General features: G+C 42.2%; 2 protein-coding genes, 1 long non-coding RNA gene and 2 pseudogenes across 3 annotated transcripts; 3 read left to right on the forward strand and 2 right to left on the reverse strand.

Moving 5' to 3' along the window:
• Positions 1 to 23816: 23816 nt before the first annotated feature.
• Positions 23817 to 29780, reverse strand: LOC147457451 (uncharacterized; annotated as a pseudogene).
• A 4363-nt stretch (positions 29781 to 34143) lies between these two features.
• Positions 34144 to 35804, forward strand: LOC147457452 (uncharacterized; annotated as a pseudogene).
• Positions 35805 to 35998: 194 nt separating this feature from the next.
• Positions 35999 to 37838, forward strand: LOC147457453 (uncharacterized). Its single transcript, XM_086513321.1, has 4 exons — positions 35999 to 36397; positions 36495 to 36915; positions 36967 to 37408; positions 37781 to 37838. The coding sequence occupies exons 1-4, from the start codon at positions 35999 to 36001 to the stop codon at positions 37836 to 37838; spliced, it is 1320 nt and encodes a 439-aa protein (XP_086369447.1).
• Positions 37839 to 51418: 13580 nt separating this feature from the next.
• Positions 51419 to 55855, reverse strand: LOC147457454 (uncharacterized). The gene is made up of 3 exons (XM_086512338.1): positions 53944 to 55855; positions 52938 to 53608; positions 51419 to 52701 (listed from the first exon to the last, which is right to left on the reverse strand). Exons 1-3 carry the CDS (start codon positions 55014 to 55016, stop codon positions 51680 to 51682), a joined length of 2766 nt encoding a protein of 921 aa, XP_086368464.1. The 5' UTR covers positions 55017 to 55855; the 3' UTR covers positions 51419 to 51679.
• On the forward strand, positions 53559 to 54200 carry LOC147457455 (uncharacterized). The gene is made up of 2 exons (XR_015188108.1): positions 53559 to 53696; positions 53955 to 54200. It is a non-coding gene; the product is annotated as an uncharacterized LOC147457455 (long non-coding RNA).
• Positions 55856 to 72089: the final 16234 nt, after the last annotated feature.

Consider the following 72089-nt stretch of genomic DNA (forward strand, 5'->3'; position numbering starts at 1 on the left):
ATCCAAACCCGGAGATACTCCATGGTTGCATTGCCCTCGATGTTGTTAAGCTTCCTGAGAAGTTTTGTGTCGTTTCGACAACTTTTTCCTGTTTGCCTCTTGCAGGCTCTGTTGACCTAGGGTTTTTCAAGTCGTTCTTTCTCGAGCTTTGAGTGTTAGAAACCCATCTTCTATGCTAGGGTAACCCACCTCTAAGTTCTTGCAAGGTTTGGTTAGGCGGTTGTGCCCCTACCTAGCGTTCTTCCCATTCCCCGTCTGCTCTTGTTTCTTGGTTTTGGTCAGTTTTCGCGACAAAAGTTAACGATAAGCATCAAAAGCTTATGCAACGAGTCTACCTCTCATGTCTGGTGTCCTCTGAGCTCTCGTAGCAGTCGTAGAAGGCGGTAGAAGGTCGGATGCTCCTGTGTGCTCTTTGCTCTCTCCAAGAAGGTAATAGTGGAAATGAGCTTGAAAGTGATGTGAAAAATACTTAACTTCGGGCTTCCCTGATCACTTGTTACCAAATTTGACATGTGCTCCTATCTCGTCGTGAAATGCACTTTAGGATTTGAAATTTCTCAATTTGGACTCCGTTTGACCTGTTTCTGAGAAATCTGTCCACTTTGCCAAAATTCTGTCATTTCGGGCTTTCCGCAACTTTTTCAGAATTGTACCCAATTTTTACCATGGGTTGCCCTTGTCATTAGGACCATCACCGTCTATTCTTTTCTTTTTTCCGATCTCATTTCACCTGCTTTTTTATTTTTCTTTTACTTTTATCAAGAAAATCATAAAAAATAAAAGAAAATAGCAAATTGAAGCCAAAAAATTCCAAACATACACAATAAATAGCTGGTAACTCTGTGTATATGAATATACAATTATTTGTGATTTCTGGACTTGGATTACCACTTTTTTCCACTTTTTAGCTTCAAAAACACTCTTATTTAGTGATATTTACACGTCTAGAGACCCAAATTCATCATTTGATCTCTTCTTGTTGCAAAACAAGGTATATAAGGGCATAAATATTATCAATATCCGCAATCAAACATAAAAATTGCAAAATCATGTAAGACACTGCCCTTGTAATATAATTTTTGTTTTTCTTTGTTTTTGGCGCTTGTAGCTGCTTTGTAACTCCTGTATACCTGTATACCTCCCCCCCTCCTAGTCTGAGTCCTCCCGGACGACTATGAAGTGTCTGTGGGCGAAGCAATGTAGTTGTTTTGGTCATAAGTTCCCAATGCAATTGTAGAGCGATGATACAACAGTCTTTCCAATAAAGCTGCTCTTTGTTTGATTGAAGGATTGGTGGTCGGGTTTTGGGTTGGTTTTGGCACTTCGGTAGTAGAATCAGTAGATGGATTCTTCTTTACCTTGTTGTTCTTTTTCACAATCCAAATCTGCTTCTGCTTCACTTGTGCTTGCCACAAACTCTTTGCGACCCAAACCTTGCTTTGTTCTTTGTGTTGATTTCCTCGCCTTGAAATACCTAGGAGTTTCCGTTGATTGTACTGAAGGGAGTTCCTGTTTACAAATCTTTGGGATCCAAATTTGCTTGCTATAGCTTTGTGCCGTCATGAACTTCTTTGGAATCCAAATCTGTTTCACTGTCCTTGATTGTCTGGAATCACTCTGTTGTCTGGTATTGAAGACTCTGTTTTCCACCTTTGTTTTCTCTGGCACACCTTTTTTGGTCTCCATACCAACTTTGACTCCGTTTTTTCCCAAGGTTGAGCTGTTATATTATTGCTTGTCTTCCTTATCCACTGTTGAGAATTCCTCGTCGAAGAGTAATCCGGTTGTATAGAAACTTTTGGTTGCCATTGCTTCTTCTTTTTCTCTGGTTGTTGTTTACCTTTGTCTTTGGATTCGTCCTTTGGAGTTGGCTCTTCTCCTTTGGTGAACTTAACTGATTGACTTTCACCTTCGTATTTGATAAGCACTGATTTAGAACTCCAGTCAATCATTGCATTGTATTGCTTCTGCCATGGTTGTCCTAGCAATAATGGTTGTTGTGTAGCTTGGTCTTCAACCACGTAAAACATATGAGGATACACATAACGGTTAATCTGTATATGTAAAACTGTGCATCCGACAGTTTTGATTGAATTCTCAGAGTAACTCTTTAACTCTTGCTTGGCAGTTTGTAGTTTAGTGTCATTTGTCAATTGTCTATACAAACTGAGTGAAAGTAGGTTAGCTTGAGCTCCTGAATCCAATAGTGCTCTGGCTTTGATTTGGTTGGTTCCTACTTTGCATTCAATGATGGGTTCTTCTTTGTCATTATCCATTTCTGTTATACTGACTGCGTTTATTCGTATTGCTCCTTCATTGCGCTGTTTCTGACGCAGTAGTTTTCTTTTCTCCATTCTTTCCTTCGCCTCGGCTTGCGCTTCCTCCAAAATCTTTTTCTTTTTCTGGACACGCAGCTTTTCTTGATGTATTTTGAGAAGCATGTCTTGGGTTAGCGGCAAAAGATACTTTTTCACTCTGCATCCACTAATCCAATTGGGCATTTCTTCTCCGTCTAATGTAGCAAGCTTGACGGCTCCACTTGGTGATAGATCTTTAATCACCAGAGGTCCCATCCCTCGCTTTTTAAGCTTCTTAGCATGCTGTTTCAGAGTGTAAACTAGGACATAGTCCCCAACCTTAAACTCTTTAGTCCGCACATGCTTATCAAAAAATTATTTTTGTCGCCTTTTTTGAGCGTAGATAGAAGCTACTGCTTTTAGGCGAAGCTCATCTAGCTTTTCCAGGTCATCTATTCTATCAGAAAGCTCGTGCCCTGTCCACTCTAGATCCTTAGCCACCCTTAAGGTTGAAATCAAGAATTCTATTGGTAAGATAGCATTTAGCCCAAAAACCATGTTATATGGGGTCGTTCCTATTGATGTTTTATATGCTACCCTATATGCCCATAATGTTGAATGCAACTTTTGGTCCCAGTCAGTTCTCGACTCAGATACAATCTTCGTAAGGACCGTGCATATGGTTTTGTTTGTTGCTTCAACTTGTCCGTTTGCTTGTGGATGATACGGGGCTGATTTCCTATGGATTACCATGAATTCATCTAGAAGGATCTCCATCACTTCATTTATAAAATGTGTGCCTCGATCACTCACAATTTCGATTGGCAATCCATATCGTACAAAGACGTATTCATATAGAAATTGTGCCGTGGTCCTGGCATCTGCTTTTTGAGTTGCCTTTGCTTCGACCCACTTTGTTAGATAGTCTGTAGCCACAACGATGTATTGTGCATGAGTCTTATATGCAAGAGGTGAAATGGGTCCAACATAGTCAATCCCCCATTTTGCAAAAGCTCTTGCCCCCATCATTGGTCTAAGCGGCATATCATCTCTTTTAAGTGGTACTTTGGTCCGCTGACAGTCATCGCACCGTTTAACGTATTCCTCAGCGTCCATATGTAATGTTGGCCACCATATTCCTGCGGCTAAGACAAGTTTTGCTGTCTTATCACCTGAGAAATGGCCTCCACCTACTCCTCCATGAGCTTGCTCTAGGATTATCACATACTCAGACTCTGATGCGCAAATCCTAAGCTGGTTGTCTTTACCTCTCTTATAGAGTTGATCTCCTATTAAAGCGTAATCTCTAGCTTCTGTCTCTACAGATTTCTGACGAGCTTTTGACGTTCCTTCTGGGAAAGTTCTATTTGTGAGATATTCAACAATATACTGACTCCATTCGGAGCGATCATTATCTGATATAATGTCGAATACTCTGCTGGCGGTTTTGATGAACATACAATACATACAGTGACATATTCATGTACGCTTTCTTTCATTCCTGGCCAATAGACTCCCAATTGTAACAAATTCCTATATGTGTTCCTTCTTGAACAATGAAATGCACATTCCTGAACATGTGCTTCGCGCAGATATATATTATATTCCTCAGGATTGATGCATAGTCGTAAAACATGATCATTTCCCAATTGATACAACCTTCCTGCAACCAATTGAAGATTCTTGGATTGCTGAATAGCAATATGTTTCTGGTTGTATTCTCTTCTATCGAACTCTCCTCCATAGGTTAATAGGTTAACGACATTTTGAGACCACTTCGGTATCATTTCTATGTTGAACAAGTACGCGTCTGGCATGTCGTCATCTACTCCTATAGGGTCTTCTCCATTCGTCAATCGCGAAAGATGATCAGCTCTAAGATGTGTTTTTCCTTTCTTTACTACTACCGTGAAGTCGAATTCCAGTAAGATAATGAACCATCTCACTATTCTCCCGGTATTGCATGGTTTATTCACTAGGTAGAGCAAGGCTTGGTGATCCGTAAAAAACACAAACTTGTTGGCTAGAAGATAATGCCGAAATTTCTTCACAGCATATATCATTCCTAATCCCTCTCGCTCTGTTGTGGTGTAATTCTTCTCTGCATTGTTGAGCTGTCGACTGGCGTAACAGATAGGAAAATCCATGTTTCCTTCTTCTGGCTGAGCCAGAATGCATCCTATTGCATATGCCGAAGCATCTATATGCACATGGAATATCTTCTCCCAATCTGGTGATTTCAAGACTGGAGCAGTAATGAGTGCCTCTTTCAATTTCTTGAACGATTCCTCACACTCCTCTGTCCATTCAAAGTTCACTATTAGCCTGTAAAGTGGTTGGCCTATTATAGCGTACATGTAAATGAATCGTCTATAATATCCGCAATGTCCCATAAAGCTCTGTACTTGTTTCGCATTGGTTGGTCTAGGCATATCCACTATAACTTTTATCTTCTCTAAATCCGTGGATATTCCGTTTTGTGAGACAATATGTCCCAGAATTCTGCCCTGTCGGACCATAAACACACATTTCTCAGGATTGAGACAAATGCGATGTGTCCTACATTTCTCAAATACTTTTCTTAGGTGTTCTAGATGCTCATCTCTCAGAAGAGAATGTACACATAAGTCATCCATGTATATTTCTAGAAACAACCTTAAGTATTCTTTGAAAGCATGCGTCATCAGCCTCTGGAAGGTTGCGGGAGCATTGGTTAGACCAAAAGGCATAACCCGATAAGCATAAATTCCCCACTCCGTTGCAAAAGCTGTTTTATGTTGATCTTCCAGTGCTATGGCTAGCTGGTTATATCCTGAAAAACCATCAAGAAAAGAGTATGCTGTTTTCCCTTATACACGCTCTAGAACATGATCAGTTATCGGCAGGGGATAATTGTCCCGGATTGTTGCAGCATTCACTTTCTTTAAGTTGATACACACTCGGAGTTTTCCGTTCTTCTTGGGTACCACCACAATCGGAGATACCCAATCGGTGTGTTCAATTTCGTAGATGAATTCAGCTTCCATTAGCTTATCTATCTCTTCTTTGATTCGCTTAGCAAACGTATCATTATATGTGTATGGTCTCTGTCTGCTAGGCTTTGTGTCTTGTTTCAGTGGGATTGTGTGTTGGCATATCGATGGGTCAACTCCCTTTAAGTCCTTATAAGACCATGCAAACACATCCCTATACTCTCTGAGAAGACTCAAAAGTCTCTCTTCCTTGCCTGGAGACAAATCTGTGGCTATGTACACCGGTCTAGGTGGCTCACCTGGAGCTGCTAAATCAACTTTTTTTGCATCCTCCGGTCCGTCATAAGATTCGTTCTCCCTTCTCTCTCGAATAGGTTGGGTTAAAACCACCTTCCTATCCTCTATTGTGAATTTCTTATAGTGAGAGGGAACATCCATGTTTTCCTTGATTTTGGCGTTTTCGTCCTCTCCACTCTCAAATTCTGTTGTCCAAACTTCTTTCAGAGTTTTCTTGAGCTCTCTGTACTTGTTTCTACGTTCTAACTTGGACTCCGTGTGTTCTCTGTTGCGCTTGTTCTTTTCTGATTTTTCTGTTTCTGTTTTCGTTCCATTCCTTTGAACTTGATTTCTTGAGCCTCTTTTGTCTTTTCGTAAGCTCTTTTGATCATTGCCTCTCATTCTTCCAGAAATCTTGTCCTTAACACAATCTTCCGCCTTTACTAGCATTAGGAATTGATTTTTTCCTCTTATTCTAGGCATCGGATTGGTTCTAACCCCCTTTGTTTTTTTCTTTGCTCTATAGCGTTTCTGGCGTTGTTTAGTTTGGTTCGGAAAATCATAAAATCGGACATCCGTTATAGTTTCTTCGTTTCCGCTTGAATTGTCCGTTGACTCGTTGTCTGCTTCATTTCCCCACTCTGGATGATCGGGAATGTCGTGAAACACCTCTTCTTCATCTTCCTTTTCCAGTGTATCGTTCTTTTCAGTTTCTTTTTCGAGTGCAGTTCTCAACATGAAGTACGGAACCACGTCGTACCCGTCCTTGTCGCAAAATTTCGTTGTGGGACCATCCGGAATTGCACAAACATCTAGGGTTGCTAGAATGTGTGTCCATTCTAATGGTTCAAGCGTGTCCTCTGGAAAGGGTTCTCCTCTATAAGTTTCGTCTTCGATAGCCCTTTCTAAAACACATTCTTCTCGATTCAGACTTCCACATTTTGAAGCTCCACACATCCATAACTCCTTGGGTTTACCTAACCAAGCTGGAAATTCGGATCCCGCCAAAGTAGCAGAATCAAACTCCTCCACCGGTGTTCGGTTCACATCTTTGTAGCAATGTCTTTCAGGTTCACACGTGTAGTGGTTTCCATATTTCTCAGGTATATGTGATCGTAGCCCCAATCCTGGACCATTTTCAACTGTCTCATGAATGGTCTTCCCAGTATGATATCATAGTTATTCTCCTTGCCAAAATCGACAATAGCAAAAGTATGTTCGTATTCAATGCCGCAAGAAGTCACTACAACTTTCTCTAATAACCCCACAGGTTTCTCCATGTGCCCATCTGCTAATTGGAGTTTCAACCTAGTCTTCCTTATTGCTGGTTTCCCCCATTTTTTCCAGATTTCTTTTGTAGCAATGGCTACCCCCGCTCCGCTTATTGCCATCGTGTTTACGCCTTGGAATTCAACTGGTAAGGTTGTATTCCCCTCTTCACCTTCGCAATACTCTCCGACCTTGTTTAAGGGTACATGCTTAGCGTTCTTTTGTGGTTTACTCAGCTTTTGTATACCCTCTTTCAGTCTCGATGCTGGGTCTTTTATCCTGAATTTCTCCAAGCATTTTCCTACAGTGGTCCACATATGTGGTCTTAGCCTCAAAAGCTCAGCTAGAGTGATAGTGCATGTCACTGGTGTTGACAAGATCTCTATCAATCCTTGCGAGTCCATGACTTTTTTTGATGAAATTCTTCGTGAGGGAAGTGCTTTAATCTCGGATTTTGCTTCATACTCTCCTAAGTATGAAGGTAAGGTATTCAGTGAGTGAGGTTTGCTCTCCATTGTTCTAACAGAGCCCCCATCTCCCCAGTAAGATTGCAGATCCAAGTCCACTTGAGATCCTGCCTCAAATTCCACTATGGGAGGGTTCCTGATGTCCTTTTCCCAATTTGTCTGATTAGCTTGGCAACTTAGCTCGTTTGCAAAGTTTGCCTCTCTCACTTGTTTCCAAAATTCATTGTAATCCTCATCTCTTCCGTAAGACCTCTGTATGACTGGATGAAAACTCTCTATCTCCTGATCGGTTGTGTTCAACACTATGCGGTCATCCTTGTGTGTATTTTCAGGCTTTTGTGCACTGGGAGTCTTTTCAGCTACCCGTGAAATGATAGTCTCTTGCTGAATTGGGTTTTCCGTTCCACAATTCATTGTTTCTCTTGGTGGTTCTAATAAAGCTTGTGCAGTCTCGATCATTCTCTGGCACATTTCAAGTCTCTGCTTTTCCAATTCCGCGTTTGGGTATGTCATCCACCTCTGTTCTTGTGTTTGGTTGTTCTTTAACCTAGCTTCGTAAGCTCTCATCAGTGCGTCCAATGGTTCGTGTACTTTGTCGACTAGCACTGATCCCCCTGAGCTTAAGCTCGTTGTTTCTTTGATACTCTTTTGTTTCGTTCTTTCCGGGCTCATCTCTCGTTTCCCGTTTTGACTCTCAAGTTTTTCTAATCTATCTTTAGTTCGCTTTAGTTCCTCAGCTAAATAGCGTCTTCACGTTCTTTTCTCAACTTCATGCGTGCTTTTCTAGCTTTCCATGTGTTTTTCTGACTCCGCGGTCCTTGACTAACCATTTCAGTCGCTAACTTTCCATTCTCAGGTTCCTAGTGGTTTTCTTAGCTTGAGCTCTAGTAACAACTTGCGTTGGTATCAGAGTTTCATTTTCAGACCCACTGCTGGTAGGAATAGTTTCTAGCATATTCAATGTCGTCTTTTGCACTTTGTTTGGATTTTTGAACAATCCTCAATGAAGTGAGTAACCCCACACTCAGTGCAATAAGCGTTAATTCTAATGATTTCCGTATGTGGACAAACATTCATCAGATGGTCACCTCCACACTTGTAACAGGGTCCTAGTGCTGGTCTTGGTCCCATTTGATTCGTCCTTTGTGGATAGGATGGTCTTTGTCCTGTTAACCCTCCATGAGCTATGAACATCAATGTTCTTGCGTCCAAATTGTATCTCTCTTCATCAGAAGCACTTGTAACTGTTGGTGTTCCAACATTCCCAATCATGCCCCATGGTTCTGGTTGTTTGGGTTCTTCTGGTGGGTAATACACAATTGGAGACATGTGTGCACCAGATTCTTCATAATAGGCTTGAACAGGCACTAAGGCTTGTTCTTCCTGATTCTCTAAGGTTGGTGCATATCTAATGCCCACTGGTCTTGCTCCTGGTAAAGGTGGTTGTTGTCCCAATACCGGTTGCGGTCTTTCTATCCCCATAGGTCCTGGTACATTTCCCGTTGGGTATCGAGGTACTGGATGTACCTGAGGTGGTGCTAATTGAGCAGGAGGTGCATACTGACGCTCCCTTACATACCCTTTGTTGTAATAGCACTACTCTGTTGGATGATTTGTCCATTTTTGTTCAATAGCACACCATTTCAACGGTTTTGGCAATGGTTTTTGGTATGGTGCCATCCTTTTTAGAGCCTCTTCTATCATTTGCTCTACATTTGGCATGGTTGTTGTTTGTACATTCTTTTTGGTGGTAGTCTCGCTCGCTACGGAGGAAGAGCTACTGGATGCAAAATCTGTATTCGCTGACACCTCTCCATAAACCGTACAGTTATCCACTAAGTACAATGCTTCTCTTGTCACTTGCTCGAAACTTGTACAAGCTTTCAAGTGCAAGTCCTTCTTGAGAGTGTCGTTTCTCAGTCCCTCAATAAAGAGAGCAGATAGTCTGTCATCTTGTGGTCGTTCATGTACTGGACATCTCTCAATGTATTGTTTGAAGCGAAGTGAAGCTTCCTTCACTTTTTCGTGTTCTCTCTGTTTAAAAGCATATATTTGTGAGACCGTATTGTGTTTAATCCCTCGTTTTGAGAATTCCTCAGCAAACTCTCTTAGCAAATGGTCAATGTCATGGAATCCCCCTATGTTCAGTGATTGAAACCATGTCAATGCCGTACCTTCTAGAGTAAGACCAAATCCCTCGTATTGTGTATGGAAATCTGTTATCTGCTCAGCTCTTAAGACTTGCTTAAAGAGTGACACATGTGCATACGGATCTCCTGAACCACCATACTTCTTTGGCATACACTACGGGACTTGAGATGGTCTCATACGTCTATGGTCTGCTACCAATCTCATTGCTCCTGTGTCCCGGCTAAAGCTTTCTCTAGCATCATGGACTTCATGGGTTACCCTTGTCGGTTCCCCTGCCCTGAATCTACTACTAGGAGGTAAATGTGATGGTTCCGCTTCGAACCTTGGACCTGGAGTGGTATATGTGTGGATTGGAACTGCACTACCTCGATTCGTATCCATTGACTCTCTGGAATGTAATGATCCCATTGGTCCAAGCTTCGAGTACGGAGGTTGGCTGAAAGAGTCAGCAACCTGAGTTCTTTGTCCTCCTGTTGTCATTGGGTTTTGCACTCCACTTGTTGGTGCAGGTCTTTGTGAGCTAGAAGTAACATAATACTGATGTAGTGGTCCCCCAAAGTATGTATATCCTTCTAATTCTTTCTTGCCCATTGTTGAGTATTGCCTCCCATACTTGTCGTAAGCGGCAATTTTCACTTCCGATCCCTCTGTGTAGGTAAAGACATAAAGTCTGTTTCGGTCTGTCAACTCTCCAGTGTAGGGTTCTTCACATCTATAATAGAGATCCTGCTCCCCATTATTATATTTGTATAGCCCCACATAGATGTTATCAGTGTTGATCCTTGTAGTTTCATTCTCTCTTCTTAACCTCGCATCAGGGAATTTCATTATTGGTGCCTTCTCCTCAAGTTCTTCATCTACTTTGGCTTTGGTGCCCATCAATCCCCACTTGTCCACAATGTTAGGGTTTAGGACTACCAAGTACATGGTACCCTCTTCATCTAGATATCTATCTCCGCTATAGCTCACAAGCACTAAGTCCTTGAACTCACTAGGTCTCTCCTCTATCTTTACACAATAGCGGTCCATTCCATCTTTGTAGATCTTGGCACCTTGCTCATTGTCGTACTGGTATTTTATGAACAATAGCTTCATTGTGGCGGAAGGGTTTGATGATCCTGCTGCCATATTTTCTCTGTTGTTCAGGTTCAAGTGTTCCAAGTGTTCGGTGAAAATCTCGTAAGATCTCTCCGAAGAAGTATCAGAGACACTTCCTTCAAAGATCGGCTCTAATGGTTGCACCCAACTTTGGTTTACACTTCCCTCGGTTGATATGACACTTGCTTGTTCCCCTTGTTTTGGTTGGTTATTCTGGAGATTCCTGCCCGATCTCAAATTCATCAATTCCCCTAAAGGACTTTAACTTTTCCTTCTCGGCAATTTGTTTTCCCCAAGTTTTTGTGGTCAGAATTGATCCAAACTGATACTTGATCAATTGTTTAATCTTGTCAGTTGGACAACTTCTGTTTCATCAAGTGAGAATTTTGTTGCAGTTATGCTGAAAAAGACATTATACGCGTATGATGTTTTTTTTTCACAGATTTGGACTATTTTGGTTATGCTCACTCTCAGTAGCCCCCTTATGCTCTGTCCACTCACAAAATTCAGTTTGAACTCTGTTTGAGCAAGTTATGGCTAATTTAGGCTTTTCTTGGCAATTTTCCGCTTTTGACTTGTTTTGGGTCAATTGTGATCCAAATGGGATGAAACTTGAAATATAACCTCTAGACAGCTATTACAATGGATCTGTGTTGGCAAAGTATCAAAATATGTCCAAAATTAGGTCAAAGACATCATACGCGTATGATGTCTTTTTCATCAATTTGGGTCAAAACTTGATATTTATGCTTCCTACAGTGCTTCTAACAATCTTGTCAGGTCAGATATCAAAAATAAGCAGTGGATGTGCCAAAAGACATTATACGCGTATGATGTCTTTTGTCCCAGATTTTGACTATTCTTGGTTTTAAGCCTTCTCCAATGTTTACAATTAAGTTTCAAGTGTTTTTGTCAGGTTGCAATGAAGGATCATATATCATATCAGTCACTGTGTCAGCCGTCGATAGTAGACTCGAGGTCGTGGCTTTATCTGGCGCGAACACTTCAATGCAAGCTAAGAGAGTCCTGCAAATTTTCTTGAGCATCTGACACGAAAGGTCAGGAGAGCCAGTAAAGAGCTTGATGGTGCCCGTTAGGGTTTTCACCATGTAGGCTTTACCTATTCTCTCTCCTGCCTTTGGTCCTGGTATCCTGGGGTAATTAAGCCAATTTGGCTTCTTTTCTGCAATCCTGCCATGCTCTTTCCAGCTTCTGACTCTTGGCACCGGGCAGAAGGTTGCATCCTCCGAATCTCCTTTGGTGCCTCTACCAAGTAGATGAGGTAGGCTGGGTATTTGTTCAACCAACCTTTCCTCCATCTAGGCTGCGAATCTACAATCTTCTTTGATTGTTCCTCTTTTGTAATGTCGCCTTCGTAAAGAGCGACATACTGCTCCTCCTCTATTCTCTTTTTCGTTTTTATCACTTCAAACTTCATCAAAGGGAAAGGCAGGCTGGGTTGCATCCACTCTTCATGGAGCACTTTTGTGTCTAGTCCCTGAAGTCTAATGGAGATTAGGAGTCTCCTCTTCCATTCCATTTCCGCCTTGGCACTCTCCTCTGTTGACTTTTCTATTTGGTCATGGAGCCTTTGTTCTTCTTCTTCAGAGATTCCTAAAGTTGAGGTCACCTCTTGAACTGGGGCTGGATCTTCAATTGTGGTTGCCTCTCCAGTTTCTGGTAGCTCTATGGCTGCTCCACCTGATTCTTCTTGTGGTGTCTCTGTCTCTCTTCTTTGTTGCTCTTGTAGATCTTGGAGCTGTTTGCGGAGGGTCTCATTCTCTGTTCTTAGTGTTTGATTTTCTAAAGTGAGCCTCTCTTCTGCTACCAATGATCCCTCCGCAATGTGCAATGTTTGCACTTGCTCTAATCTTAGCTCTCTTTGTAAGCTTTGGACCTGGTCCTCCAGAGCTAGTACAAGAGCTCCCTCTTGTTCGGTTCCTGCTCTGCTAGCTCTAGGAGTAGTCCTGAGTCTAGTGATTGTTCTTTCTTGGAGCTCGACTCTCTCCCTTAGCTCAATGAGCTCATCTTTAGCCGCCTCCAAGTCGTCTTCCATCCGCTCCCTTGCTTCCTGTGCACTTGTTACTTCTCTTGAAGCCTCGGCTAGCTGGAGTATCAAGCCGTCTCTCTCGTTTTCCGCGTCGTAGAGTGATGCTTTATGACTTTCAAATTCAGTCATAGCATTCTCTAATTTCCTCTGCAACTCGGCTTCCCTTTGTTTGGCTGTCTCAATCCCCACTTCCTTTGCCTTGGATCTTTCTTTGATCTTGCTGAGCAGTTCATGCACCATGTGCATGTCTTTTTCATCTTCATCTGTCAACTCTAAAGCTTTTTCTGCCACCACCTCCACTGGCTTCGGCTCTTCTAGTACGTTCTGCTCGTCCAGTTTCTCTTCACTCTCTTTTGTACTCTTTGTTTTTTCCTTCGTCCCTCTCCGATCATCTTGTTTTTGTAGGGTGATCCCATAAACTGCCTCAAGGGCCTCTTCTTCAGTGTACCCTATTGCTACCAGATCCTCATAATCGTTTTTCTTTCGCTGAATTGGATCTATCTCCTTTTCCTTGGTCCCGGCCTCCGGCTTTTCCATACCAGCCGTGTCCATCTCTATTGTGGTCTCTTCCACAATGATTTCCGTCTTCTTCGGGCTTGGTACATCAGTAAAGGAGGGATGATTGTCCTCAGTCATCTTAGCTTTCCCTTTGTTTGCTTGCCCATCTTTCTCTTGAGGTTCAGTAGACTCATCTACTTTCTTCTTCCCCTTGTCGTCCTTTTTCAGCTCAGCTTTTAAAAGCTGTACTTCCTCTTCAGTGTATGGCTCGACAGGTTGCTCAACAGTGTGTGTGTGTGTGTGTGTGTGTGTGTGTGTGTGTGTGTGTGTGTGTGTGTGTGTGTGTGTGTGTGTGTGTGTGTGTGTGTGTGTGAGAGAGAGAGAGAGAGAGAGAGAGAGAGAGAGAGAGAGAGAGTGTCATAAAATCTAATATCTAACCAACCCAAATGATTTTCTCTAATTAAAGTGATCAATTAATGTTGGAGAATAAATGGGCACAAGGGTAAGAATATAGACATGTGCTTACAGATCCATCTCAACACGAGGCCAATGCTTAAGGGGTCCAAATGAGAGATGGTATGTCAAAGTGCAAGGCTACCTAATGGAGCTTAAAGACCTTAGGGTTAGCTTCATTAAAGACCTCCAAGAGTTAGTATGAAAAGCCTTAGACCTTAGGTAAGCTAGGGTTGTTCTTGAGGTGGGAACCTGGACCAAGCTTGAGGTGCTTGTCATGCTTGATGACTGAGATGCTTGAGGTGCTTGTCGTGCTTGAGATGCTAGGGTTGTACTTGAGGTGGGAAACGGGCCCAAGATTGAGGGGCCTAAGGGCCGCTTGTGGTCGGAACCGGGCCCAAGGTTGAGGGGCTTGAGGTGTCAAAAGGTCAACAAGGATCCCTACAAGGAGGGGGCAAGCCCTAGAAGTAGGGGCATGAGCACACCCTCACACAAGGCAAGCATAGACCAAGAGGCAACAAGGACACATGTCAAGCTCCTCTTCATGTTGCCTTCATAGTGTGCCTAAAGCCTATTGGTTGGCCTCCCAAGGGGTCCAATGATAATTTAGTTAATTTGATTATTTGTTTATGAATTTATCAAGTCCTCTCTCACATAGAGGAAAGGTGGACACTTGTCCCAAGGCTAGCATGCTTGCTTGATATGCATTCTGCATGTGATTGGCTAGGTTTACAGGGGTCCAATGAGCTTCCATGTTGAGATACAAGAGGGGGTCGACCAAAGCAAGAAGGGGGCTAGATTGGGGGGTATACTCCCCCCCTCCCCAACACACACACACACACACACACACACACACACACACACTGTAGTACTTAAAGAGCCCATAGCTTATTTATATTTTTTAATCTCCTAAAAATTCACTTTATTAGGGTCCACACCATGGGACTTGGCCCGTCTATAACACAGGTAAATACGTTTTTTCTTCTTGAGTGGTTTACTACCCTATGGCAAAACATACCGTGAAGGCGCTAGGGTTATTTCTCTGCAATGTAGGCGGCCTCGCTGTCTCAAAAGTGAGTCACTCCACTCATGCCGATTCTACTCATTGCAATGATTTGGCTGCCCACCTCCCTCCTCTATATAAAGAGGTGAGGGCGCTTCTCTGCCCCTCACTTAGCTTTTTTGTTGTTCTACTTAGATTTGCGTTTTGTTTTACACTGAAATATGGAGCTCGCTATAACAGCCACTCAGGTTGGCCACTCTGCCCATGCATATTTCTTTGCAGGTTTTGGAAAAAAAGGGGGCATTTTCACTTTGTTAATACTGCTGTAGCTAAGTGTTTGATATTGTGGGTCTGCATGAGTTTTTCGCTCTGAACCTGGTTATGGTCCTCCATCGACGGTGAGTATGTACGATAATGATAATGTGGCATCACTTTTTACCATTCCACTGGGTCTCAAGTCACTGTTGTACTTCGTGGTTACTAAGAAAGGTAAAGGTTTTTCGGGTACCAATAGCTGCCATTCATATTCTCCGTTTTTTAATGGATGCTCTATGTTTACATTGGCTTTTGGAAGCGATTTTTTGCTCCCGCTTTACTGAGCCTGACATTACTCTGTTGGCAGTAACCGAGTCTACCTTGGTGGCTTAATGAGCATCAGAATGCTGCGTGGTTTACTTGATACTATTGATTTTTTCACTTAAGATTTATAACACCATCAAAGGCTTGACTGGCCTTGTACATTGGATAGCTATGGATACTTACATTGGTTGGAGATGTTTACTGCGCACTAACTATGATTGGGTGGTTACATACATGGGTGATGATGTCTTTGTGACCTACTGCGCACTGCTTTTATGTATTAGTAAAAAACACACAATGATCTTATGGTGTTGTACCTGGCTATCGAATATGGAAACTCTTGGCCTTTTGTTTGGTAAGGTTAGGATATACATTACAGTTTTTGCATTGACTCGGCCAGATGTTGCTCCGGTTATAGCTTTGATTATTGTTATGGTACTAGCATTTAAAAAAAGAGAGACTTCATGGTTCGAAGTAAGGCCTGGCTTTTAGTAGCGCTCCTTGTTACTTGGATGGCTTAAGAGAAGTAAATGGTGAAAGATGTACAAATTAAGGGATGTTTTGGAGTCCATTCACTATGATGGGTATCTAACCTAAAAGCAAGTCTAAACGAACTTTATATATATATATATATATAAACTGTATATAAAACTTTTTATAAACTTAATTTGGTGGAGCTTTCAAAAATTGATTAAACTGTTGAAAATATATGGAAAGAGGGAATTCTAACACTTGGATTAGAAGGGGTGATTGCCTTCTAAAACAAAATGGTACTCTTTGACTAGAAACTCTGGGATTCTTTTAAGAGAATGAGGGAAAATATTTATTTTGTTTTACTTTGGACTTAGCTTGTAAAGGTTCTAAAAAAAGTTTGTAAGATGGACATGGATAACAACTGGTATAGTCCATTAATACCCGTAAAAAACATCCAAGGCTAACCGAATTGTTGTTTTGTTTGGATGGATGCAGGTAAGGACTCTATCTTATCTTGGAAGGTTTTTTTGACTTTGGCAAGCTGTCCTACACTGGATTACACATTCACTTACTACTTGGGAAGTTCGTCTGTTATTTGTATACTGGAGTGAGACGTTATTCGTACAAACATGTACATAAATAATTCTAAGACTGAGTTGTTTTTGTACTTATCATTTTTTTTCTAAAGCAGCTGTCTTTTGAATGTAAAAAGTTCAATTATGTCATATTATTTATGCTAAAATAGCTACACACACATCCTATACATAAGGTTTTTCTTTCTAGAAAAATCGGGATGCTGGCTTTGGAAACTTATTCTGAATTTTAGCTCTAGGATGGACCCACAGTCTGTAATCTCTTGACTGGTTGACTGGTGTTAGGTGGTCCTTTGTAGACTATTTTTCTGGTCTCCTGCTCATGGATATTATAGTCTTTGACTTTGCCGCTTTAAGGTTTGCAGGCCCAAGCTACAGTAACTAATCATATTCATGTTTAACTTTTCCTTTTCAGGACCACAAACCCTTTAGAATGACAGCCCGCATGAGTGTTAAACATAGCCCTAAGAATCATACATAGATTCTCGAACAAATTAAGTTGTACCTTAAAGACTGTAAACCAAAAAATGCTTTGGCAGTTAGAACCAGGCCCTTCCTTGCTAGAAAGGCCAAGGATTGTATTACTTACTACCGTAAGTAAATGTAACCTCACTTTACTTTTTTGAATTTTTTTAGACTCTTGCTCTCTCACAAGGATTGGAATTGACCTCTCAGCCCCTCTGGCTGGCCACGTCTCTTGTCCTTAGATGTATTAACAGCTTGGATGCCTCTTAACTAATATATGACCCGGCTCTTACCTCAGACAAGAAAATGTCTATCTTGCACATGTTGTCTTTTAATGATTGGATTAAAGTTTTGGCTACCTTGGACAAGGACTCTAAGGAAGGGGTAAATTTGATTGCCCAATACATAGCCCAACTTCGCATACTTTCTTCACAACACCCACAAGAGCTTGCCCTATTCTCTTCCTCTGGTGCTGATCTATCTAACTTTTTAAGGAAGTTGTGCGGCCTCAATCCATCTTTTGTTTGTACACCAGCTACCCCGACTATCCCTCAAACTGGTGGTATCTTTTGTAGAGATAGTGCGGCTCTTGAAGCCGTCAAAGAATTTCAGAGTAATCTTTGTTCCCTCAATGACTCTAACCTCTTGGAAATGGTGCCAAAAATCTCTAAAGTTTATCTTGTCTTACCTGTTAGACAGATTGAAATTAACTCTTTTGGGGTCGACCATCAGCTTTGGGTCCTGTTCAACAAGGCGTTCTTAGCACCCATTTTGAGTGAAACCTAGGTGTACCTTGCCAACCTCCCTGCCTCTACTGTGGAAGACTGCAAACTCAAGATCTTAAACGGTGGACAATTTCTTGACAAAGAGGAGCTCATCAAAGCACCCTTCAACCTCAATCTCATTGACCATTCTAAATGCCTTTCCAATACTGGCCTCTACATCCGTACTAAAGGGAACATGGAATTTGCTAAAATAACCCTGACTTCTACATAGAATCCATCTAGAATGTTTTTTGGCCTTATGTAAAATGTACTTGCAAATTTCTTGACCCTAAAGCCTCTTGCGAATCCAACATCATGTGGTTTGATCCTGCCATTTGGTTCATTCTCAACCATCTTGACCTACTCTTCCCAGAAAAACCAGTGGATTTTCACCCGTCTCTTATTTGCTCTTGGTTGGGTGGCCAAGCTAAACAGACAATAATTGCTCAGATCGCCTTTAACATATTTCGTGGATTAATGCTGGATATCTTAAAAGAACTGAAATTTGATGAACCAGGGATCTACCTAACTACTTATGCTAACTACAAAGGTGTTAAGATCATCACTAGTTTACTCAAACCATGTATTGAGGATGATTCCCCTGCTCTGAAAAGACCCAACTCTCTTACTACCCCCAAGTCCCTTACTTCTTTTTTAACTCCTAGCTCTTTCTCTAACCGGGGGAAGGCTCGTAGCTACACTAGGGGAAGAGGCAGAAACTCCCCCATTAGGAATTTTCTTGAATTGTAATCCGTGGTGGTATTGCAGGTTACTACAAGCCCTTGCAGTCAAAGAACTCTCAACAAGGAGTTAGGTCATGGAGCGAGCTCACTGGAGCGAGCTTAGGAGCGAGGTTTTTTTTTTTTTTTTGCCGCCCTCCTTAGCTCTACTTCCTCCTCCTTCCTCCTCTTGCCGCCCATGTGCCTGCCTCCTCCCCTCCACTTGCTTCTCCTCCTCCAACATCCTCCCTCCCCTCCACCTTCTTCCTCCATCACCTCCTCTAGCCACCATCCTCTTCCTCCTTACTTATCCATCTCCTCTACCTCATTCCTCTCTCTCTCTCTCTCTCTCTCTCTCTCTCTCCTCCCCCCCCCCCCCCCCCCCCCCCCCCCCCCCCCCCCCTCTCTCTCTCTCTCTCTCTCTCTCTGTCCCCCCTCTTGTCCCCTCCCTCTCTCTCTCTCTCTCCATCTCCATCTCTCTCTCTCTCTCTCTCTCTCTCTCTCTCTCTCTCTCTCTCTCTCTCTCTCTCTCTCTCTCTCTCTCTCTCCCCATCTTTGAGCATCGAGTCACTTATGAACTCCACTCACACCACGTGACATGTTCATTTGGTCCCATAGGTCATATTTGACCTCCCAGGACGATAATAGAACTATCTATCTATCTATCTATCTCTCTCGTCCCTTCCCTCTCTCTCTCTCTCTCTCTCTCTCTCTCCATCTCTCTCTATCTCTCTCTCTCTCTCTCTCTCTCTCTCTCTCAGCCGTTTTTTGACCTAGTAGACAGCAGTTCACTCTTTTGACCATAACTTGCTCATCCGAACTCCGATTTAGGTGATCTATAGCCTCAATCGAAGAGCACGAAGCCCTCTACGCATTGATGTAAAGACAAAATTTTTCTATGCAATGGAAGGCTTTGCTGTAACAGCATCTCAGAACTGAAAAAACTGTCAAAACTTTGCGTTTTTGTTGCCGACTTGAAGGCAATGTCAGACAAAACTCGCAAGGGTGGAAAAGCCACACTCGCCATGGAGAATGATGCAAAATCTCCAAGGAATTTGGATGCTAATCCAACCACATCATCTACTACAACGGAAGCAATGATCATGGCTTACTTGATCTCGTTACAAGAAACCGTCAACAAACAAGGTGAAGAGTTGCGCGCACTTGCAATGGAGAATGGTACTTTAAGAGTTCTCATTGTGGAGAATGAGCACCTCAAACAACATGCTTGATGCATCTTGAGAATGAAGTTCAAGAATGTAAACGCTCTCTTGTTGACATGAATGTATTGAAAGAGCGCTTGAGCAAAGTTGAGAGTGATCATGTATTGAAAGAGGAAACAATAGATACAATACGACATGATGTATGTGAGATGAGAAATGCATCCAAATCATGGGCTGATATTTGTAAGGATAATGTGGTTTCTACATCATCTATCACGCAAGCCGTTGTCCAAGCAAAGAATGTAGAGAATGTGGATACTCAAGAATTGCACGAACGACAAAAACGCTCAAAGAACATCATCATTCGTGGAATCAAGGAGGAAAGCATGGAAACACCCCAATCTCTTGCAATTGCTATTGAAGAGTTTTTTGCTACACACTTTGGCATGTCAGGAATCATGGCTTATGGTGCACATCGAGTTGGAAAACAAGGAGTCCCTCGCTCGGGAGAAAGACCTATTGTATGTACCATGGCTGATGAGGTAAAGAGAAAGATCATCCTTGAAAATGGTTGGATCTATCTCAAAGGAACAGGTTGTAATGTATATGAGGATCGCACTATTATGCAACAAAATGTACGTCGCAAAGCATATGAGGAAAGAAGCAAGAAGCTTAAGGTATCACCTCAAGAAGAAAAGCCACTTAAGGAGGATGCAAGTCCACCCAACAAATAGGGACACATGATCTATGAGACCAACTCACACTTGCGAATAAGCTTTTGGAATTGTAACGGGTATCCATGGAATGCGGGAATTGGCATTGATGAGCTTACCAATGACTCCGATGTGATACTTCTTGTCGAAACATGGGAGCATGATGTGCAACGAATTCTTGGATTGACAAATACGCTGTGCATTCTTTGATGTGGGCATAAAATGCAAAGCAACGAAGAGGCCAAGGAAGCGTAGCATGTATGACCAAAAAGGGTTTAAAAGATGTTTCCATTGTCAAAGAAGATAAGTATAAACGCTACTTATGGCTGAAAATCAGCCCACCAAATGGTCAAGTCATGTTTGTGGCCGGTTGCTACATTCCTCACTATGACTCCAACTTTTATGCTTGCTTGAATATGGATAGAGATCAGCCCTTTGTTGAACTAGAGGAAGACATTGCTCATTACAAGGATCAAGGTGAAGTCATTGTTTTTGGAGACATGAATGCTCGCACAAATATGCTACAACATGACACACAACAAGTAGACATGCCGCATGTCTCAAGAAGAATGGATGACTCATACATGTATAATCGAAGTTCTAATGATGCAAAAGAAGTGGATCACTATGGAAAGTCACTTCTACATATGTGCAATAGTACCGGAATGCTCATTGCAAATGGTGTATCTCTATGGCAAGGCACCAATGACTTTACATGTAGAAAGCACAACGGTGCTAGCGTGATTGACTATATGTTGTTCTCGGAAGCCACTCTAGAATGCATACAAAGCTTTACACTTGGTGAATGGAATCCGGAATCGGATCATAGGATGTTATGTATTGACCTCAAGTGTGGTAAACGGCCCGAGCATGTAGCCTCCAATCATGATGTGAATCATTTGTACCTACGTCTAGACTTCAAACGAGCACTTATATATGCTGATATGGTGGACAAAATGTTAAGCATGATAGAGCATCAAGAGAGCCCAACATTAGAATGCAAGTGGAATGTTTTCAAAGAAGTAATTTTCTCTTGTGCGAAGGAATGCTTTTCGGCGAAACACATGTCTTGCAAAAGGTCTAAGAAGGGTAGCACCAAGAAGAAATGGTTTGACATGGAATGTAGTCAAGCCCGAAAACACTTGCTAAAATTGGATGCAATCAAAGACAAGGAAGTTTACTTGGAATGTTCACACACATACAAAGCACTTGTTCAAAAGAAGAGGAGAAGGTGGGAAGTCGAAAAACAACTTCTTTTAGCACAAGAGAAAGCACATGCATGTGGCAAGTTTTGGCAAAATCTAAAAGGCAAGCGCGTTGAGAGCTTTGGTGACTTGACTCTTGAGGATATGTATATGCATTGTAAGAATCTCTATGAGCAACCCAATGTTGATAAGATGGAGTGTTGTAGCTCCCTTCCGTTTATGTCTCCCTTCTTTACCATTGAAGATGTATGCCGTGCGCTTGAGAAACTTTCTACTCGTAAGGCAGGTGACCTTCAAGGTGTCAAGGCTGAAATGATTAAATGGACAAGCAAGAAAACACGATATTGGATATGCGATATGTTTAACCTTGCACTTCAGTATGGCATGCCCCATGATTGGAGTGCAAATTGGATCAAACCTTTGCACAAAGGAGGAGATGTAAACAATGTGAACAACTATCGCACTATAATGGTTGGTTATTTGATGGAAAAGTTATTTGGATGTATCATGGAGATGAAGATAAGTGAATGGGCTGAAAAGAATGGTAAACGTGCACTTGGCTAGCAGGTTTTCGAAAGCATCATAGCACTATTGATCACCTTGTCACTCTTCGAGTTCTTATGGAAGCGTCTTGATTGAAAGGAAAAAAGTTGTATTGTTGCTTTGTGGATTTCAAGAAAGCTTTTGACATGGTACCGCGAGGAAATCTTTGGAGACGTATGCAAGCCTTCAAGTGCCGAGAGAATTTATGCATGCAGTCTTTCGCATCTACCAAAAAGTGATATGTCGATTACGTATGGGAGATGGAATTTCAGAATTTTTTGCAAGCACTATTGGTGTCAAACAAGGATGCCCACTTTCCCCAACCCTCTTTGGGCTACTCATTGATGAATTGGAATGCATGGTTCTTGACTTTATGCAGCAAGAAGGCATAGAAGAGGTTAAGATTGGAAATGCGGTGATCATGCTTTTGCTTTATGCCGATGATGTAGTGCTCTTGGCACATACCTTAGAAGATGCACAAAAGCTTATGAGTGTCTTGGAACGCTTTTGCCTACATAGCGGGCTGATCATGAATGGATCCAAAACCAAGGTTATGCTTGTAAAGACCCTCAATGATGAAAATCCATGCATTGTATATAACAATGAGAAACTTGAAGTGGTAGATCACTTCAAGTACCTTGGCCTCGAGGTTCCATCCAATCATAAATGAAAGGATTGTGCAATGGGTCGCTTGGAAGCCGGAAAGAGGTCCTATTATGCATTTGAGAACATGTGCAATGCAAGAGAGATCAAGTGTTGGGCTCTCAAAAAGTACCTCTTTGATACATTGGTAACACCGGTGCTTCTTTATGGAGTGGAGGTGTGGGGTGGAAGCATCGGGAAGTCTACTTGGAAAGAGTTTGAGAATGTCCAAAAGCGTTTTCTCACCAACTTTCTCCAAGTCAAGACACAAACACCCTACATGCTCTTACTTCTTGAGTCCGGATTGCTTCCCATTGAGGTCTTGGGCATGCAAAGGGTTGTGGAGTACATGCGTAAGACACAACGTAGCCCTTTGCATCGACTTCCTAGAATCGCATATGAAGCAAGTCAAACGGTTCAAAAGACATGCAAGAGCAAAATACTAAGTTCGGGGTGGATGCTTGATATCAAGAAATGGTTTGGAAGATGGGATGCATGTCACTTGGTCAAGGATGCGTCGATCGACTCCCAAGTTAATGAGGCCTTCTTACAACGCCAATGTATCACGGCTTGGGAGAAATCCGGAGGTTCTCGCTTCAGCCATTACACCACACACGTTGCCCCAAACTACAAATCTCTCTTCTTCTCGGAACGAGGTAACCGAACCCATTCCTACATCCTTGAGCCCATCCCGTTGAGTGCGATCCGCACCATTGCCTCCATTCGTCTTAGCTCCCATTCTCTACGCTGCGAGACAGGACGTTGGGGCACTGGCGAGGAGTGTCATCGACTTTGCACCTTATGCCCTCGTCAAGTGCGAGAGAGTGAGTACCACACACTACTTGAGTGCTCAGCTTTTGACCACATTAAGTCCTCTTTTCCCCATATATTCAGCCATGATCTCTCCCTACATACCTTCCTCTCCCAACCACGATGTGGACTCTCTATTGCGACGCTCATTTCAGCCATTTTTGAGCATCGAGAGTCACTTATGAACTCCACTCACACCACGTGACATGTTCATTTGGTCCCATAGGTCATATTTGACCTCCCAGGACGATAATAGAACTTTCTCTCTCTCTCTCTCTCTCTCTCTCTCTCTCTCTCTCTCTCTCTCTCTCTCTCTCTGTCTCTCTTCTGTACATATCTAAAACCAAATAGATTAAAACAAAGATAGAGAGTGGATAGTAATAAGTGACCCAAATAACTGTATTTATTTGATGACGTTAACAGCTAAACAATGCTGTGCCCATAATTATCTAGGTCCCTCATCACATGTACATATCTAAATCCAAATAGATTAAAACAAAGACAAAAAGAGGAGACTAAAAAATGACCCAAATATTTTTATTTATTTAATGACGTTCAATTACAATATAACAGCTAAACATTGCTGTGTACACAATATTCTTGGTTCCCTCATCACATTTTAGGATGTGCCATAACCGCATCTCCTCCAAGACCAAATGTCGCATCCATTGTGTGCTCAACTTCCCCACCATGCGCTGCAGAAACTACAATCAAATTTTGGTTAGGGACAATGCTCTTAGCAAAAACTACAGAAATACTAAAAGTTAACTAAGAAGCCGTAGAAGACAGTATTTGAAACCAATCACCTATTAAATGAATACTATGACACACATTGTGTACCCTGTTTGAAAGGCGTGTTCTTGATATAATCCGTTGCTAACCCAGGATATGCATGAAGACCTTCTAGATATGGGAGTAAATTCATGAGGAGAACATTGTCGTTGCTCGCTCCATCGTAACTCCTTATTGTGACAAGTGTATGTGGTGGGTTTTCAATTGCCTTCTCAGGATTGTCATCTACTAGAATGGTGTCCAGAGGGTCCTTGATGTATGAGGCTACCAATTGAGATCTAAAGTTCTTCACAAACACCAAATTGAATTTTGGATGCTTGCCTTCGCAGTGCCTCTCTTCACAATGTCCTTGATGCAGACAAAACTTGAAAAATGTCTCACCATACCCAGCCGCTTTGTATTTACTCTTAATTAAATTGATAATGGGGGTCAGATTTTTCTCTTGCATGGAGCTCCAAAGCCCTACATCGAATAGCTCAAACACCACTCTCAGCAATCGCAATATCCCTGGTCGCAATGACACACCCATTCGGCCTACATTTAGAATATTTACAGCGTGGGAAGGAGCACTTTCCCACCGCCACCGTTTCAACAGGACACCGTTAACATCGAACACTATGAGTTTCCTTTTCGCATGGCAAGAAGGAAGTGTGCCTGTGCCTTCACGACGATCAATTACCAAATGGATCTTACTTAGCATCATAATAGGAGGGATACATAATTCAGTCTTTCACACTAATCGAGGAAGAAAGACACTTACCATTACATAGATGTTCCAATTCTTCCATTGACTCTTGTCGATCTAGCAACAATACATGTCGACCCATTCGTAGCCCCGGACGTGCAAGAAGACCGCAACCATCATACATTTGTAATACTACATTACCCTCCTCTGTATAGAAAGAGAGTAGCTTCTCGTGTAAAGTTGGACTTCTCTCCATGCCCCCTGAAGAGATATCATCATTCTAAATGTATGTCTGGAAATTTAGATAAGCAAATACAATGGAGGTGAACTTTTTGAAAACTCACGGCATACCTCGCCAAGGACAGCCATCCGTTTTGAGTTGCCAATGACTGGCGTTGTAGTAATCAAACATAACGTCCGAAACAGGCTTTCGATTCAATCTGTAGGCACCAATTTTGCGGAATACAACGATTTCCAAGCATCGCATCTGTGGGACTTAAGACTCATAATGAGGAAGGAATCTATCACACACTAATTTTCCAAAGAAAGCAAGTAGTTTTACCTACCGTAACACCACCAAGGAGGCTGAATGGAGTAGCACACAGGACGATAGTTGTATTGTCAAGATAGTACCCATTTCGATTTGCTAGGCTTGATAATACCCATGCATGTTCTCGACGACATATCAACACTAGATTTCCCTTCTCATCAAGATACTCCCTGGCAATACCAAAAACCTTTTGGATATGATTTATTTCGAAATGGTTCCATTTGGGGATATTGGGTGATGTTATCCCGACAACGCTTGTGTTGGTTGGTAGATGACAAAACATTGCATCGCAACCTACATTTGTTGTCCCGCCTCGCACCCGAAAGCTTCGCGTAGCTACTATAGCAATTTTTGTGAGTAGGGCACCTACATCTCCCTTGCCCGTCTCGTCAGCTGCTCCCATAGGATCAATAGCTAAAACCGCTGAATCTGATTTTAAAGAAATGAATATCCAGTTAGTAAGGTGAGACAATAATACCAGGAGTACCTCTGGTTGTTAGCATACCAGAGCTATGTGCCATTGAATTCTGCGCTTCATCGTGAGGTGGAGTGTTGCATTGCACCATGACATCTAGATATAACAAGCAGGTAAGTGACTGTATTTTAAATACTTAAAGATATCTTCTCTTTGTTGCTACACACTTGCTCACCTCCAACAAGAAGAGTAGGCTCCCCGCGATGACCAGTCTCTGCTACATTAGACAATCCTGTTGAAACTTCGGTTATTGTGACGTTCGCATCATCTGCATCCACCTACTACAATAAATACATTGCTTACTGCACAACACATACCACAATCAATCATTCCATACTTACGAGGTAGACCGATAATTGTTGCCATTTCATTAGAGCGTATGGCATCCTGCAATCCTTCACTTTCAGTGATCGCCTAGCGGTGTAAATGAGCAGGCTCTATATTAATTCCAATCTCTGTGCACTGTCGTTGTGCCTGCTCATGTGCCTCGTCATGCGAAGGAAGAACATGAGGCTTTGAAATGGAATGAGATGCTGGTGGAGCTTGTTCATGCTCTAGGAAATGACTATGAGCTTGGTTTTTTAGGCTTCTAGGTGTTAATAGGTTCTCTCCCATTGATTGTGTGTCTGCCTCTTGACGTGATTTCGGACTTGATGTACTTACCTTGTTTAGAGGCATTGGAGTATCTCTATCCATTACTTGACCTTTACCCTTCTTTGCACTGCTCCCCTGTCGAGAGCATATAAATTACACGAGTACTATTAGTTCAACCTTTCCATTTAATCAACAACAAGGGTGTGCGAAAACTTGCCTGGGTAGTTTGTGGGGCTCTTGTAGGTTTAGCAGTTGGAGAAGGCGGCACATCACTTTCGTCTTCATCATCCTCAAACTCCGAAGGACATTCACCGTCGTTGCGCCTTGGTTCACGATCCTCCTCCACCTCTTCTTCGTTATCTGTCTCCTCAGTCACAACATCTTTTCCTTTTAGGGAACATAGGTTCTTACCCTGGAAAAATTAACTTCACGTGCTGCAATTAAATCCTCACATGACTTGAAAATAGTTTAACTATGGTTTTGTATGCTTTTACCTCTTCTTGCTGTATTTTAACTCTACCGGTCTCTGCCTCCTTGAACTGCTCCCGCTCGTTGGGGGGAAATGTGTCCTTTGCAAAGTCAATGAAAAGAGGACACTGAACATAAACTTTTTTGGGCCACAATGCTGCACGTTGTTCATCCGTATACATGCATGCAGTGTGCTTCACATTGACCCACTCTTTTGTAACTGAAACTTTATCTGTCCAATCCATGATCCGCACCCATCTGGTATACGTTTGCCAAAATATACTTATTGTCATCCACTCAAATTTTTTTAAGATTTAGAAATCAAGTAGGACAAGATTACATACCTGTAAAATGCCCGTTTGGCAGCCATGTTAGTACCCTCCTTCTGTTTCTACTTATTACCTTTGAGTCCACCTTTCAATCTCTCGCACTCCACTTCAAACAATGTGCCACTATACCTCGATTGCCACTCCCTTATAGTTGTCACTAGGGTGTCATTTTCAAGGAGGCGGCACGATTTCTTCAGCAATGCATACTGTCTCGTAGCCTCGTTCACAAGTCAATTCCACCATGTCTCTCGACGTAACCAAGTACGAAATACGGAGTGGTCGTCTACATTATTAAACAACTACGTTATTGTTTACTATACTCTTTTTATTTGAAACATTTATTAAAAAAATGACCTTACTTAGCGTTGATTTTAGGCTTGGATATAATGTGGTTGGATCATTGCTAACCAAGGCCCTTAGCACATTGCTACGATGATCGACTGGTAGATCGGCGCATGCAAGACTGTATATTCGATCATTCGTCAACCACTTTGGTCTCCTACTCCAATCTATATCCATAAGGAATCTAGTAACAAATGTTAAAATTTTTTAAGCAGCACGTGAATGTAAACTTAACTCCCTTTGAAAGAAACCCCTATTAATCTTACCTCCACCACTCCTCTCCTAAGTTAGGATCCGCAATTGCGGATGCCCGTTGCGTATTTTTTCGGGCTTTCTTGTCAGCCATATAGAATGCGTTACGGTAATGGGTAGTGAACTCCTCCGTTGAGAGCTCATTTCGCTTATTGCTCACAAATTGCAAAGCCTTTGTATACTTTGCCTGAATTGTGACATTAGTTCATTCTTTGTTTGATCCACTACATTGTCATGGTGAGAATAACGTAAAGGACAATGAAACTTACCGGATATAGAAGTTGGGATAGCACGACAAGAGGGAACTTGTACCAGCGTCTTCGCAACCCCCCACGCTTATTCATTTCAGCATCTAATTCTCGTTGCAACCATCCTGGAACATCTTCCTCCAAACCCTTAAGCAATGTATCCATGTTGGCTGTGCCCATTGCTCTTACCATACATAGCATATCTATGCAGGAAGTTTTTACGTAGCCTTTGTCATTAATGATGTGACAACAAAACTTACACCATTAAAAGACTAGGAAGCGATAACCATGCTATAGCTAAGCTTATCAAATTGACTAGGAAGCAATACTCATGCTATGGCTAAGCTTATCGATTCAACTAGGATGCGTTAATTATGTTATAGCTAAGCTTACCGATTCAAGCGTGCCACCACAGTGAGAACTTCTCCCTCGTTCTCTTTAGTGACCTTAACCATGCAAGCTTCCACACAACAATGGTACTTAGGCTCCTCTTTGTGAACTGCAGAGCAAAATTATCTTGCATAGTTTCACAAAATTCATCTCATCTTGATCCAGGTCCGAAGACGGTGATTCGCATCCCATGTGTACAACATTTTCCCTTTCAGGTCCCCCCACTAGGATTTATGCAATTGTTTCTCAAAGTCCTCATTAAGTTGCATCCAGATTGGATCCCAGGTTTTCCAAATTGCATGACTAACTGCTACTGAATCTAGATCTGGAGTCCTTATTGAAAGCATGAACCTGGCACGATGTGGAACATATCCATTTCTAGAGAACTCTAAAGCTAGATTGTGCACACGATCTTGCACTGGCCGTACCGCTGGATGTGGTAACAAGCGGCACAATGGCACTGGTGGCAGTGGTACTTTGCGAGTATCCTGTATAACCGTACTTGAATAGCTTTTGATCTTATAGTTTGAAATAGGAAATATTAGAGGATCATACCATTTTAGAAATTACCAACCTGAAGGCGGTGCAAAGTGTCGTCGAGCAAATCCCATTTCAGCGTGGATTTCTCGGTAATAGTAAAAAGACCGCGATCTTCATCCCCCGCATCCTCTCTTTCGTCATCTTCTTCACTTGAGTTGTTTGCAATAGGGACCTTGTCCTTTGATGGCGCTGGTACCTCGGATTGTGTAGTGCCCTCTGCATAGGCTTTCACTGGCTTTTGCACTACTTTCACTTTGGTGACTTCTTTCTTTGTGCTAGCACCTTCCTTTTTCAAAGGAATTCTACCCTTTTTCTTTGGGGGCTACCAGCTAGGGTCCTCTTCTTTATGTGCTCGTGTGAGCCACTTGCTTTCAACGACTTCACTTGTTTGATCTGCACTTCTTTTCTTGACACCCGTCGACTACTTGGCCGTAGGCAAATAATTATTAGGCTAGGTTACTGGCAAACAACGATTAATTTCATGAGTAAATACTGCAATAAACTCCAGTGGCTTACCTTTGCAACAAGAGTCTTTGGAGGAGGCTTTGAAATGCTTGGTTTGGGCATAGCACCCGATGCTATGCTAGTTGCTCTTGGAGCGACAGGTATTGAACCCTTGCCTCCAGAGGATACAGTTCGTTGCCCTTTTGCCTGGACACAAAATGTTCGATGTTGCTTTCAAAAGAGAGCATGTAAGACTGAATAAAATTAAGAGGTGTCATTACCAATTCTCTTATCGGCCACGCCACAACTGTACCCACTGCTGCACCTAAGGTGCACACATCATCGTCAATGGGTGGAACATGTGGAAACATGAGACCGGGATTTGATGCCGATTGGACGGCTACTCCCAACATGCCTCTAGGCAACTCTCTTCCATGTAGATTTTCGTGGGGTAGAGACTGTATCATAATTCCTTTCCCAACTTCCTTGGCCTTGCTTAAGAGCACCACGTGCTCATTCTTGCTAAAAGACAAATTTTTTGTAGCCATCTGTTTTCCGCAAGAAATTGAAATTGTCATCGATGCACAAATGCTATGAAGATGGTAAGCTGTATATTAACTATACTAGATTGCATGTGAATAATGTAGAATGCTTCGGCATTTGTTCAAAGTCTAACCTGTACAGTCGAATGTGGATGAATGTCCTCTAGATTTTGTTTTCTCCAATACTGCAACACCTTCAACAAAGTAAAGTGGGTTTTGTTTAGTCTTACATCAACAGAGAGAGAGAGAGAGAGAGAGAGAGAGAGAGAGAGAGAGAGAGAGAGAGAGAGGACATGGAGAGAGAGAGAGAGAGAGAGAGAGGAAGAGGACAGGGAGACAGAGAGAGAGGAGGCCCGAGAGAGAGAGAGAGAGAGAGAGAGAGAGAGAGAGAGAGAGAGAGAGAGAGAGAGAGAGAGAGAGAGAGAGAGAGAGAGACCGACGGAGAGGACAGGGATGGAGAGAGAAAAGTAGAGGGTGAGGGAGGATGGCCAATAGAGTATAGGGATGGAGATAGAGGACTAGGAGGAAAGGTTAGGGAGAGCAAGAGGAAGAAAGAAAATTGGTGGGAGGGATACAGGAGGAGGGAAGAGGAGAGAGGTGGAGAGGATGAGGGATAGAGAGAGGATAGCTAAGAGGGGAGGAGATGGTGAGAAGGTAGGGGGTATAGAAGTAGGAGGATGGGATGAGGTGGTAGAGAGGGAGGAGGAGGAAAGAAGGGAGGACCATACCTGTCTGGAGCAACAACATAAAATGGTCCTCTCAATCTTTAATCTTCTTTTTATACTATAGAGAGGGGAGAGGGAGACACACATATAAAACACACTCACACAGACACACAATAATGGCCAACACACTTAAGAGCATTATCACATGAAATCTTTCTTACAACAATATAATCACCATCACCACTTCCAGGAATATGGTGAGCATATGGGCATTCCTCAGCTTGCCTAGCACACCTTCCATGAGTAAATCTCTGCATACTTTGCCCATACAAATTATACCCTGCTTGCTCACCATGCAAGCACAGCCAGATTCAAGGCTAGAGAGTGTCTCTCTCTCTCTCTCTCTCTCATGTGGTATAATGACCTTATTCACATGAAACGACATGCAGCGCCATCTCTCTCTCTCTCTCTCTCTCTCTCTCTCTCTCTCTCTCTCTCTCTCTCTCTCTCTCTCTCTCTCTCTCTCTCTCTCTCTCTCTCTCTCTCTCTCTCTCTCTCTCTCTCTCTCTCTCTCTCTCTTTCTCTGTCACGGTATAATGACCATATAAAATTACCAAACCTCAAAATAAAAAAGCAGCGCAATATTTGACACACACACACACACACACACACACACACACACACACACACACACACACACAGATGGCCCTTGTCGGCTAAGCACGCTGACTGAACATAAGCTAGCCCCTTGTCGGCTTAGCACGCTGACTGATCTCTCGCCTGCCCCTTGATGAACACACTGGCCCTTGTCGGCTAAGGCGGCAATACACGCCAGGCTTGACTGCTACCCAATTCACGCCATGCTTATGACTGAACGTAAGCAACTTCTGAGGCCGCTTTAATGAACATAAGCTGCCCCATGCTTTTTACTGAAACGGCAGAGGCGGTGGTCAAGAAACGGCAGAGGCGGCTGAGTGCTTGAAGCGCCGATCAGGACCGTATTTATTTATTTATCCATGGCTCTTGAAGCGCTAATCTCCTTACTCTATAGATTCCATGTCTCTTGCAGTCGTGGGCATGGTAACAATGGTGGGCTTGATCACGTCCATGTGTGCGCAGTTGCATAAGAGAGTGCAAAAGAATCTCTGGAAGCGCCAAGTGCAAAACAGGCTCTTGAAGCTCTACTTACTTGATGATGAAAGAGATGAAAATGAGCTCGACTGAGACGGAAACAAACTGTTGCTCTTGCAGTCGTTGGCATGGTAGCAATGGTGGGCTTGATCACGCCACTAACAAGGCAAGGCTGCTAAAAAAATCGCTTACAGATTAGCCTCAATTAGGGGCTGCATGCTGCCGCGCGAGGTGTACTTGTGCCCCTTGTCGTCGATCGCTTGTCCCCCTTGCCTGCTGCCTGCTGCCGTCTACCTCTATTCCCCCTTGTCGGCTAAGGACATTTCTGGACAGTAGTCGGCTAAGGAAGTTTCTGGACAGCAGTCGGCTAAGGCCGTTTCTGGCTTGACAGCAGTCGGCTAAGGCTGTTTCTGGCTTGCAGTCGGCTAAGGCCGCTTCTGGCTTGCAGTTGGCTAAGGCCGCTTCTGGCTTGCAGTCGGCTAAGTACGTTTCTGGACAGCAGTCGCCATGCCTTGCCGGTTCGAGAGAGGACCTCTTGGCGGGTGTGTGTGTGTGTGTGTGTGTGTGTGTGTGTGTGTGTGTGTGTGTGTGTGTGTGTGTGTGTGTGTGTGTGAGAGTGAGAGAGAGAGAGAGAGAGAGAGAGAGAGAGAGAGAGAGAGAGAGAGAGAGAGAGAGAGAGAGAGAGAGAGAGAGAGAGAGAGCTTACCGGTTCGTGAGCATGCGCAGGAATTGTTGGCTTTTAAAAAAAACACAGGGATTGCTCCCTTTTTTTTTGACTTAAAACAGGCAAAAAAAAGGGAGCAATAGCGATATCGCTATTGCTCCCTTTTTTTAAACTTAAAAGTTGGCCAAAAAATTCAATTTAACCAAGCAAAAATCCCCAAAGTTCAAGATTACATCATATTTATTATGTTGACAATTGAGATTGTTTTTTGTGATCATGTCTAAACTTAATGAAGAAATTCATCTTCAAAGCTTACGTAATCCTACGTAAGCTCCACTTTTAGCTCGACTTAAAAAAGGCCAAAAAAAATCATATTTTTGATTTTTAAAATGCCAAAAGATCATGTCCACAATTGACATCGGTTATTGCAATCATGTTTAAAATTCCAGGAGCAATTGATCTTCAAAGCCTACATAATCCTTCGTAAGCTCCACTTTTAGCAAAACTTTAAAAAGGCCAAAAAAATTCATTTTTTTGACTTTTAAAATGTCAAAAGTTCAAGTTTTTCTACTCTTTTCCCTGTGGACAATTGAGTTCGGTTTTTGTGATAATTTCTAAAATTAATGAAGCATGTCATCTTCAAAGCCTACGTAATCCTACGTAAGCTCCACTTATAGCTCGACTTAACGATGGCCAAAAAAATTCATTATTTTTTACTTTTAAAAGTCCAGAAGTTCAAGATTTTCTACTCTTTACTCCCTTTTGACAATTCAGATTGGTTTTTGAGATCTTAACTTGCAATTAAATTACCTCACAAAAAGGAAATCATGTCTATAATTAATGAAGCAATTCATCTTCAAAGCCTACATAATCAACTAAAATTCTAGTTTTATCATCTTGTATTGATAGACATTCGGCCTTCTTATGAAAACCTACAAGTTTTACCATCTTTGACCATCTTTTAGGGGACGTAGGTTCTTACCCATTGCAACTCGACACTGAAAGCTCCATGTGTTGCAATAGTACCACCACAGCCTTGGAGCAACATCAACGTGCAACATCAATGAGCGTGCAATCCTTCTAGAGTTTTGACATGTTTAATGGAAGCTACAACCCAACAAGAGCCCAAAGATGAGGGAATGTTGCATGAACAAGATACCGTACCTTCACTATGTGCATGTGTGTGTGTGAGGGAGAGAGAGATTAACAAGAAAGAAAAAAGTGTGTGTTTGTTTGTGTGTGTGTGTGTGTGTGTGTGTGTGTGTGTGTGTGTGTGTGTGAGAGAGAGAGAGAGAGAGAGAGAGAGAGAGAGAGAGAGAGAGAGAGGACCGAGGAGTTATCTAAAGAGATGGCTCAATACAGCTTACCATTTTTTTCCATCTTTCCTCCTCCACCTCTCTACTTACCTTCACTCACAATCTCTACTCCTCTACCTCTCTACTTACCATCACTCACCATCCCTCATTTCTACTCCAACCTCTCTCTCAACTCTACTCCAACCTCACCCTCCCTTAGCTATCTATACAAACCTCTATCCACTCTACCTCAATTGTCTCCTCCAACCTCTCTCTCTCTCTTGACTATCTATAACATCCTCTATCTACTCTAGCCCATTTCTCTATCATCTTTCCCTCCAGCTGTCTCACATACCTCTCTGTCAGCTGTACTTACATCCCGTGCTCTGGACACCTTCACTACTATCTCTTGCTCTTTCCTCTATCTCCCCTTCTCATCCTCTCCTCCTATCCGTCACTTTGCCAACACATTCCTCCCACCTCCATCTCTCTCTCTCTCTCTCTCCCCCCCCCCCCCCCCCCCCCCCCCCCCAATGGAAAGCTCTCATTTCATCGTTCACGTGGGTGGTGTGGGGGTTGGCAAACCACACCACCTATCATCGGAAGGATCTTTGTTGGTTCTATCTGGAGCTGACATAAATCACCAGCTGGTTATAATGTGTTTGCCCTAGCAAAATCTGTTGAAGGTGAACTGTCAACATTTCCTTTGCAGAATGCAAGAAAAGGTAATAGCTCTCCTCTTTATGTTTTGGATGCTAAAGTTTCCACAGAGTATGTTGCATTCTTGGATTCCCCTGTGAAAGCTACTACAACACTACAATCTGCCGAAATACTGTTGCTTTCTTCTGATGAAGAGAAAGAAGACTTTCACTTTGACCCCACCAACAAAACACCCAAAAATGTGGTGGTCGACCTAGACTCCCCACTACAAGAGGGATGTAAGAAGGACCAGGCACTGATCAGTGATTCCTTTAGCATAGTGGAGCTAGCGTTAAATCCCAATATGAGATCTCCGAAGCTGAAGACCTTGATTGCAACATCGGAATAGGAGTGGGTGGAAGAAATTCCATCAAGCTACAATGGAAACATGGTGTTTGAATTTCCACCTCAGCCTAATATCGAGATGTCAGCTATGGATGGAATGGAGCAATCAGTGGATGGACATGTGTGGACAAAACCAACAACCACAAACATCAAATTTCCAGCAACTATAAGGAAAAGCTATTGCGGAGGTGATTTCGAATGTGTGTTTGCAGAGTGCTCGCAAGTGTTATCTACAGGAAAACCCAACCGTTCGTCTTGGACAGGTATTCATTATTCTTTTTTTTCATGTACAAGGCAAGAGTGTCAAAATCACAATTGTAGGCATGGAATAACAGGTAAACTAATTGAGAGACCAATGCTAAATGGTGACTTGCAAAAGTATGGAACCTTGAAGTGCTTCTATTGTCAACATGTGCCTGCTATTCGAAAAACCTGCGACTGCCAAGTATACTACATAATGCCAACCGACAAACGCTATTCTCGAGCCATGGTGCACCAAGGCTTCCATGACCATGATGTCAAACTAGGTTCATCCAAAAGTACCATTGCAAGGGTGAAGTCTTTGGTGGCTGAGGCCGTTGATTTGCTTGGCATCCAAGCTGGGCCGAGAAAAATCCAAATGGAGGTGGTTAAGCTTATTTCCCAAACTGTCCTTCAACCTTCTTCAGGTGAATGCACTTCGCTTAGACAAGTAGAGTTGTCAGTTCTACTTCAATAAATATTTCCTCTTGTTAAAAGCCAAGGTTATGGGAAATGCATTTTAATATACTTTATAAACTTAGAGTCTTATATATTTCTAAACTTTCATGATGTTATACACAGAATTAAGAACTGGGTGCATAAATTTCGTGGGGAGTCGAGTGCTCGTGGAGAGGACTCATTGATAATTGACTTAAAGAGACGCTTGACATTTGTGTGTATCCACGGAATGCTTTTTCCCGGTCAATCTAATAGAGAGGAGGATAGATGTTTTGTATTCAAGATGTCGACAACAGGTCCTGGCTCAGGCATAGATCTTGTCAATAGAATGCGAAGAAATGGAAATGGAGATCTAAAAAGAGCGTGGGTTTGCTTTGATCACGTTAGACGAGTAGAAGGATGGACAACCATGGCAGCCCATGTTTACGATCCAAGGCAAGTTTTAATTTAATTCTTTTAATTTTATGTTCAATACATCCTACAACCTATTCTAGAACAAATTCTAGAATACTAAACACATATTGACACATACGTAAATGTTAATGTGTCTTTGTGTTGATGTTCACTGTCCAAGAATTAATGACAATTGCCATATGTGAGATGAAAGAAGAGGACACTACAACACATATGATATTTTGGCAACAAATGATCATCGTGCTAGAGCGCAATGGGGTGCCCCCACCAGATTTTGCTGGCTTTATGGCATATGAAGCCCAAGCAAACTGGAATGCGGTGCGCACAATTTTCAATGGAGGTCCGGATATGGTGATGAAAGGTAGGGAGAGATCATGCCTTTTCCATTGGGAACAAAGTCTAGGGATCCACACCACAAAATATGTTCTCAATGCATTTCAAGACGAGCACAAACGACTGTGTCGATTGTGGCGGTGCGCGCGTAGCAGTGAAGATGCAGAGGGCCAATATCCGTTCATTCGAGCTTGGTGGGCAACAGGAAAGGTGGCAGATGGGAATCTAGGCCCAATGGAGTGCTGGTTGAGTTGGTGGCATGTGAGGTACCCTCATTGGAGGAAGGAAATTGTTGGTGTAAGTTTTCAAATTTATTCTACAATAGTTTGTAGGATGTCCATTTAATTAGACCCTTCATGATATCAAAGATGTAAATTTATTTATTTTTTTGTAGGCTTTAGATGACTATTGCATCGATGTCGTCCCTCGAACAAATCTCTCAGAGTCACGTCACGCTTCATGGCTAGCAGGCGAAGGTCACAAGCCTAAAATTTCTTTGTACGATGCAACAGTTTCGGATATTGGGAACACTCTTCTTCAACAATCCAAAAGAATGGCATATACAGAGGGTAAGTATATAGGAAGCGGACCAAGCATAAGCAAGATGAGAGACAAGGCAGCTTCACGACAAATTCACACACCTACTCCATCACAGAGTAGCCGTGCTGTGAACGATGCAATTAGAGGAACTGATCTTCCAAAGGTGCCAGAGTTTTTTGGAGACTGGGTTACAACGACAAGGCGACACAAGACATTTGGCAATGTTATAGGCGAGGAGGCAAATAGTTCACACATGCCAGAGTATGTCACTCAAAATGTTTCTCGACAAAGAAAGGCTCGAAAGTTGTCATTTGGAGATGCATCACATGTAATCCAAGATCACTATATGGATGAGGAGAATGAAGGGGTGACAATTAGGGCCATCGAGGTTGACATAAATGACACCATGTGGGCAATCCGCAGGTGCAAACCGGGGTCTAAGTTCACTTGCCAAGGAAAAATCAAAGGAGGAAAGTGCAAGAAAAAGGTGAATTTATGCAAAGAGGGAACAACGGCACCAAGTTTCTGGGGGAAACGCAACTGGGAGGGGCGTAACAATGAGACATGGGTATGGTTTTGTAGTGATGATGTCAAACATGTGTGGGATGTTTGTCCATATATTGTAATGCGGCCTCCAAGGCCTCCACTTGAGTGGCCAGTGGCACAGGGCACGGACTTAACAACGCATGAAGTAAAGTCTTTGCAGCTAGCGGGGTTTCATATCGCAACAGAAACTATGGAAGTTCAAGGGCAAAGGTGTGCCGGCAGGTATAGGACAGGTGTTTCTAAAGAGGCATCGAAAAGGATTGATAGTGCTTTAGGACTAGAAATGGTCATCGAACAAGTGGAAATGGTAAAGATCGGTAAGCATGAAGTCTTCATTGCAGTAACACCAAACTCGAAGTTACGTGGTGAGAAATATCGAGTCACAGTAGCTAGGAATCCTAGTTGTACTTGCAGAGACTTCCAAAGGAGGTCAGGGGAAGGAATGACCTATGTGGCTTGCAAACACTTGTATTATATCTACTTGAGAGTGTTTGGAATGGACATAAACAACAACATGTTCATCCATCAGTCTAGTCTGGCTGATAACGAGCTCAAAGCTTTACTGAGTGCAAAAAGACTGTTGTAATAATGTAGCATTTGTTGTGCTATCACATTTACCTTGAGTTGTGCAAATGATGATATTTTGTTTTGAGTTTTCAACAAAATGAATTCTTTCATTGTTGTCTTTTGATATGCAATTAGTGAATGTGTGATGAGAGAGAGAGAGAGAGAGAGAGAGAGAGAGAGAGAGAGAGAGAGAGAGGGTAGAGATAGACAAGTGAGAGAGAAAGAGAGATTAAATAAAGAAAATAAAGAGAGAGAGAGAGATTGATAGAGAGAGAGAGAGAGAGAGAGGGTAGAGATAGACAAGTGAGAGAGAAAGAGAGACTAAATCAAGAAAATAAAGAGAGAGACAGATTGAGAGAGAGAGAGAGAGAGAGAGAGAGAGAGAGAGAGAGAGGAGGTCCTTGAGTAGTGAGAGAGAAAGAGAGAGGGAGGGAGAGAGAGAGAGAGAGAGAGAGAGAGAGAGAGAGATAGTTCTATTATCATCCTCGGAGGTCAAATATGACCTATGGGACCAAATGAACATGTCACGTGGTGTGAGTGGAGTTCATAAGTGACTCTCGATGCTAAAAAATGGCTGAAATGAGCGTCGCAATAGAGAGTCCACATCGTGATTGGGAGAGGAAGGTATGTAGGGAGAGCTCATGGCTGAATATATCGGGAAAAGAGGACCTAATGTGGTCAAAAGCTGAGCACTCAAGTAGTGTGTGGTACTCACTCTCTCGCACTTGACGAGGGCATAAGGTGCAAAGTCGATGACACTCCTCGCCAGTGCCCCAACGTCCTGTCTCGCAGCGTAGAGAATGGGAGCTAAGACGAATGGAGGCAATGGTGCGGATCGCACTCAACGGGATGGGCTCAAGGATGTAGGAATGGGTTCGGTTACCTCTTTCCGAGAAGAAGAGAGATTTGTAGTTTGGGGCAACGTGTGTGGTGTAATGGTTGAAGCGAGAACCTCCGGATTTCTCCCAAGCCATGATACATTGGCGTTGTAAGAAGGCCTCATTAACTTGGGAGTCGATCGACGCATCCTTGACCAAGTGACATGCATCCCATCTTCCAAACCATTTCTTGATATCAAGCATCCACCCCGAACTTAGTATTTTGCTCTTGCATGTCTTTTGAACCTTTTGACTTGCTTCATATGCGATTCTAGGAAGTCGATGCAAAGGGCTACGTTGTGTCTTACGCATGTACTCCACAACCCTTTCCATGCCCAAGACCTCAATGGGAAGCGATCCGGACTCAAGAAGTAAGAGCATGTAGGGTGTTTGTGTCTTGACTTGGAGAAAGTTGGTGAGAAAACGCTTTTGGACATTCTCAAACTCTTTCCAAGTAGACTTCCCGATGCTTCCACCCCACACCTCCACTCCATAAAGAAGCACCGGTGTCACCAATGTGTCAAGAGGTACTTTTTGAGAGCCCAACACTTGATCTCTCCTGCATTGCACATGTTCTCAAATGCATAATAAGCCCTCTTTCCGGCTTCCAAGCGACGCATTGCACAATCCTTCCATTTATGATTGGATGGAACCTCAAGGCCAAGGTACTTGAAGTGATCTACCACTTCAAGTTTCTCATTGTTGTATACAATGCATGGATTTTCGTCATTGAGGGTCTTCACAAGCATAACCTTGGTTTTGGATCCATTCACGATCAGCCCGCTATGTAGGCAAAAGCGTTCCAAGACACTCATAAGCTTTTGTGCATCTTCTAAGGTATGTGCCAAGAGCACTACATCATCGGCATAAAGCAAAAGCATGATCACCGCATTTCCAATCTTAACCTCTTCGATGCCTTCTTGCTGCATAAAATCAAGAACCATGTATTCCAATTCATCAATGAGTAGCCCAAAGAGGGTTGGGGAAAGTGGGCATCCTTGTTTGACACCAATAGTGCTTGCAAAAAATTCTGAAATTCCATCTCCCATACGTAATCGACATATCACTTTTTGGTAGATGCGAAAGACTGCATGCATAAATTCTCTCGGCACTTGAAGGCTTGCATACATCTCCAAAGATTTCCTCGCGGTACCATGTCAAAAGCTTTCTTGAAATCCACAAAGCAACAATACAACTTTTTTCCTTTCAATCAAGACGCTTCCATAAGAACTCGAAGAGTGACAAGGTGATCAATAGTGCTATGATGCTTTCGAAAACTTGCTTGGCCAAGCGCACGTTTTCCATTCTTTTCAGCCCATTCACTTATCTTCATCTCCATGATACATCCAAATAACTTTGCCATCAAAGAACCAACCATTATAGTGCGATAGTTGTTCACATTGTTTACATCTCCTCCTTTGTGTAAAGGTTTGATCCAATTTGCACTCCAATCATGGGGCATGCCATACTGAAGTGCAAGGTTAAACATATCGCATATCCAATATCGTGTTTTCTTGCTTGTCCATTTAATCATTTAAGCCTTGACACCTTGAAGGTCACCTACCTTGCGAGTAGCAAGTTTCTCAAGCGCGCGGCATACATCTTCAATGGTAAAGAAGGGAGACATAAATGGAAGGGAGCTACAACCCTCCATCTTATCAACATTGGGTTGCTCATAGAGGTTCTTACAATGCATATACATATCCTCAAGAGTCAAGTCACCAAAGCTCTCAACGCGCTTGCCTTTTAGATTTTGCCAAACTTGCCACATGCATGTGCTTTCTCTTGTGCTAAAAGAAGTTGTTTTTCGACTTCCCACCTTCTCCTCTTCTTTTGAACAAGTGCTTTGTATGTGTGTGAACATTCCAAGTAAACTTCCTTGTCTTTGATTGCATCCAATCTTAGCAAGTGTTTTCGGGCTTGACTACATTCCATGTCAAACCATTTCTTCTTGGTGCTACCCTTCTTAGACCTTTTGCAAGACATGTGTTTCGCCGAAAAGCATTCCTTCGCACAAGAGAAAATTACTTCTTTGAAAACTTTCCACTTGCATTCTAATGTTGGGCTCCCTTGATGCTCTATCATCCTTAACATTTGGTCCACCATATCAGCATATATAAGTGCTCGTTTGAAGTCTAGACGTAGGTACAAATGATTCACATCATGATTGGAGGCTACATGCTCGGGCCGTTTACCACACTTGAGGTCAATACATAACATCCTATGATCCGATTCCGGATTCCATTCACCAAGTGTAAAGCTTTGTATGCATTCTAGAGTGGCTTCTGAGAACAACATATAGTCAATCACGCTAGCACCATTGTGCTTTCTACATGTAAAGTCATTGGTGCCTTGCCATAGAGATACACCATTTGCAATGAGCATTCCGGTACTATTGCACATATGTAGAAGTGACTTTCCATAGTGATCCACTTCTTTTGCATCATTAGAACTTCGATTATACATGTATGAGTCATCCACTCTTCTTGATACATGCGGTATGTCGACTTGTTGTGTGTCGTGTTGTAACATATTTGTGCGAGCATTCATGTCTCCAAAAACAATGACTTCACTTTGATCCTTGTAATGAGCAATGTCTTCCTCTAGTTCAACAAAGGGCTGATCTCTATCCATATTCAAGCGAGCATAAAAGTTGGAGTCATAGTGAGGAATGTAGCAGCCGGCCACAAACATGACTTGACCATTTGGTGGACTGATTTTCAGCCATAAGTAGCGTTTATACTTATCTTCTTTGACAATGGAAACATCTTTCAAACCCTTTTTGGTCATACATGCTACGCCTCCTTGGCCTCTTCGTTGCTTTGCATTTTTGGCCCACATCAAAGAATGCACATCGTATTTGTCAAATCCAAGAATTCGTTGCGCATCATGCTCCCATGTTTCGACAAGAAGTATCACATCGGAGTCATTGGTAAGCTCATCAATGCCAATTCCCGCATTCCATGGATACCCGTTACAATTCCAAAAGCTTATTCGCAAGCGTGAGTTGGTCTCATAGATCATGTGTCCCTATTTGTTGGGTGGACTTGCATCCTCCTCAAGTGCCTTTTCTTCTTGAGATGATACCTTAACCTTCTTGCTTCTTTCCTCGTATACTTTGCGACGTACATTTTGTTGCATAAGAGTGCGATCCTCATATACATTACAACCCGTTCCTTTGAGGTAGATCCAACCATTTTCAAGGATGATCTTTCTCTTTACCTCATCAGCCATGGTACATACAATAGGTCTTTCTCCCGAGCGAGGGACTCCTTGTTTTCCAACTCGATGTGCACCATAAGCCATGATTCCTGACATGCCAAAGTGTGTAGCAAAAAACTCTTCAATAGCAACCGCAAGAGATTGGGGTGTTTCCATGCTTTCTTCCTTGATTCCACGAATGACGATGTTCTTTGAGCGTTTTTGTCGTTCTTGCAATTCTTGAGTGTCCACATTCTCTACATTCTTTGCTTGGACAACGGCTTGCGTGATAGGAGATGTAGAAACCACATTATCCTTACATATATTAGCCCATGATTTGGATGCATTTCTCATCTCACATACATCATGTCGTATTGTATCTATCGTTTCCTCTTTCAATACATGATCACTCTCAACTTTGCTCAAGCGCTCTTTCACTACATTCATGTCAACAAGAGAGCGTTTACATTCTTGAACTTCATTCTCAAGATGCATCAAGCGTGTTGTTTGCATTTCAAGAACCTTCTTGAGGTGCTCATTCTCTACAATGAGAACTCTTAAAGTACCATTCTCCATTGCAAGTGCGCGTAACTCTTCACCTTGCTTGTTGACGGTTTCTTGTAACGAGATCAAGTAAGCCATGATCATTGCTTCCGTTGTTGTAGACGATGTGGTTGGATTAGCATCCAAATTCCTTGGAGATTTTGCATCATTCTCCATGGCGAGTGTGGCTTTTCCACCCTTGCGAGTTTTGTCTGACATTGCCTTCAAGTCGGCAACAAAAATGCAAAGTTTTGACAGTTTTTTCAGTTCTGAGATGCTGTTACAGCAAAGCCTTCCATTACACAGAAAAATTCTGTCTTTACATCAATGCGTAGAGGGCTTCGTGCTCTTCGATTGAGGCTATAGAGAGAGGGGGGAGAGGGAGAGAAATAAAGAGAGAGGGAGGGAGGGAGAGAGGTCAGCTATGACTAGCGAGAAAGAAAGAGAGAGGGAGAGGGAGAGGGAGAGGGAGAGGGAGAGGGAGAGAGAGAGAGAGAGAGAGAAAGAGAGAGAGGAGGTCCTTGAGTAGCCCACTGAAATAAAGAGTGGGAGGAGAACCAGCGGCAATGGGCGGTGGTGGTAGGAGGAGGAGTGGCAGATGGTGATAGTGAGCTAACACCACCAACCACCGGTGGTGGACTAGGGTGTTGGTTGTCATGGGTGGTAAGGGGCGGCAATGGGAGGTATAGGTGGTGAAAAAAAAAAAAAAAAACTCGCTCTAAAGCTCGCTCCATAACCACCACCCTCAACAAGATTGCTCCAAACCAATGTTATATCTACATACACCGTCTCTTTCACAATGTACTTCTCGATTGGATACAACCTAAAACCCTTTTTTGTGAGTGCTTTGACCTACTTTTTGGCAATCACAAATTACTCAATAATATACTCATTGGATGGATTTATCAACGACCCGTAAAAAACATGGTTTATAGTAATGATTTTCTTCGGCATGAATCTGTTCCCGAATGTACATGCTATCAATTTACCACATTCTGCAAGAACTTTGATACATACCATATTAAAGTACGTAGAATCTTGGCCAATGGGCTCAATCACATACCTAACTCTCCCAAAAACCCTTACCTTGCTCTATCAGTTGTACTAAGCTGCCTGACTAACCTTGTTAGTTCTCTCCGGCTGGAGAAGACAATCCTACTGGACTTAAGTAAAGTGGTGAAAGAATGTTTCATTCAGAAAATATCACAAATTCCTAGAAAATGGTTATCCGCTGATGACTCCTGGCTTACATCACAGCTTGCTCTTGATTTTCAAACTATTTCTAAGAAATGGTTCATAGTCGGGCTTGACAAAAGCTCTAAATGTCCCACTATTATCCGCAAAAACCTAGCTTGAAATGCTGCCCGCGATTGGGTGTCTGGAAAATAATTCTTTAGAATTAACTCTTTCAAACAGTTACCAGTAACATCTCAAAACACTTAGGGAATCTAAGCTATTTTGTACAGAACAGTAAACTACCAGTATTGTTTCCCACCTATAAGATACATAAGCATAAGTTCAAATGGATATCTGACGCTTCCAATGGTATCTTTACTGATATCACTAAGGATATCACTCTTTGCCTTGACCTAGTACTAGCTGAGTTAGAACTTATTTGTGCCACTAACAGAAGATCTGCCACGATTTCTTACAAGTACAGTACAACCCCTTTTGGCTAACAAAAAACTCTACTGACGTCTCGCTTAACCTCCCTCAGCAAATCTTCCACATTTTTTAGCAGATATCACACAATGCTATGAAAACATCCCCCTTGATGGGGATATTGGCCTTAAGAATGTTCTAGCCAAGGTGATTAAAATGGCTTTCTCCAATGCAAGAAAGAAGCTTCTTTTCTACATTTCATTTTTCAAAAAACCTAGGTGGTTAAAAAAGACTTACTTCGTACACCTACTCTTCAATGAAGAGAAGCTTTGTCTCTACGTCTCATGGTTGCTTAATAATTGTACTATAGTTTCTGGTGGACTCTATTTCAACCAATGCCTAGGCATCCCCATGGTGTTCTATTGCTCTCCGCTTATGTGTAATATTTACCTGGCCTTCTTCGAATACAAATGGTTTCTCCAAGCCATGGAATATAGGAAGGATAAACTTTCACTATTCAGGCATACTTACAGATATATGGATGACATACTAAGCATCAACAATAGAGCTTTCCTCGAGGAAATCTACCTGATTTACCCTCACTGTCTAAAGATTGAACCTACTTCTTTACACAATTTCATAACACCCAACGGGGCATTTTTCACATTGGTATAGTACAGTTCCTTAACCTTTCTATCTCCCTTCATATTCCTTCTGTTGGAGGTTACGACGTAAGTTATGTGTGGAAAAGAGATCTCCTTAAACCGCCACCTTTGGAGTTCATTAGAGGAATAATAATAGACCTCACAAAGCAGTGATTAGCACTTGTATCAACCTGCTATATTTAATCATCTACTCCTCTTCCAACTATCTCCTTGCCTGGGAAGATATAAAACTACTAATAGGGAAATATTGTCGTAACGGCTTTAATAGAAAACAAAAGTCAACAAAATTGTACAAACTCTTACTCAGCATGACTTGCTTGGGTTACACTTTAACCAAGAAAATCTCATTTCTCTAATAAGGTAGTAGGCCCATTCACAATGGGCCTAGTAGCGACTCATTGTGTTTGGTGCCTAGGATAGGGCGGACACACACACACGCGCACACACACACACACACACACACACACACACACACACACACACACACACACACACACACACACACACACACACACACACACACACACACTCACTGTAGTATTTGAAGAGCCCCTAGCTGGTCCCAAAAGCTCAAGAAGTTCAAAGAAGGAAGAAAGAGTATCTCTTTTCTCACCTATGATGGCACCTTCGATGCTACTGACAAAGTATTGGCATTTATCAAGCAATTTGATGCGGCCTTTGGAGACGAGAGCTTCACAGAGTCCTCCAAGCTACGCCATGTAGCTATGCACTTCCAAAAATCTGCTCGTCAATGGTGGGCTAGCCTTCGTGGCAACAACGAAGCCCCAAAGACATGGAAAACTCTACGAGTTTCCATCATGAAGCAATTCCTTGCAAGCGATTCAAATGACAAAGTGCTTACTGAATGGTGGAGTTAGAAGCTTCTCTCCCATGAGTCTATCCACAAATACGCGGACAAGTTTTGGGATTTACATCTCAAGGCTACTGTCTTTCAAAAGATAGATTTTACCAAGCAAAAGCAACAATTTTGTGCTGGATTACCTGAAGAGATGGCCGAGTACGTCAACTCCCAACATCTTGGTTCTATCACCAAATTAATCCACCACACTATGGTTGCTTCGCGCATCAATTTCCACAACAAGGGGCTAGAAGGAATGTCAAGCCCATGGAAAGCAAAGACAAAAGTGATGCAAAGGGAAAAATATATACCCAAAATTCTTCCCAAGGAAATTCCAATAACAACAACAACAACAATCGATCCAAGGAGAAGGGAGTTTAAAAAGGTAAAAACTCTCTCCTAAAGATTTTGAAGCTTTTTGCAAGGACCGCAAATGTTTAAGTGTGGGGAGCAAGGACATGGCTATCATTCTTGCCCCAAGAGAAATGCCCGCAATGAGACTCCTAGAGCTTCCACTATCGAATCTCCAAAAGAGGATGCTCATTGCAATGGGCCACCTCTCTCCTATGCTTGGGGAAAGGTAAGGGAGCATGATACCTTCATCTTGTTTGACCCGTCTCTACTCACAACTTCATATCAATGGAGTTGGCCACCAAGTTGGGCATTCAAGCTTTCAAGATGGGAGATATTGTAACTGCCAATACAGCTTTCAAGGGACAATAAGCCTCCGTTACTACCTTGATTGGGAAGTTGAGGCTTCATGTCCAAAGCTACATCGACAAAGAAGACTTTTTCATCTCTCCTCTCTAACATGAGGATGCTATCCTAGGGGCACCATGGTTCAACCGCATGCCAACATGAAATTCCCTGAAAGGAGAATCTACTTCACCTTCAGGGGAAAGAGCATGTATATAGATGCTAGTGAGTTTGGTCATAATCCTCTTGCTTTAGATAAATCAATGAAAAGCTCACTTTCTACATACATGATTTTTGTCAAAAAGGTCCTAATGTTTCATCAAATGTAAATGGTAAGAATCAAGAAGAGTTGGACTTGTCTAATTTTCTAAATGGATTCCAAGATGTGTTCATCGATGATATCCCTATGGACTTACCTTCAAATCGAGGGGATGATGACCATCGAATTGAGCTCCTACTAAGAAGCTCACCGCCTAACAAGCCTCCTTATCGAGTTTCCCAAGCTCAACAAGAGGCGATCATGAGTCAAGTACAAGAATTGTTAGACAAAGGGATGGTGATGCCTAGCTCGTCTCACTTTTGTTCTCCAGTCCTTTTAGTGCAAAAGAAAGATGGTACATATTGCATGTGTGTGGACTATCGAGCACTAAACCATATCACTATTAAAAATAAATTTCCTGTACCTTGGGTAGAAGATCTATTTGATAAGCTACAAGGCTCTACCTACTTCAATAGGATTGACCTTAAAAGTGGCCATCATCGAATAAGGATAGTGAATGAAGATATCATTAAGACCGCGTTTCGTACAACGTTTGGTGTTTATGAATATCTAGTCATGCCTTTTGGCTTGACTAATGCACCAGCCACATTCAATCGTTTGATGGAGAATCTTTAGATCCTATCGCAAATTCATTGGAGTGTTCTTTGATGATATCATCATCTACTCCATGTCCTTGGAGGACCACAAGCAACATCTTCAGGCGATTTTTCAAGCATTGAGGGAAAACAAGCTTTTCATCAATCAAAAGAAAAGCGAACTTTTCGTTCAAGAGATTCAATCCTTACGTCATATTATCTCTCAAGATGATATCCGTATGGATCCATCAAAGTTGGAGGTAATAAAAGCATGGCCTAACCCAAGGAATCTACATGAGCTAAGAAGCTTTATTGGTATGTGTGCATACTATAGACGCTTCATAACAAAATTCTCTCAAATAGCAGGACCATTACATGCCTTAACAAAGAAAAATGTTAAGTACTCATAGATTGCTAAGGAGAAAAATTCTTTTGACAAACTCAAAGAGAAGTTTACCTCCCAACCAGTCTTTATGCTTTCGCTTCTCTCAAAGACATTTGAAGTCCAATGTGATGCTTGTGGTGATTGCCTTGGAGCGTTATTGCTTCAAGAAGGGCATGCCATAGCATATGAGAGCCGAATTCTCAATGCCGATGAACGAGTCTTGGGAATGTACGAAAAAGAGCTTTTAGATTTTCTACATGCCCTAGACACATGGAAAAACTATCTATTGGGGACTCCATTTATTCTGCAAACCGACCACCAAAGTATCAAGTACTTCATGATGCAAAACAAGCTTTCCAACAAACAAATGAGGTGGGAAAATTTTCTTTCGTAATTTTATTTTCATATTGTTCACATTGCTGGTAAGCACAATCAAGTGGCCAATGCATTTTCACAATGACGACCAAAAGTTAATGCGGTATCTATAGCAACTTACAATGATCTATCTTCTATGATAGAGGAGTATGCTACTGACCCTGACTTTAAAGACATAATGTCAGTCCTTGCTTTGGGGAAGAAAGAGGAACCAATCACCTTGCAGAATGGTTATCTTCTCCATGGCAATAGGCTACGTGTTACCGACTCCCTTCGTGAGGAAGTTATGTATGAATCCTATGCTCCTCCCTATGCGGGGCATAGAGGCATTCTGCCTACTCTTCGAAGAGTGGAGACATACTTCTATTGGCCTACCATGAAAGTGGACATACAAGATTAAGTTTCAAAATGTGTGGTATGCCAAAAGACTAGATATGATAGAGGGAAGCAACCTGGATTACTCCAGTCATTGCCATTCCCTAATTCACCATGGAAGAGTATATCCATGGATTTTATCTTTGGATTACCCAAGTCTATCCATGGGAATACGGGAATATGGACAATAGTTGACATGTTTAGCAAGAAAGCACACTTTATTCCTGTGAAAAAGACTATTAAGGCACACCAAATGGAAACTCTCTTCATATCTTAGATTTTCAAACACCATGGATTGCCAACATCCATCGTGTCAGATAGAGATCGTAGAATGACTAGTAACTTTTGGAAAGGTCTCTTTGAAAATCTAGGTACAAGATTGAATTTCTCTTCGGCCTATCACCCACAAGCGGATGGCCAAAGTGAGATTGCCAATCTTACGATTCTAGATCTACTAAAGACTTATGTTATAGAAGTAGCTCAATGCTCACAATGGAAAAAGTACTTACCCCTTGTAGAGGATGCGTACAATAATACTTTCCATACTTCTACGAGAAAAGCACCTTTGAAATCATTGAGGGAAGACCTAAAAGTCCCTTGCTACTTAAAGTACATGGGAAGATCTTCGCTGCCAATGAGTATAGCCGTGACCTACAAGAATCTTTTCAAAGATTAAGGAGGCTATATCCATCTCTCAATAAAGGCAAAAAGATGCTACTGACAAGCACATAAGAGCCTTAACGTGTAAAGAAAATGATTGGGTCTTACTTAAATTTTCCAAAGCTCGATTGAGGCAAACGACGGGCAAAAATCCTACAGGCCATCAAAAGTATTATGCTAAACTAACAAAAGATACTATGGTCCTTTTCAAATTTTGAAGCCAATCAATGAGATGGCTTATCAACTCAAGCTGCCCAACCATTGGTTCATACACAATGCTTTTCATGTGAGCCTACTTAATCCTTACAAAGGAGACCTGCCAACAAGTGAACCAATTATTAAAGACCCTCCCGAAATCGAAGACCAAGAAGAGGTGCTACAACCCAAAGCTATCCTTCGGCATGAAGACAAGATACTACGACATGGTAAGATTATCCGACGGTATCTTATTAAGTTCAAAAATTATCCTTTTGAAGGTGCTAGATGGATGCAAGGAATACAGCTTAAGGATAGTATGAACCTTGTCAATGCTTACAATGCTACATTAGAGTAAGCAAATGCACATGTTTCTTTTGAATGATTAATATTTTTGTATTATAAGATTAATTCTCTTTCATTGTGCACAAATTTAAGAGTATGTATGCTTAGGATCATGTTTGTGATGACGACGTCTCTCAAACACCAAGTAGAATTTGTCACTCTACTTGGGAGAATAAAATGGACTAAAGATGCTTGCAGCAACTACGTCTCCCAAGCACGAAATGGATTGGTCAACCATCTTGGAATGATGTCGTAGAGTAAAAAGGGATCCTCTACACGCTAAGAAACATTGACTAATGACTAAGGCTTTATCTCTTCTACCTCCTAGTCGAGGACAACTATGATTTCAATAGAGAGGTAATGTCATAAAAGCTAATATCTAACCTCATATTAAACCTGATCATTTAATGTGGGAGAATAAACGGGAACAAGGGTTAGCATATAGACATGTGTTTACAGATCTATCTCAACACAGGGCCAATGGTTAAGGGATCCAAATGAGAGATGGTATGTCAAAGAGCAAGGCTACCTAATGGAGCTTAAAGACCTTAGGGTTAGCTTCATTAAAGACCTCCTATAGTTAGTGTGAAAAGCCTTAGACCTTAGGTAAGCTAGGGTTGTGCTTGAGGTGGGAGTGCGGCCCAAGATTGAGGTGCTTCTCGTGCTTGATGACTGAGATGCTTGAGGTGCTTGTCGTGCTTGAGATGCTAAGGTTGTACTTGAGGTTGGAACCGGGCCCAAGGTTGAGGGGCTTGAGGTGTCAAAAGCTCAACAAGGATCCTTACAAGTAGGGGCATGAGAGAGAACACACACACCCTCACACAAGGCAAGCCTAGACCAAGGAGGCAACAAGGACACATGTCAAGCTCCTCTTCATGTTGCCCTCATAGTGTACCTAAAGCCTATTGGTTGGCCTACCAAGGGGTCCAATGATAATTTAGTTAATTTGATCAATTGTTTATGAATTTATCAAGCCCTCTCTCTGAAAGAGGAAAGGGGGACACTTGTCCCAAAGCTAGCGTGCTTGCTTGATATGCACTCTGCATGTGATTGGCCATGCTGTGGCAAGGGTCCAATGAGCTTCCGTGTTGAGATAGAAGAGGGGGTCGACCAAAGCAAGAAGGGGGACTAGCTTGGGGGGTATAATCTCCCACACACACACACACACACACTCATTGTGTGAAGTGCAAAGTGCAAGAGCTCCATCTCCTTCTCCAAGCTAGTAGAGAAGTTGATAGTCTACGCCAACACTCTTGGCTATGGAATGCAAATCCAACCAAGAGCCATGCTTCAATGCTTAAGCTTGACATCTTCTCCATCTTCATTACTATGCTATTATGTATGCTAGCAAGAGGAGTGATGATAAGTGAGGAATTATTTCTTTCTCCTATGAATGTTTCTTCTTCCTCTTCCCTACTTTCATTCTCCGCTAGCTCTCTCCACCTTTGAAGGTGTTTGAGGCCTTGGGACTGAGACTGGGGATGGTTAATGTTTTTTACAAAGTCTATGTTATGCTCATGATGCATGAATCTTCATTGCATCACCTAGGTCACAAGGAACACAAAGATTGTAACCGGTTCTACATAAATCCGGTCCTCAATTGTTGTCAAGTTCTTTAAACTCTCTCTTGCAAAAGTACTGTTCATGCCAAGTTAATTAAGTATTATGGTGGAGTTGACACCGCTAAATAAGTTCACCTTCTATGTTCTCAAAGTAGTTTCACAAAAATGCTCTCTCTAATTCTCCTAATTCCGCAGAGGCCATTTCCATGAGAGAGAGAGAGAGAGAGAGAGAGAGAGAGAGAGAGGAGCTTTTAAAGTTGTATGGACGATCTTGAGAGACCTCAAATATCTATCTGACGAGCCTTGAACTCACAACCTGTTGTGTGTGTGTGTGTGTGTGTGTGTGTGTGTGAGTGTGTGTTTGAGGAAGAAGAAGAAAAGTTTTTTTGTTTTTGGTGAAAAACAGAAATTTAATAAAAAAAAGGAAGGTTAAGAAGACAAGTTTTCATGTGCTAAGAGACCTCAAAGATTTATAGGTGAACTCGGGAGGAGAGATTATAGTTGCAAATTTTGTATCGCAGTATCAGTACGAGCTTCCCCTATGTTTTGTATCCACAAAGAGAAAATACATGCCCATACAAAAATTGGAGGCAGGGGGTTTTCTCTGCAGAAGAAGGGGATGGCTCATGAATGCAGAGGCGATTCGATGAATTGAGGACTAGTCCCCAGCATGATGTATGGGACCGATGAATGAGAAGAGTTAGGTTTAGGGTTATGAGACAAGCTTTTTCTATGAGAACTTGGTGCACTCACTTGGAGAGCCTGTGATGGGATCAACAATGACAATCTCTCCTTCCCCACACTCCAAAACATCCTGCTTAAGCTTGGCCCCAGCTCCCCTCAACCCCTTCAGTGTAGTGGGCTGATTGAAGAGATTCAGCACTGGTAGCCTCGACGCCGGCGGCATCTTCTTCTGCGGCAATAGCTCCCAGAAATCCTCCTCCAACAAGGGCACCTCAAAATCCTCTTTCTTATGTCTCAGCACATTCCCTGACGCATTTATGTGCGCCCCCGGCTCCATGTGATTCGTCGAAAAGCTCGCTTGCTGCGGAAAATTGGGATATAATGCCACATACCCTCTCAGGTACATCATGTCTATCAAAAATTTCTTCCATGATGCCTGCCATCCGTTTGTTCTTGATTTTGGTATTTGCACCGCATTCTGCTTTGCATCCTCTGTGTACCTCATGCCCATGTACTTGTAGAACTCTCTCCAGTGCTTGGGGAAGAAGAGGGATCCCCAGCTACATGGCAACTGATGAAGATATGGCATGTTAGGATGCAGCTCCTTGAAGAAATTCGTCGCATTCCATTTGGGTCGCTCCTTTACCACCTCTACGAGCCTGGGTGTGTACAAGGCGATTGCACTCAGCTCTGGCAAAGAGACAAATGGGTCATAGTGGTATGCCAGTAGTGCATACTTTATCCACATGTAATACAAGGGGGAGACTTCTATGTCATCCTCCAAGAGCAGCCCAAAATCGTTATCTGTCGCAGGGAACCAGCTTTCGCTGACCGCACGTATTAGCCCGCCTTGAATGATACGCCTGCGGAGTATTTTAGAGCCATGTGGCCACTCAAATTCATGTATTGCTTGAAGAGTCTCATCATCCACCTTGCTGTCCATGTTGAAGGATATTGTGATACGATCACCCAGGTAGTACGCATTTGAAATTGATCTGAGGAGCCTCTGGAGAGAATTGACTCTGTTTTGGGTGATGATATTGACGGATATGCTCATTTTACTCCAATCTGCAAGCATAAGTACGGCAAGATTATTACATACAAAATAAGCTAGGGATGCTATGCAAGCAAAAAGGTGCAGTCCATGGAGCGCTTTTGAGGAAAGCGCTTTGCTTATGACTGAGAAAAGACAATGTATCATGAATTGCATACAGCTGTGAGAAGTGATGAATGGATGCTGCTATGAAACGAACTCGATGCACACCCGCTCACGAAACACATGCTATTGAGTTCAGAGTTCATACGTTGAAGTGCTTGTGTCCGAACACTAGGTATCCAAACCGAGTGTGCAATCGCAGTACGCGGAAGCAGGACCATAGATGTGTTTCTCCCGTACTTCGAAACAGCCAAAGAGAGGGCGTCACGGACATTGGCAACCACGTCTCCAACGGCAATCACCAGAGCTGGAGAATGTATTTTGATGAGCCCCTTCATGGAAGCATGGATTTCCTGTATGATAGAGATGTCTGAAGCCAATGACCTTGATATCGATCCCACTTCAAGGTCAAAAATTTTGAACCTCCTCTCATGGCAAGTGCTAGCCGGCCAGCCAAGCTTAACGGCGGCCTCTTCACAGGGACAGAGAGAACCTCCAGGAACAACCAGAAAAGCTTTCTTCTGAGGGGTGTTGCGGAATTGTTGAATAAGAGGAGCAAGGCTTGCAACATCCTCTAGAGAGTGGGCGTAGATAAGAGCATCTATTTGTTGAGGGTGCATAGAGGCCCATTGTGTGACATAGCCTCTTGAAAAGGCTCTCCACCATTGATCATCTCGGACTTGAACGATATCTTTGAAAATCACTGTTGTCTCTGATATTTGGGCCAGCCTATGCTCACTATCTCCCCAAGTATCCTTATCGTCTTGGTCGACGGGTACGACGAATGAGCCTGCGTCTCGGTACTTCTGAAGTTGGTAGCTGTGGATGTTTGACTCAACAATCGCATCAGTTTTAGCATCAAAGAACATGAGAGAAAATGTATGCCATGCATGAAGGCGACTCACAGGTAGCCATTTTTCCTGTGTATTTTATACCTATGATTTCTCCTATTGTGCAGACATCCACAACTATGTATCCACCATGCCTATGTTCTGTTTCTTACATGATTCATCCTTTTAGCATGTCTAGACTCCGTACTTGCACACATGCTCATGAATGCAGGAATTTGACACTCATTTTTGTAAGACTAGCCTGTGTGCGCACATGCACACACAGTCATCACTCATGTGACAAGAGTTGAATCCTTTTCGTACCTTAAATGAAGGTCCTCGCCTGTCGCAAATGTGAATGGAGTTTCTATGAAGATGGTTTTAATCAGTTCAGCAGAGAGAAACCAGGAGCTTGATAAGAAGTCCACCTGCACGATTCTGTCCACGACTATGTTGTATGCCGGGTCTGGCAGATACAAGCCTGCCTCTCGTGCACCAAACTTTCTGTAGCTTGCAAATGTATAGTCCTTTTGTCGAAAGGGCAGGACTCTTCCTATGCTTCCTAAAACTGCATTGTTATATTTCTCTGTACCTGCAATGTGTGAGAGAATCTGCAACATTTTGTGCCCAGGTATCATGTCATCATCGAGGATGTAGATGTAGTCGGCACCATCAGATTGCAGGGCAACTTGAAACCTACCATAGTACTTAAAGTCGTGTGTGGAGCTTACAAAGCTGATGCGGGTATCGTTGTAGCTTTCAATTATACGATGGAAGAGGTGTTCACTAGGGCTGCCAAATGCAAGTACCCACACTCTGTGGAAGGGTATGCTTTGCTGCTTAAGAGCATCTAGCTGTGCGCAGAGCGTTTTCCGTTTGAAGTGGTTGAGTATGACTGTGATCTTTGGATTTTCATTCTTCCTGTCCCACATTGAGGGCAGGTCCATGAGCTCTTTGAGAGTCTCCGCACCGCGGGTTTGCTGCTGAAACTGCATTATGTCATTGAAAAGCTGGCTCTTGATGGTCAGCATTTTGGTATCATTCGACTTTTTCTGTTGAAAGTCGATATGTTCGTACTCGCAGACGACTTGCGGTATATCTGGGCCTGCGCTAGGAAGCAAGCTTTGATCAATGAGCTGTCTGCGAGAGGAGGGATGTGACATGAAGCCATGCCATTGCTTGGCAATGTGAGAGGCCCATGAGGCACTATTGTCTGTCATGAGGTCCACTGTTGGGCTCATGAAGTATAAGAGAAATGTGGCATAGATTGCGAAGCTGAATTGCAAGCATGTTAGGCTAGCAACGACGCGCGTATTCTTGCTACTCTTGCGACTCTTAGTAACTAATTCTGATACCACAGAGTCGATGTAGTCCCCGTTCTTGTGCTGGGTACCCATGATCCCCAGCGATTGGGGGGGATATGAGCAAATTAATGGATCGGTATTGTCAGGAGTTGCCAGGATTGATGCCTATGTGAGTTTTGAATAGAATCTATGCTTGCATTGGTGTAGAAGAATGCGGCCTGTGTGCGAGTAGACAAAGAATTGCATGCATATGCTTATGGTTAGGAATGTATGTTTGATACATACACAGCTAGAGGAATGAAAGGGTAACTGAAAGTGCTTTCAATGTGTAGGTGTAATCAAGCACACCTGCTCATTGATTAGTGAGGGTAGATCAACTATGAGAAAGAGTGATTTGGATTAGCATACAATTTCTGATTCTGATAAGTGCGCCTAATGCACAGGATTGGTTATTTAAGAGCAGCTTGATAAATAATGAGGGTCACAGGATTGTATGCATTGTTACACACACACACACACACACACACTCTCTCTCTCTCTCTCTCTCTCTCTCCCCACACCCACACACCCCACACACTCTTCTCTCCCCCTCTCTCGTGAAGAGTCACAGACAAAGTAATGTGAAGGGGATTTGCAGGTCAAAAGCTAATATATATGCTCCATACCGCGCGCATGTGTGTGTGTATGTGGGCGACATTCAAACTAAGCACTGGCATTATTGATACTTGTGTGTGGGGGTAAAATCGAAGATCTGCCAGTGCCAGGTATGGAATGAGACGGCTGCTGTCCACGAAGCCTCACGACGAGAGAGAGAGATGGGCTTCTCGGAAATCAGAGCTTTGAGCAAGCTGGGCACGCTGCGTGCACGATCGCTTTGCTGCACGCATTTGGAGAGAGAGAGAGAGAAGAAGAGAGAGAAGAGGGTGGGTGCCAAGAAGTGGCTTTTTGGGTGTGTACGTGTTGGGTTTATGTAGAGAGAGAGAGAGAGAGACTCTTGTCTGTTAGATTAAGGGGGAGGTTTTATTCAGTTATGATATAGAAGAGAGAAGAGGAGAGGACGTGCTCACGCATTAGTCTCCTTTAACTTCCTCGCGTGTTGTGTGTGTGTGTGAGAGAGTGTGTGGGTTTTGGGGGTGGTTCGTATTTTATGAAAATCTTTTCCTAACGTTCCTTCAGCCTTAGAATGTGGCGTTTGTCCACACATGGGAGATACCCAAGATGAATCAAGGTTCCTCCTTTCATCATAGTAATTGTTGCACACACAAAGGTTCTCAAGGCTTCTCTCTCTCTCTCTCTCTCTCTCTCTCTCTCTCTCTCTCTAGACTCTAGACACAACCCCCCCCCCCCCCCCCCCCCCCCCCCCGCCACACACACACACACATTTGGGGAGTTGAGTCATTTATAATGTGCATTTTTCTAGAGTTTGACTTTAGAGCCATTTCCTTAGAAAGATTTTGGGAAATTCTAGAGGTAAATTGCACATATTTCAATCCTATTGGACTTCATTCCTTCAATTTTTGTGGGTTTTCTCTTTTCTTAATTTGTAAAGTGCTAAAGCAACACCTCGGCACTAAGTAACACCATGGATTTAATGAGGGGTGGTGAGGGGATCAACGATTAGGGTTTGGGGGAGGCATCTTGAGGCGAACCAAACTTTGGGCTAGGCAAAAATCAAGGCAGGACGGAGACCTCTCCCCCCTCGTCAATAATTGCTCAGTGTTACTTAGTCCTGAAGAAAGCAACATGAAACTATGGGTGTAGTAGACCACACATGGTATTGTAGGGTTAATACATATTTTTTCACAACTTGGGCAAGGCCAACAAATTGAAACCCATTTTTAGTGGTTTGATAGGAAGGGTGTTAATGAAGTTGTTGACCTTGAAAAAGCCTCTTCTTTCTCCATCCTCCTTTGAAGTGGTTGTTGCCCCTTCACTATTCTAAGTCATGTGCATGCAAGATGGTATGGCATCATTGTAATCACCACCATGATATTCAAGTCAACACCAACTTGGGCAACACCACCATTACCTTAGAACTAGCTTGCGGTCGCACAACGAACAAAACATTTGCTCGTACAATGAATCATCATTTCTAGTTGGAAAAGTAGATAAAGTAAACCTCGAAGGCTCTTGCATTCTACTAGGAGGGTGAATCTCGAATGCACCTTTTTTATCTTTACTCCCATCTTGTTGCCAATTATAGGGCCTTACTTCAAGATCTTGCTTATGGTGGTGGGGCTTTCCAACCTTGCAACTCTTCAACATAGTGCACTCCAATAAAAAGGGATTTGGCTCAAGATTTAAGCGAGTTTGGGGAGGTTGAGTGCATTATGCAATGGAGTATAGTATAAGGAACCCTACCAATGAGAAAAATCAAGAGGACTTTTATAGATTTCCATGTTTTTTAATGCATTCAAAGCCTTACAAAGCTTTTAAGAAGCTTCCATCTTAGTGACATACACAAAGCTAGAGGTTTTGGCTACATATTAGTCAAAGTCCATTAGGCCTCCCCAATCTTGGAAAATTAAAAATCCTTTCAAAACAGGGTGAGTTTAGGAAATGAAAAGACCACGGAGGTGGAAAGTCAAAAGACTTTTTGTGTGCATATAAATAAACATGGTCGAATGCATCTTATACATTTGTGTTTTTCTTCTTAATTTTCTTTCCTATAGAGTTTCCAAGCCATTAAAGCCATCAGGAAAACCTTATTATTTCCCACTTCCATTCCTAGAAAAAAAAACTCATAAAAAAATTTGAATATTTTTCTTGAGCTATACTTTGTTGTACAAAAGGATAAAGTCAATTGTGGTAGAAACATTTAGACTCATTTGACAACTAACATGCTTATTGATTCTTAGAGAGTTCCATAAAGTTTGGATAACCTCACTCTAATCCCTCATGTACTCACATTTCATGTTTGAGACTAGAGTAAAATAATCTAAATACTGTGTCAATTAGTGTGCTTTTTTAAAAGATGTACTCAATATTTTACATAAAATCTATCTAGATGTGAATTCATATGGGCAGACGAAAAGGATGGTAAGCATGAAGAAAATAATTTGGAGAAGCCTAGCTCAATCTCAGCCAAAAAAAGCATGTAAATCTAGAGGCAATGATCCCTATTTAGGCTAAAAATCGAGGATGCATAATGCCGCTAAATTAGAAAAAACCCTCTTTGTTGCCTACGAATGCTTAAGACCATATGCTATGCAACATAGAGCTAGAGTTCTTGGTTACATATTAGTTGAAGTCCATTGTTTTCCACTTCCATTCCAAGACAACCAGCAACATGAGAAAAATTGAATACGTTGTAGAAAGGAGCTTCTAATGTGTCCATGTGGACTATGCTAGACCTTATGGTGGATATGCCGATGAAACATGCATACTTTAATGCATGTGATTGAAAAGAGTAATTAAATGATGTCATTTTATATATATATATATATATATATATATATATATATATATATATATATATATATATATATATATAGAGAGAGAGAGAGAGAGAGAGAGAGAGAGTTGATGCAAAGTAGATAGCTTGATTACTATGCATAATAGCTTGATTTATGTTTGAGGCTAGAGTTTTTTCATAAATGTTCAGTAATCTAAATAGTGTGCCACTAAGTATGCATTTTGTTTTTCAAGGTGTACCCAAGGTTTTCCATAAAATCTATCCAATTGTGAGATCATATGGGTAGATGAGAAGCATGGTAAACATGAAGGAAATAATATGAATAAGAAAAGGGGTTACAAATGATCAGGCTTCGGTTACAACTGTGGAGTTTAACCAAAAGCTTACGAATATAATGGCATTAGGGTAATCATGGCTACAAAGAAAGATTAGGGACATAATGGCATTAGCATAATCGTGGCTAGAAAGCAAGGGTGATAAGCCTCCTCACTATCTCACACAGACATGGGCATGAGGGTATCAATGGCGCACACCCATTTCGAGGATCGGGTACGATCTGAGCCGTCTGATGCGCTTGGTGCGAATTCGAGAAAATAGGTAAACTCGGGTGAAGCAAAACTTGTAAATTCGGGCGCCCCTCTTGCCCATGCCCGTGTGAGATAGTGATGAGGGGTGATAAGCACATTGGATGCGTTAGACTACCAAAGCTACAATGTCCAAATGAGTTCCTTTACATAAAAAGGCATAATATGGGCCATAGCTATTTGACCATAAGAATCTATGACTTTTTAGCTCATGAGGTAGAAAAGATTCTAGAAGTTTCTTTCAGAGACGTCTTTGTGAATATTCCATGAGCAATGGATAGTTCTTCAAATTTGGAAGGTTTTTTTTTTTTTGGTTTTGTGGAACTCGCAATAATGAGTGGAGATATACATTAAAATTTGGAAGAATATCCTAGGCGTGAGGATGAATTTTCGTTGGAACTTGGAATATTTTGCTAGCTAAGTGTGTGTTCCCATGTCGTTCTTGAGGTTCTTCCAAGAAAATTATGGGAGTTTTAACCATGCACCTCAGCCATGGCCATTATGCATATTATCCCCCTTATTGACCCCAGAAAAGTAAGAAGATACGATGACCCCAGCAAAGTAGGCCAATAGGACTGATACAGAACAACCAAAAGAACCATAAGTTCATGAACTATTCTTTGAGAGCTCTCTAGTATGGGCCCGTTTTGATTTATTTCTGTGTGAGTTTTCTCCCACAAACTCATAATAATGAGCGTGTATATATATTACGAAACCAAAAAAGTTACATTGTAAGCCATGCTCCTACTGAGCCATGGCATCGACAGCCAACTAAGACACAAGGTCCACATAAACCGCTACATCGGCTGATAAAGGGTGCCACCCTGAAACCATACAACTCCTACGTACAATGAGTTCTACCATCTCCAAAATATTACTCACTTATTCTATTTATCATCCCACTCTCTTTGTGTACACCTAGTTATCGTTATGTATAATGGAAACAGAGTTTAGCATACCATGCTTAGTCAATTATAGAGCTAGGAGCATGTAACATTGTGTATTAGATAGGAAATGTCTTAACAAAAAAGAGCAATCAAGTGGAATTGCTAATTGTTTCTTTCTTTAATTGATAATTATGGTATTTATTTCCCCTTTAACACTAAGCTAGCTCAAGTTCCTACTAGAACCCAATGATTTTATGCGATACTGTAATAGACATGGACACTCCAAGCCAAAGATCTAGTGCAACACACGCGGGAGAAACTGAAAGAACGGAACAAAACCGAGAGAAAGAGACGACATGGCACGACGAAGTTGCACGCGCAAAGGTACTGGCCCCAAAGACTGGCACCCCTTCTTGGTATTTCTTTATTATTATGCTTCAACAAAGTACAATGTCCGAGGGTCCTCTTTCTCCGCAATGCTCCTAAGCTAATCTGCTGAAGAAGAGGCCTTGGAAATTCTTATGAAGGCCTTTGGCCAAAAGTGTATATATTAAAGCATGAGTTTAAAAGCATCTAGTCCCAAAAGCTGGCGCCCCATGGGCTGTTGTCCGCGTTGAATGACATTGTATAGGAGAAAGCCTTAAAACACTTTTATGATTGGTGGCAAAGAAACATCATCAAGGGAGGGATACGAAACACCCTTGTAAATTTGACAAGCGTCCTTAATTCAATAGTTTGAAATTGAATTAAGGACAAGTAAAGTACATGCCAATGCAATATGTACAGGTCACCCAATGTAACATTTAATGCACTAGTAAGTTGTGTGTAGCAGAAATTGATAACATAGTGAGCATTTCATTAAGAACAAGTTTCTAATGAGCATAGAGAGAGTACTTAAATTGAGAAAGCAACATAGCAATTTAAACCTAGCTAATTTGGCATTGACAATACTTGAAAAGAGAGAGAAATAGAACAATTGACAATAGTTGAGGACCGGATTTACATGGAGCCGGTCCCCCCTCCAAAAAGGCTTTGTATTATAGCTTTTCCCATCAAAGGAGACTTTTGTACAATACAATTCTTGTGTTCCTTGATAAAATTCGTTGGTGCAATGAAGATGGAAGCTTCATACACCAGATTATGCTTGAAAAACACATCTAGTGTCTCTAGCCTCAGTCCCAAGACCTCACACACCTTCAAAAATGGTGAGAGCTAGCACATGATGAGGATAGATTGAGAGGAAGAAGATGTATCTTACAAGAAAGAAGTGTTCTCCTCACATAATCACTCTAATAGTATAGCTTAGCTTAGCAATTAGCATGGTAGAGGAGATGAGCATGCCATTGAAGCTTGTCTCTTGGTTGGATTTGCATTCCATAGCCAAGAGTTGTTGGTGTAGGCCTCTACTTCTCAATGCTTGGAGAAGGAGATGGAGTTCTTCTTGCACACATGAGTTGTGTGTGTGTGTGTGTGTGTGTAGCATTGTGTTAGAGTAAAATGCAGCTCTCTCTCTCATCTTGGCCAACCCCTCTTGCTATTTGCTCATGCTAGCCTCCCATTGGCTCCTGTAAAGCTTAGCCAATCACAAATTAGAAGCATAATTGATAGCCTTTTGACAAGTTTCCCTCTTTCCCCTTTTGTGAGAGTTTAGGTAATAAAATAATTCAATTAAACTCCATTGGACCTCTTAGTCTTTTGGCCAATAGGAATCAGGTAAGCCATTGGGATGTTGGATGATCATTGGACCCCTTGGTAGACTGTCCAATAGTCTTCTAGGGAGCTTAAATTCTATTGGTTCTTTTATCAAGCATTTTTAAACCGATTAGACTAAATTTACTCTAGCCTAATTCTCATCGATCCACCTCTATGGCCATCCAATAGGATTTGAGGGGGAGCAACTGGGCTAGGAGTTTGACATGTGTCCAGTATTCCCTTTGTGTAAAGGGGGAGCTTTGGAGTGTGTGTGTGTGTGTGTGTGTGTTTCTCTCTCATCCCCTACTAAAAGTGCTTGCCCCTCCCTTTTCCAAAATTTCCCTTGCTTTGGCCATTGGATAAATGAATTAATTTTTGGAACCTTAGCTTATGGAAGTCTTAATGGAGCTGAACCTTAGGTCTTTTAAGCCCCATCGAAGCACATTGCTTTTTTACACGCTGTCCCCCTTTGGATTCTTATTTTCCCTCCTTTGGACCCATGACAAAGATCGGTCTGCTGGCAGCCTTACCAATATTCTAGCTTTTACTCCCCTGGTACTTCCCATATTAAATGATCAGTTTAACATGAGAAAATCATTTGGGAGTATTAGATATTAGTTTTTATGACATTACCTCTCTCTTGAAATCATAGTCGTCCTCGACTATGACGTAGAGAAGTTAAAGCCTAGTCATTAGTCCGTTTGCTAGCGGGTAGAGGATCCCTATTTTACCCTATGACACTGTTCCAAAATCGATGACTAGTCCATTTGGTGCTTGGGAGCGTTAGCTGCCGCAAGCATGTCTGCACATTAGCGCATCAATCTTCCATAGTAGAGTGACAAGCTCTACTTGGTGTTTGGGAGACGTCGTCTCCACAAACATGATCCCTAGCATGCATACTCATTGACATTTGTGCACAATAAAGAAAAAGAGAGTCTTATAAGACAATTTTTTTTTTCATTTAAACATATTTATATTTGCTTACTGTAGGGAATCATTGTAAGCATTGACAAGGTTTAGGTTATCCTTTAATTGTATGCCTTGAATCCATCTAGCATCTTCAAAAGGATAAGCTTCAAACTTGATAAGATATTGTCGGATAGTCTTACCGCCTCATAATACCTTGTCTTCGTGTCGGAGAATGGACTCAAGCTGCAACACCTCTTCTTGGTCCTTGATCTCCGGTGGGTCTTCAAAAATTGCTTCTTGAGGTGGCTCTCCTTTGTAAGGCTTTAGTAGGCTCACGTGGAAAGCATTGTGTATGAGCCAATGGCTGGGCAACTTGAGTTGATAGGCCATCTCATTGATTGGCCTAAGAATCTGGAAGGGACCATAGTACCTTTTTGCTAACTTAGCATAGTACTTTTGGTGTCTCATAGGATTCTTGCCCGTTGTGTGCCTTAATCGAGCCTTGGGAAACTTAAGCAAGACCCAATCATTTTGTTTAAAGGCTAGGGCTCTTCTGTGCTTATCAGCCACAACATTTGGCCTTTGCTGAGAGATGGATATAGCATCCTTAATCTTTTGGAAATATTCTTGCAGGTCTCAACTATATTCATCTGCAACAAAGATCTTCCCATGTACCTTGAGTAGCAGGGGACTTTTTGATCTTCCCTCTATCACCTTAAAAGGTGCTTTTCCCTTGGAAGTATGTACAGTGTTATTGTAAGCATACTCCACTAAGGGTAACTACTTCTCCCATTGGGATTTTTGATCTACTTATGTAATAAGATTTTAAAGACTTACTCCGTACACCTACACTTCAGTGGTTTCTCTTGCTTAAAGACTTACTCCGTACACTTACACTTCAATGGTTTCTCTTGTTTAAGTCTTTAAGTCTTCTCCCATTAGGATTTTTGATCTACTTATGTAATAAGATTTTAAATACTTACTCCGTACACCTACATGGCTTGGAGAAACCATTTGTATTCGAAGAAGGCCAGGTAAATATTACACATAAGCGGAGAGCAATAGAACACCATGGGGATGCCTAGGCATTGGTTGAAATAGAGTCCACCAAAAACTATAGTACATTTATTAAGCAACCATGAGATGTAGAGACAAAGCTTCTCTTCATTGAAGTGTAGGTGTACGGAGTAAGTCTTTGAATCCATGGATATGCTCTCCCATGGTGAATTAGGGATTGGCAAGGGTTGAAGCAATCCAGGTTGCTTCCCTCTATCAAATTTTGTCTTTTGACATACCACACATTTGGAAACATATTCTTGTATGTTCACTTTCATGGTAGGCCAATAGAAATATGTTTCAATTCCCTTTAAGGTAGACTGAATCCCTCTATGCCCCGCATAAGGTGGAGCATGAGATTCATACATTACTTTCTCACGTAGTGAGTTAGTAACGCATAGTCTATTGCCATGGAGAAAATAACCATCTTGTAAAGTAAATGGTTCTTCTTTCTTCCCTAATGCAAGGGCTGAAATCACATTTCTAAAATCGGGATCAATAGCATACTCATCTATCATTGAAGATAGATCATTGTGAGTTGCTATGGAAACCGCATTCACTCTCGTCGTCTTGAGAGTGCATCGGCTACTTGATTATGCTTGCCAGCAATGTGAGCAATATGAAAATGAAATTGCGAAAGGAAATTTGCCCACCTCATTTGTTTGTCGGAGAGCTTGGTCTGCGTCATGAAGTACTTAAGACTTTGGTGATCCGTTCCAGAATGAAAGGAGTCCCCAATAAATAGTGCTTCCATGAGTCTAAGGCATGTAGAACTGCAAGGAGTTCCTTTTCGTATATGCCTAGAGCTTGCTCAACAGGGTCGAGCCTTTGACTCTCATAGCCTATGGCGTGCCCTTCTTGGAGCAAAACAGCTCCAAGGCAATCACCACAAGCATCACATTGGACCTCAAATGGTTTTGAGAGATCCGGTAGTGTAAGCACAGGTTGAGAGATAAGCTTTTCTTTAAGCTTTTGGAAAGCATTGCTCTCCTTAGCAGACCATGTATACCTAACGCTTTTCTTTGTTAGGTCATGTAATGGTCCCGCAATTTGTGAGAACTTTTCTATGAAGCGTCTATAGAATGCACACATACCTATGAAGCTTCTTAGTTCATGAAGATTCCTTGGTTTAGGCCATCCTTTTATTACCTCTAACTTGGATGGATCCATTTGGATGGCATCTTGAGAGATAATGTGACCTAAATACTGAATCTCTTGCAAGAAAAATTCACTTTTCTTTCGATTAACATAAAGTTTATTCTCTCTTAAAACTTGAAATATTACCTGGAGGTGTTGCTTGTGTTCCTCCAATGAATTAGAGTGGATGATAATATCATCAAAGAAGACTCCAGTGAAGGTTCGATGAGGCCTGAACAGCTTCTCCATCAAGCGGTTGAATGTGGCTGGTGCATTGGTCAAGCCAAAAGGCATGACAATGTATTCGTAAAGACCAAATGTAGTATGAAATGCGGTCTTTACAATGTCTTGATCAACTATCCTTATTTGATGATAGCCACTTTTTAGGTCAACCCTACTGAAGTAGGTCGATCCTTGTAGCTTATCAAATAGGTCTTCTACCCGTGGAACGGGAAACCTATTCTTGATAGTGATCCTATTTAGTGCTCTATAGTCGACACACATACGATATGTGCCGTCTTTCTTTTGCACTAATAGCACAGGTGAGCAAAATGGAGATGAGCTAGGCCTAACCATGCCCTTCTCAACTAACTCATGCACTTGCCGCATAATCTCCTCTTGTTGAGCTTGAGAAACTCTATAAGGAGGTTTGTTAGGCGGTGAACTTCCTGGGAGAAGTTCAATTGCATGGTCATCATTACCTCGTTTAGGAGGTAGCTCACAAGGGATGTCGTCAATAAAAACATCTTGAAACCCCTTGAGAAAATTGGATAACTCTAATTCCTTTTGGTTGCTTTTATTTTCGTTTGTTAAAGCATTAGGTTCATTTTGAGAATCTTTAACAAAAATCATGTACACGGAAATAGAGCTCTTTATTGACTTGTTGAAAGCTGGTGTATGTATAATGGGGATGGTGTTACCCATTTCCTTAGCATCTATATACATGTCTTTTTCCCTGAACTTAAAGGGGATTCTCCTTTCAGGAAATTTAACATCGGCAGCCAGGCGGTCAAACCATGGTGCCCCTAGGATTACATCCTCATGCTTGAGAGGAGAGATAAAGAAGTCCTCTTTGTCCACATAGCCTTGGACATGAAGCCTCAATTTCCCGATTAAGGGAGTGACTGAAGCTTCTTGCCCCTTGAAGGCACTGTCTGCGGGTAGGACATCTCCCATCTCGTAGGATTGTATTCCTAACTTGGTGGCCAACTCTATAGATATAAAATTGTGAGTAGACCAGGGTCAAAGAGAATAAAAGCATCATGTTCTCTTACCTTTCCCCAAGCATGGCATAGAGGAGATCCTTTGTGGTGAGTTTGGTGAGTCTCCTCCTCTTGGATTTCAACCAAGGAAGCTCTAGGAGGATCTTGGCGGTTGTTCTTTTGGGGACAAGCGCGGTACGCATGCCCTTGTTCGCCGCACTTGAAACACCGGTTATCCTTACGATAACGCTCATGCTCTTCAGGAGAGAGTTTATTCTTACCTTTGTAAACTCCCTTCTCTTTAGTTTTGTTGGAGTTGCCCTTAGGAGACTTTTGGACATTGTCCTTCCCTTTAGGCTCATTGGAACCCTTGTTTTCTGGGGGCTTATTATTCCTTTTTGCCCCCGTTTGGAAATTGATTCGAGAGGCGACCATAGTGTGGTGTATTACCGCCGATATGGTACGTGGTCTTTGGGAGTTGACATACTCCGCCATCTCTTCGGTTAAGCCCGCACAAAATTGTTGCTTTTGCTCTCCAAAATCCAACTTTTTGAAGACAGTGGCTTTGAGTTGTAGGTCCCAAAGCTTGTCTACATATTTGTGGATAGATTCATTGGGAGAGAGCTTTAAGCTTCGCCATTCGGTGAGTACTTTATCTTTGGCATCGGTGGCCAAAAAATGATTCATAATGTAAGCTCTTAAAGATTTCGATGTTCGTGGATCTTTACCGTTGGCTCGTAGGCTAGACCACCATTGTCTGGCAGACTTTTGAAAGTGCATAGCTACATGGCGTAGCTTAGAGGACTCCGTGAAGCCCTCATCTCCAAACGCCGCATCGAATTGCTAGATAAAGGCCAAGAATTTGTCCGTAGCACCGAAGGTGCCATCATAGGTAAGGAAAGAGATGCTCTTCCCTCCCTCTTTGAATTTCTTCAGCTTGGACGACCTCTTCCATGCGGCATAGGATTTCCTATGGCCTCTTCTTTTTGATGGTTCAAAAGTTGCACCATCACTTTCTTCAGAAGGTGAAGAATTTGAAGAAGGTGGAGAAGAGGGTGACCTCTTTCTTGCCTTTTTCTTATCTTGATCTTTGTCGTCTTCACCATAGTTTTCATAAGAGGAAGAGGATGAAGAAGATGGAGAAGAGGGTGTCCTCTTTCTCGCCTTTTTCTTCTATTGCTTTTTATCATCCCTCTTTGAATTGTGGTGAGGAGAAGAATACGATGGTCTTCTCCGCTTTGGTGGTGATGGAGAGCGTTTAGCCCGCCGTCTTCGTGGAGCTATCTCCGCCGAGGTGGCGGGAGACTCACTTCTTTCTCGTTCCTTCGGTGGAGGCTCTTGAGTTCTCCTTTGGGAAGGAGATGCATCATCAAGAATTAAATTCATGAGCCCTTCATATGGATTCTCTTCTTCTTCCCGAATCGGAGAGAGACCTCTTTTGGTAGTCTCACAAGGAGGCTTCCTAGGTGTTCTCTCGTCATGGTGATGAGCTTGGAGAATCCCGTGAGCACGGAGCTGCCGTTGCACTTCACTTTGGAGAGATGGATTGCCCATGGCTTGTTGAAGCCTAGAAACAAGGTAGTTAACAAGCATTGAAGCATCATTAGTAGCTTGCTCATGAGCAAAATCAAAGTTATCAACATTAATTTCACTCTCTTTACTATTGTTAGTCATTCTAACAACTTTTAGGTGTAAACTTTTTAGGTGTACTTTGGCACTTCAAGCCCTAGTTGCTACTCCTCTTTACCCCTTTAGAAAAAGCACTCAAGCTACTGTACCCACGGCTCAAATACCATTAATTGCAAGGAATAGAAGAGAGGGTCTTTCGACACCAAAACAGCACCGGCTCCTGTCAAGCTTCTAATAGCTCAATAGTGGTTACGCCGTAGGCAAGCCCCGTAGGACTCCACTATTAAGACCATAGCTCTCGACGGTGATGCCCCGTTAACTGCACGAAGGCAGGCGCATTGCAAGGATAAAAAAATCCCTATTTTACTTACTCATAGGTAATTAATAATACCAACCATTTGAAGCTAACTTGAGGACCTCCCTTCTTGAGCAAGAAAAGAGAAACCTCTGACACTATGGACATTGGCAAGCCATGGTATTTGAAAATTTGTGAAATGAAGAGGGTTGCCATTTGATGGGCTTTGATAGTCTTTTTTACAGGTATAAATTGAGCTTGTTTATTGAACCTCTCTACTATCGTCCATATTCCCGTATTCCCATGGATAGACTTAGGCAATCCAAAGATAAAATCCATGGATATGCTCTCCCATGGTGAATTAGGGATTGGCAAGGGTTGAAGCAATCCAGGTTGCTTCCCTCTATCAAATTTTGTCTTTTGACATACCACACATTTGGAAACATATTCTTGTATGTTCACTTTCATGGTAGGCCAATAGAAATATGTTTCAATTCCCTTTAAGGTAGACTGAATCCCTCTATGCCCCGCATAAGGTGGAGCATGAGATTCATACATTACTTTCTCACGTAGTGAGTTAGTAACTCCTAGTCTATTTCCATGGAGAAGATAACCATCTTGTAAAGTAAATGGTTCTTCTTTCTTCCCTAATGCAAGGGCTGAAATCACATTTCTAAAATCGGGATCAATAGCATACTCATCTATCATTGAAGATAGATCATTGTGAGTTGCTATGGAAACCGCATTCACTCTCGGTCGTCTTGAGAGTGCATCGGTTACTTGATTATGCTTGCCAGCAATGTGAGCAATATGAAAATGAAATTGCAAAAGGAAATTTGCCCACCTCATTTGTTTGTCGGAGAGCTTGGTCTGTGTCATGAAGTACTTAAGACTTTGGTGATCCGTTCGCAGAATGAAAGGAGTCCCCAATAAATAGTGTTTCCATGAGTCTAAGGTATGTAGAACTGCAAGGAGTTCCTTTTCGTATATGCCCAGAGCTTGCTCAACAGGGTCGAGCCTTCGACTCTCATAGCCTATGGCGTGCCCTTCTTGGAGCAAAATAGCTCCAAGGCAATCACCACAAGCATCACATTGGACCTCAAATGGTTTTGAGAGATCTGGTAGTGTAAGCACAGGTTGAGAGATAAGATTTTCTTTAAGATTTTCGAAAGCATTGTTCTCCTTAGCAGATCATGTATACCTAACGCTTTTCTTTGTTAGGTCATGTAATGGTCCCGCAATTTGTGAGAACTTTTCTATGAAGCGTCTATAGTATGCACACATACCTATGAAGCTTCTTAGTTCATGAAGATTCCTTGGTTTAGGCCATCCTTTTATTACATCTAACTTGGATGGATCCATTTGGATGCCATGTTGAGAGATATTGTGACCTAAATACTGAATCTCTTGCAAGAAAAATTCACTTTTCTTTCGATTAACATAAAGTTTATTCTCTCTTAAAACTTGAAATATTACCTAGAGGTGTTGCTTGTGTTCCTCCAGTGAATTAGAGTAGATGATAATATTTTCAAAGAACACTCCAGTGAAGGTTCGATGAGGCCTGAACAGCTTCTCCATCAAGCGCTTGAATGTGGCTGGTGCATTGGTCAAACCAAAAGGCATGACAATGTATTCGTAAAGACCAAATGTAGTACGAAATGCGGTCTTTACAATATCTTGATCAACTATCCTTATTTGATGATAGCCACTTTTTAGGTCAACCCTACTGAAGTAGGTCGATCCTTGTAGCTTATCAAATAGGTCTTCTACCCGTGGAACGGGAAACCTATTCTTGATAGTGATCCTATTTAGTGCTCTATAGTCGACACACATACGATATGTGCCGTCTTTCTTTTGCACTAATAGCACAGGTGAGCAAAATGGAGATGAGCTAGGCCTAACCATGCCCTTCTCAACTAACTCATGCACTTGCCGCATAATCTCCTCTTGTTGAGCTTGAGAAACTCTATAAGGAGGTTTGTTAGGCGGTGAACGTCCTGGGAGAAGTTCAATTGCATGGTCATCATTACCTCGTTTAGGAGGTAGCTCACAAGGGATGTCGTCAATAAAAACATCTTGAAACCCCTTGAGAAAATTGGATAACTCAAAATCCTTTTGGTTGCTTTTATTTTTGTTTGTTAAAGCATTAGGTTCATTTTGAGAATCTTTAACAAAAATCATGTACACGGAAATAGAGCTCTTTATTGACTTGTTGAAAGCTGGTGTATGTATAATGGGGATGGTGTTACCCATTTCCTTAGCATCTATATACATGTCTTTTTCCCTGAACTTAAAGGGGATTCTCCTTTCAGGAAATTTAACATCGGCAGCCAGGCGGTCAAACCATGGTGCCCCTAGGATTACATCCTCATGCTTGAGAGGAGAGATAAAGAAGTCCTCTTTGTCCACATAGCCTTGGACATGAAGCCTCAATTTCCCGATTAAGGGAGTGACTGAAGCTTCTTGCCCCTTGAAGGCACTGTCTGCGGGTAGGACATCTCCCATCTCGTAGGATTGTATTCCTAACTTGGTGGCCAACTCTATAGATATAAAATTGTGAGTAGAACCAGGGTCAAAGAGAATAAAAGCATCATGTTCTCTTACCTTTCCCCAAGCATGGCATAGAGGAGATCCTTTGTGGTGAGTTTGGTGAGTCTCCTCCTCTTGGATTTCAACCAAGGAAGCTCTAGGAGGATCTTGGCGGTTGTTCTTTTGGGGACAAGCGCGGTACGCATGCCCTTGTTCGCCGCACTTGAAACACCGGTTATCCTTACGATAACGCTCATGCTCTTCAGGAGAGAGTTTATTCTTACCTTTGTAAACTCCCTTCTCTTTAGTTTTGTTGGAGTTGCCCTTAGGAGACTTTTGGACATTGTCCTTCCCTTTAGGCTCATTGGAACCCTTGTTTTCCGGGGGCTTATTATTCCTTTTTGCCCCCATTTGGAAATTGATTCGAGAGGCGACCATAGTGTGGTGTATTACCGCCGATATGGTACGTGGTCTTTGGGAGTTGACATACTCCGCCATTTCTTCGGTTAAGCCCGCACAAAATTGTTGCTTTTGCTCTCCAAAATCCAACTTTTTGAAGACAGTGGCTTTGAGTTGTAGGTCCCAAAGCTTGTCTACATATTTGTGGATAGATTCATTGGGAGAGAGCTTTAAGCTTCGCCATTCGGTGAGTACTTTGTCTTTGGCATCGGTGGCCAAAAAATGATTCATAATGTAAGCTCTTAAAGCTTTCGATGTTCGTGGATCTTTACCGTTGGCTCGTAGGCTAGACCACCATTGTCTGGCAGACTTTTGAAAGTGCATAGCTACATGGCGTAGCTTAGAGGACTCCGTGAAGCCCTCATCTCCAAACGCCGCATCGAATTGCTAGATAAAGGCCAAGACTTTGTCCGTAGCACCGAAGGTGCCATCATAGGTAAGGAAAGAGATGCTCTTCCCTCCCTCTTTGAATTTCTTCAGCTTGAACGACCTCTTCCATGCGGCATAGGATTTCCTATGGCCTCTTCTTTTTGATGGTTTAAAAGTTGCACCATCACTTTCTTCAGAAGGTGAAGAATTTGAAGAAGGTGGAGAAGAGGGTGACCTCTTTCTTGCCTTTTTCTTATCTTGATCTTTGTCGTCTTCACCATAGCTTTCATAAGAGGAAGAGGATGAAGAAGATGGAGAAGAGGGTGTCCTCTTTCTCGCCTTTTTCTTCTATTGCTTTTTATCATCCCTCTTTGAATTGTGGTGAGGAGAAGAATACGATGGTCTTCTCCACTTTGGTGGTGATGGAGAGCGTTTAGCTCACCGTCTTCGTGGAGCCATCTCCGCCGAGGTGGCGGGAGACTCACTTATTTCTCGTTCCTTCGGTGGAGGCTCTTGAGTTCTCCTTTGGGAAGGAGATGCATCATCAAGAAGTAAATTCTTGAGCCCTTCATATGGATTCTCTTCTTCTTCCCGAATCGGAGAGAGACCTCTTTTGGTAGTCTCACAAGGAGGCTTCCTAGGTGTTCTCTCGTCATGGTGATGAGCTTGGAGAATCCCGTGAGCACGGAGCTGCCGTTGCACTTCACTTTGGAGAGATGGATTGCCCATGGATTGTTGAAGCCTAGAAACAAGATAGTAAACAAGCATTGAAGCATGATTAGTAGCTTGCTCATGAGCAAAATCAAAGTTATCAACATTAATTTCACTCTCTTTACTATTGTCAGCCATTCTAACAACTTTAAAGTGTAAACTTTTTAGGTGTACTTTGGCACTTCAAGCCCTAGTTGCTACTCCTCTTTACCCCTTTAGAAAAAACACTCAAGCTACTGTACCCGCGGCTCGAATACCATTAATTGCAAGGAATAGAAGAGAGGGTCTTTCG

Source organism: Adiantum capillus-veneris, chromosome 5 (assembly GCF_014529385.1).
Source record: "Adiantum capillus-veneris isolate H3 chromosome 5, ASM1452938v2, whole genome shotgun sequence".
In the NCBI taxonomy this organism is placed as follows: Eukaryota; Viridiplantae; Streptophyta; class Polypodiopsida; order Polypodiales; family Pteridaceae; genus Adiantum; species Adiantum capillus-veneris.

What these genes read in the sequence shown, in the direction of transcription:
- LOC147457453 (XM_086513321.1), top strand. Translation starts at nt 35,999, where the DNA reads ATGATCATCGTGCTAGAGCGCAATGGGGTGCCCCCACCAGATTTTGCT. An exon ending in GGAGGAAGGAAATTGTTGGT is followed by an intron (nt 36,398 to 36,494) that starts GTAAGTTTTCAA and finishes ATTTTTTTGTAG; the next exon opens with GCTTTAGATGACTATTGCAT. An exon ending in GGGCAAAGGTGTGCCGGCAG is followed by an intron (nt 37,409 to 37,780) that starts GTATAGGACAGG and finishes GTAATAATGTAG; the next exon opens with CATTTGTTGTGCTATCACAT.
- LOC147457454 (XM_086512338.1), bottom strand. Translation starts at nt 55,016, where the DNA reads ATGGGTACCCAGCACAAGAACGGGGACTACATCGACTCTGTGGTATCA. An exon ending in GGCGAGGACCTTCATTTAAG is followed by an intron (nt 53,609 to 53,943) that starts GTACGAAAAGGA and finishes AAACATCCACAG; the next exon opens with CTACCAACTTCAGAAGTACC. An exon ending in TCGGACACAAGCACTTCAAC is followed by an intron (nt 52,702 to 52,937) that starts GTATGAACTCTG and finishes TTATGCTTGCAG; the next exon opens with ATTGGAGTAAAATGAGCATA.